Raw genomic sequence first — 72089 nt, 5'->3', positions numbered from 1 at the left:
TTATTATTCAACTAAAGAAGCATGGCAATAAAATAAGTACTTAAGATATATTATATTACAACACCTGCAGCTCAGCCCCTTTCTCAACCCTCATCAGGAAAGCTTCTTCTTCACATAGATGGGAATTAATTCAGAAAGAGAGAGAGAGAGAGAGAGAGAGAGAGAGAGAGAGAGAGAGAGAGAGAGAGAGAGAGAGAGAGAGAGAGAGAGAGAGAGAGAGAGAGACTTTGGAGCACTAGATCCTAGATCAGTTGTCTTTATTGAACCCTTCCCTGATGACTCAGAGATCCATGCAGAACAAGACGTGATTATAAGAAGCTAAGGTGGGAGATAAGGAAACAGTATCTTCCACACATGACAGCTTGCACATATGACCTCATAGAGACTGCAGCAGCATGCATAACACCTGTATAGGTTCAAGCCAGGTGGAATCCCAGAGCCAAGAGGGCTAAGCCTACAGCTGGGTATGGAGTCCTACCCTTAAAAAAGAAGCTATTCCCAGTTTATATCTGCTGGCAAAAGTGAAATCAGTTTCCCCCAATGAAATATTACTAGTTTTATAAACACTTATCTGTAGATTTAGGTATTCATGCATATGATCGTTGGGAATTTTGCTGTTTTTAATGTAGTTGTAGATTTTCATCCGATATTCATGACTCTACTAAAACTGTGCAGTCGGTTAGCTTTCTAGTATCAGGCATGGTTTCCCTCTTGTTGAGTATGTCTTAAGTCTAATTAAAAAGCTGTTGGTCACTTCAAGTTCTATGTGGGAATACATGGCCCATAACCTTAGGGTCATTGTGTCGTACTTACACAGTCATAGGTATCACAGCTGGGCAGGACTGTCGGTTGCCTTCCTCTGTAAGCTTGCTCACTGCCTTCTGATGCCATGGAAACTAGTACTCTGGTTGGAGACATTCAGGCCAGTTCTAACTCAGGGGCCTCTGATGCCTATTCCTGAAGTGTGTGGTATTTTCTGTAATAAAGATTTTACCCATAAAGAGTAATTAATTTTTACCAATAAAGAGTAACTAAGGACAATAAAAATAGGCTATATGCTTATGTTTGTTTATCTTGGATTTTAATATCATCTTTACTCCAACACTCTTTTTTTTTCTTTTTTTATTTTATTGGATACTTTTTTATTTACATTTCAAATGTTATCCCCTTTCCTGGTTTCCTGGACATAAACCTCCTATCCCATCCCTCTCCTCTTCTTCTGTAAGGGTGTTCCTTTCCCCATCCACCCCCATTCCCACTTCTGACATTCCCCTACACTGGGGGATCCACTCTTGGCAGGACCAAGTGCTTCTCTTTCCATTGGTGCCCAACAAGGGCACCATATGCTACCGGACCTTCTACATATGCAACTGGAGGCATGGGTCAGTTCATCTGTAGTCTTTTGGTAGTGGTTTAGTCCCTGGGAGCTCTGGTTGGTTGGTATCCAACACTCATTCAATTTCTAATTCTACATTTATACCTTCAGAAAGCATTATTTATATATTTTTTTGAATTTTCAGTTCTATGGTCATTGGTACTCTATTAGTTAATTTTAACTGATTTTAAAAGCATTTCTATACTATATTCTATTTGGTGGTGGTGGTAAAGTAGTGTCTTGTCCTTTTTTCTGAGTAGTACCATGGACTGAGGCCTCAAGAGTAGACTGATTACAAAGAAGGTCCCAAATAAAACTGGGAAAGGTATCTAAGTCAATGGATTCACAAACTAAAAAATAAATACCCACAAAAATATGAATAAGAAAACCATCATGGTAACTCAATGAGTAACCACAAAGATACTGATACCCTTGAAATACTTGAGAGAATATTCAAAACTGTACTTCTAAAGACAGTAATATTCACAAAGAGTTAATCAAATGCATAAAACAAGTAAATTAAACCAACTCAGGATATAGACATGAAAGTCACTTATGTAAATCAACAACACAATAAGAAGCTCAGCAAAGAAATTGAAATAACAACAAAATCAGGAACCGATTCTCTTAATGAATGCAAAACTCATGAATAAATACTCAAAATCAAAATTCAACATATTAAAAAATCATTCATTATTATTAATTTCTTTCATCCCCAAAATACAAGTATGGTTGAATCTATGACAAAAGAAGTGTAATACATAACAGACCCAGAGACAGAAGCTACCTGGCCACTCAAAGGCTGCAGAAAAGCAGTTGGCAAAGTTCAACAGCCTTTAGTGACAGAAAACAACCCTCCAAAATACAAGAGGAGTAGATCTCAGCATAATAAATACAGTGGGTAGCAGCACACACAAAACCAATTGTCAATAAATTGGAAAAGATGTCTCTAATATGAGTATTGTGGACAGAGCATCCACTCCCTACTTTTCTTCAATATAGTGCTTGAAGTCTTAGCTGGAACAATGAGGCAAGAGAAAATACTGAAAGAGAAACAACTAGAAAGGGAAGATGTCACATTCTCCCTATTTGAAGATGATTTCATCTCAGCCAAAGAGCAGAACACAGAAATCAGCATAGAAAACCCAGCAGGTTTTCTATTTCAGTAATAAATTTGCTTAAAAATAATTCAGGCAAAAAAAAAATCCCACTCCCAAGAGTTTCAAAATAAATATTTTCTGTAGATCTTGGGAGTGCTATTATTTCATTGCATTATTGTACTTATTTGTTACAATGAGGCAGAAAGAATTTTTCATAGCCAGAAACTTTCAACACTACATCCAAATGTGTGAATGGGTTAAGCGGTAATTACATACTTGCAAATAAATATTTAAATGTTATCTTATGAGGGCACCTTTGGTGGAATTCGTCATATGGTGGTTAAACATGATATATGTATTCTAAGCTGTTTATCATAGTGTGCACTTAGATTTAGAATACATTATGAGTTTTTCTTCCTAGAATAATAAATTACAGTATTCCCCTGCTATGGAAGTATTTTATTTCCCATATAGTCCAACAATGAACTTGATTTATATAATGGAGGCTACTTGTCTATGTAGGTTGTCTGAATAATAAGTGAAAAGTTGTGTTTTGATTTAATGTGTGTTTTTCAATCTTACGTAAGATATTAAATCCTTAACAATATGCTAAATGCCATTTGGTTTTTATAGCCTTCATATATATTTCTTACTTATATAATTTAAAATTGCAAAATGAAATGCATATCTTAGAAATCAGCATTTCACAGACAAATAAATTTCGATGTGAAATATTTGAGATCCAACCTTTTCTAATCTTGCTGTCAAGAAAAACGTGACATAGTCCGGGCAGCTGAGTCCTTCCAGCTTTTACTCATTAATGTGTAACACATGCCTCTCCCCTCCACTGTTTCTTTATGCATTTCAATAGACCTTCTTTTCAGATTGATTCAGGGGTCCCTGTTCCTAAAAGGAACCTGAAGCCACAATACATATATATCCTTCTTCTGTCCCTGTCCCTGTCTTCCCCACCCCGTGTGTGTGTGTGTGTGTGTGTGTGTGTGTGTGTGTGTGTGTGTGTGTGTGTGCATGTCTGTGTATGAATGTCAGTGCATGATAAGAATCATTTACTGTAGCATAGAAACCATCTGGAAAGTAAACTTCCCCTATTGTCTTAAATTCTCCATGCCAATCACCTGTGATTACTTTCCCTTTCCCAAAGGTGACGATGCCCCTTTTCATTTTTTCTTCTCCTGTAGAGAATGCCACCATTCCCTTATATTATTACATAATCATTATTTATTCAATCATTATTTTCTTGCTCAAGAATTATTTTTGCGGAGATGTCTTACCAGATCTTCCTTATTGGATCTGTTTTATTTACCTATAATTTATGCATAATTGATTATGGATATCTTTTGTCATACTGTGGGTTTTTGTGTGTGTTGTTCCTCATGTGAGTTTTGAATTTTATAAATATCTGATGAATATTTCTCTGTTCCCTAAGTCTGTAGACCTCCTAGGATAAGAGGTTATGTATGTATTTGTACATCGTATCATCCACAGCACATGCGTGGTTGCTAGCATGATGCTGACCCTTTTGTCTTACATATACCTCGGATTTAATGACAACTAGAGCCTGTTTTCACAGATAATTTCTCTACCTAATGCTAAGTTCATCACTTATCTACTTCTGAAGGGTTTGTTTACTCATTCCTACTGTCTTCGAGATTTGTGGCATTTACTGGGCTTGTGCTACTTCAATTCCAATTTCATTGACTTAAATTCCTATCCATGCCTAATGAGTGGCTTACATTGACTTCTGGTAAATTTTCTTCAGATGCCACTGTGATCAGTGGCCTGACATATTTATGTGCTTTATTGTCGCACTCATCAGGAATATTTTTTCCATGTCTCATGACCTGTGAGGATTTCTTCTCTGTGTATCTTTAGGATCTATCACAAATATCTCTAGATGGAGCTATTTAACCTTTTCTCTTGAAACACTGAAGTCGTAAGAAATAAAGTCAAAGGAACTTGTCAAGGTGTTTGGTTTATAGATTCTAAGTTGAACCTTTTTGAGGATTGCTTAATGCTGGTATTCCTGATCATGTGTTCCGATTTAATCCCACTCTTCATTTGTCTTCTTATCATAAAACCAGTTATGCCAGTAAATGGTAGGTGTAATTAAAACAATTCTTTTGTCTGAGTTAAATGATACAGTTGATAACGTATCATTTGATACAGTTGTTATTTACTATCATCACCCAGGCTAGCCTCTGATGACAGGCATTCCCCTGCCTCTTCTTCTGGGTACTGAGGTTGCTTCTATGTGCCACATAACCAACTTACAACATTGGTGTTTCTAATATGATCTCCTTGAATGAGTAAGTTATATCCTGGTTATAGTATAACTTCAGACCCTGAAACTGGCTGATAGAAGACGCTAATTACTAGCTGACTGATTACATGTGTAAATTAATTAAAATGGAATCAAATTTAAAGTTTATTTTCTCAGCTACACTGAATCAAGATAAAGTAAAATTAAAATTTGGATACTAGGCACAGTTAAAGTATAATGCCGTATGTGGTTAGTTGGCTGTCAGATGACCATTAATACATGACTTTTTTTCTTCCATCGTAGAAGCCTGAGCTGATAGCACTGTCCAGGAATTAATTCATTACTCAAACTGTTCATATTTTAAGTGTGTTAGTTTAAGAAATAGATATTTTCTAGACATAGGAAGGAGAGAATGAAACACAAACAAACCGTTATTTCCTATTGAATTTTAGTACACTGTAGAGATGATAAAGGTTTAACAACTTCACGTTAATGGGCATATGCTGAACAGACCACTTTGCATTCACTGTGTAGAAAGACTCCTTCGGCTAGGGCTTCGTGTTACTCAGAAGTACACGCCAGGGGAGCTATTCGACCTGTTGTTTTGTCCAGCAGTCTCGGGCAGATGTGCTGATAAGTGCAGTTTGCTTCAGAGGCACAGAAAATGTTGCTTTCATTCTAGATCTCTTGAGGTAGTGAATGAGGATAGGGATTTTATAAATTTCAAAATGTACAGATTTCTTGTTCACATGCACAGTGCTCTAAACCTCATTTCTTATGAGAGGCCGTAGGAGAGAAAACACCACAGCCGGGGTACTATTAATGCCTCTACTAAAACCGAACATAAGCAAAAATTTTTGCCAGCTTCCTGTGCCCATGACCTCATTTATTATTTTTTTATGTTCCATTTGCTTGTTATTATTTTTCCTCTTGATTTTTGAGTAAATTAGTTTAATGTTTGTTTCTACATAAAAGTCCAACAGGGAATAATAAGGAAATTTCTCAAGGGCACCCTGACCATTGATTGATAATATGGCAATATTCTAAGAGACAGCCATGGTTCTGATGGTGAATAGAGAAGACTCATTTTTACTATGGGTTGCAGAAGCAGGCAATGCAGGTACAGGCTTTCTGGCAATTCCTGTGCTCTGTAGTTTAAATTATCACATTTGTCTTGACTGTTTTCCTTAGCAAATGCAGAAGGATGTTTATGTGTGATTGCTGTCTCTGGAAAAGCATGTTTTCTCTGTACTCAACTGGAAAACTACTCCCTGTCCCCAAAATGACATTAGAAATTGCTGAAGGGGGAGAACAGAAGACATGATGATCTGTTCATGAATACTGGGAGTATGGGGATCATAGAAGTCAGTGTGTAGCCAGTACAGGGTCAATTATCCTGTGCTGTGGAAAGACTCAGAGTGAGGAGACCCTTTGTCTCCTTCAAAACTCACAGCCCCAAGGCAGGCTGACTTCCTAACCCTGTAAACAGAAAAATGATAAGCACCAATTAGCTACACGTATAAAAGTGCCATATCCTAGAAAATAGAAACTATTTTCAAATAAAGTTGCTAGTATTTATCCCACAGTGTGAACATGTCTGCAGCCGGAAAGAGAAGGTGGATGCTCATTCATGGGGTGAGGATAGAGAGGACCCTCTGCTCAAGACTCTCTCTGTTAGGACCTCTTACTGACAGCTTCAATATGCCCAGTTGGTTGTGATGATTAGATGATTGATTGGATGATATCACATATTTCCTTATCATGTCCTGTACTTTAAAGCCTCACCAGAGGCATGCACATTCTGCCTGGGTATCTCTCAGTTGGGAACCAGTTGGCTGCCTCAACAGGATTTCCCATTCTCTTTCTGTGGGTTGTTCATAAGCCCCTTGGGTTGATAGTATTGCATTTTATAGGCCCTCTCATGAACCGTGTCAATTGTCTCTGCTAGGTGCTACGAGTTCCTGAGTTGGTGATCCTTTGCTCTCTGTCTGCTGTTTCTCTTGGCTGCTCATTATTTGTCCTGAAGTATTTGCTTGTTATGTACATAGCTCACCCATTCAATACCTGAAGCACATTACAGACCTTTCTCTTTGGAGCTGAGTGAAACCGAGAACACCTTTCACTCAAAGGAACTGGTTCATTCTACTTTTGATTACAGCATTTTGGGGGATAAGGGATACGTCTGTAACTGAGCATGAAGTAGCTGGTGGTAAATTCCTGTAGTTCTAAATCTCAGGCAGACCAGGCTTTTACTCTGGGCTTTTTTACTACTGTTGGTAGAATCTGTAGGGGGAAGACCCTCCTCCTCCCTCTGACAGAATTTGAAACAAGATTAGATTTCTTTCTTTGATTTTAGATAACAGATTTCTGAAGTTGAGCAGCTGGAAATAGCATCTGCCTGTAAAAAAGTTATAGTCAAATAACTGATGTAATATAATGCACTCAGTTTTTATACTAAACGAACATGTGCTGGTTTAACCATGCCTTGCTTCGATCTCTTTACTGAACATTTTATTTCTTTTAGGATATTGGTAAAAGGCAAAGCATGGAACACGAAAATCAGAACACATGTTTATAAATAACAGTAATGCACAGTGCTTCTCATAATGACGGATATATCAGACCCACTTAATTTTAATTTTTATGTACCATCTGAAGATATCTTCAGTAAAACAGAAACTGTTGTTGAAGAGAAAAGTATATTTAAGTCATTCTTTCAGTTCTTGGCAAGCAATCCATGTGTTATTTTGTGAGTGGGAATTATAAATATCAGTCTGAAAGTTTAATGCTTTCTTTCAACAATTAAACACAAAATTATCTTGAAAAGTAAATCAGAAAATAAGAGCTCATTAAAAAACAGATTCCTTCTTTTGATCCAAAAAAAAAAAAAGGTCAATTTCAGGTTTATGAAGACATATGTATTCAATGTATAGAAACAACAAGAAAAAATTTCATTTAATATTTGTTTAAATCCTCAACAGCTACATTAATTATATTTTTATTCTCTTTAGAATTAAGTATAAAATCAGTATATGACATGAATATTATTTATTCAAATACACTAAATTGTTAATCGCAATGGTTTATTGATCTAAAACTTTTTAGATGTATATGACATAGGTTAGCAATTTTGTAAAATTCTTATGACTTGGGATTTTTAGATCAAAATTATTGTGAAATGAGTTTTCAAAGAATGAACTTGGAAGACAGCTTAAAAAATGTAGACACTTGACTTACACGCATTTGCCAATGGCTTCACTCTCCCTTCCTTCTCTCCCTGTTTTTTTTTTAAAGTAATGTCATTATTTAATATTAGATAAAAATTATTATTCCTCAAGAAAGCTGTGAGGTTTCCTTTGAGTTCAACTGCATTTTTGAGTATTGGTACTAATGTTCTTTTATAGATTACATGAGCTAGTCAATACCATTGAACAATTACCATATTGCCCCTGTTTGTGATAGGCTGTCACTGCTTGTTACTTAGAGTGGTCAACTCTGCTTGAGGCAATATCATTCTCTCAGGAACTCAAAATGTCATTTTACCTTCTCTTTGTTTTAGAGAAGGAAATATACTATTGACATCTCATGGTGAGAACTAGAAGTTCATTCTGATGAGACACATTTTAAGTAGTCCCTTTCCTTAGTGTCTCTTCAAAGGTACTTATAAGTTCACGAAGAGCCAAGCTGAAGACTACTGTTTCACGCATGACTTCCTATTCACAGTGCTGCCAGTTGTGGACCTGCCATTGGCAGCATTCCATCCTCTCTGAGAACAACAATCCTGAACAGCTCTTCTAGTCACACGTAGCTGCTCAGCCTAGTCATGCATAAACTTTCATGTTTAAAAAAAGAAAATAATTAAGACAAATCATATTTTTGTGAATTAGTACTGTATAGGGACATGGCTGATAGATGACATCAGATTGAATACACAAATGAATTTTTAATTTTCTGTCAGCAGAAACATTTGACACCCACGTTCATGTGGTTTGAGAATGCTATTAATGTTCTGGTTGTTGTCTACATTTTCATTTCTCTGCTCTGCTCCATAATCCATGCCCACTGTTGGCTCAGGGTATGGGCCACCTCAGCAAATATTCTGCCATAGCATATGTATTAGACAATTATCTAGTCTTGAAGACTTTATGTCTAAAAGAAGAAATAAATTTCAGACCAGGTCTATTTTATCTCTCCAAGTGGAACCCAGCATCCTATATGAGTTATAATAAAAGCCATCAATTTAGTTCTGGTTAACAAACAAGGAGTCTATCTTTTATTGAAAGACCTCAACTCCAGCCAGCATATACATATATCAAGGGGAAAAGATTTTAAAGAATATAATATTTTCAATTTAAAGTGTGGCAAACAGAGCTGGGTTTGTTTGAAATGTCCTAAAGAATGACTGAGGACATACCTTAGATGTAGAATGTTTTCCCAGCATGCATAAAGTGCTGAATTTAATCCAAACCACTGCCCTTCCACTCTCCATACAGGAAAAAAAGACTTGCTCTTAAAAGATTTGTCTTTGGAGGCCCACCACTTGAGGTCCTGTCACTGGACCTCCTTTACCATTTTTGTCCCTGCAGTTCTTTCAGAGAGGAATAATTATGGGTCAGAATGTTTGATTTTGGAATGGCAAACCCCCCTCTCACTTGATGCCCTGTATTTCTGCTGGAGGTGGGCTCTACAAGACTCCTCTCTCCACTGTATGGTATTTCATCTCCAGGGTCTCTGGTACATTCTGGAGGGATCCCCCCTCCTCCTACCTCCTGAGGTTGCCAATTTCCATTCTTTCTGCTGGCCCTCAGGACTTCAGTCCATTTTCCCCACCCAATACCTAATCATGTTTCCCTCTTCCCCTCCCTGACCCCTTTCCCACCCAGGTTCTACCCTACTCCCCCCATCCTGTGATTTCTTTCTTCTCCCTCTCATGTGGGATTGAGATGTCTTCATATGAGTCCTTGAGTTCTGTGGACTGTATCTTGGGTATTCTGTACGTGTGTGTGTGTGTGTGTGTGTGTGTGTGTGTGTGTGTGTGTGTGTGTGTGTGTGTGTGTCTAATATCCACTTATTAGTGAGTATATACCATGCATGTCCTTTTGGATCTGAGTTACCTCACTTAGGATATTTTCTAGTTCCATCCATTTGCTTGCAAAACTCTGGATGTCCTCATTCTTAATAGCTGATTAGTATTCCATTGTGTAAATGAGCCACTTTTTCTGTATCCATTCTTCTGTTGTGGGATAGCTTCTGGCTATCACAAATAAGGCCACTGTGGACATAGTGGAACATGTGGCCCTGTGGCCTGGTGAGGCCTCTTTTGGGTATATTCCTAATAGTGGTACAGCTGGGTTTTTATCTTTAGGTAGATTTATTTCCAATTTTCTGAGGAACCTCCGGATTGATTTCCAGAGTGCTTGTACCAGTTTCCAATCTAGCTCAAAGGGAGGCCCCAAGTGTTACACTATTCCTGAGGCTATGGGACCTATCATGACTGCCATCTGAAAGAGCAAGCAGCTGAAAATGTCAGATACAAATATTTACATCCAACCAATGGGCAGAAACTGCTGACCCCTGTATTTGAAGTAGGGAAAAGCTGGAAAAAGCTGAGGAGGGCAACCCTGCAGGAGGACCAGCAATCTCAATTAACTTGGATCCCCAAGATCTCTCCGACACTGGACCACCAACCAGGTAGTACATACCAGCTAAGATAAGACCCCCAACACATATACAGCAGAGGACTAGCTGGTCTAGGTTCAGTCAGAGAAGATGCAACTACCCCTCAAGAGACTGGAGGTCTCAGGGAGTGGAGAGGTTTAGTGTGGTAGGGTGTGGGGAGGTGACAACATACTAGTAGAGACAAGGGAGCGGAGGAGGTATGGGATGTGGAACAGTCAGAGGGTAGACCAGAGGGGGATAGAATCTGGAGCAAAAAAAATTAAAATTAAAAAATAAATAAGTAAATAAAAAATGAGATTACAACTGAGAGCTTCCAGATTTTTGGAAAACTTAATTCTAAGTGAGGTATCTTTATCAAATCTCAGGACTCAAGGAGGAAGCTGAAAGGTTAGAAGAGCCAGAGGGGATGGGTGACTCCATGGAAACAATGTCTTCTAGACATAGCAGGACTGTTGCACACATGAACTCATAGAGACTCTAGCAGTCTTCATAGGTTTAAGCCAGATGGAGTCTCACTACTGAAAGAAGGAAACGGACATAGCCTCACACCCTTAACCCAACAACTATCTTCAGTTGACACCTATGTGCAAATGAAACATTGGTTTTCTCCAATGTAGTCTCACTGTAGCCATGCATCAGGGGAGGGCCTATGCCCAGTCATAGATAGTCAACATGAAATGAATTCGAAGAAGTTCCTGTAGACTTTTTGTCTCATATTGCTTTATTTAAGCATTTTTTTGTCTTTTGTTGTATGATGTACTATCCTACCCCTGTGTATATATAGAAGAGAGAGTTTCTTGTAATTATTTTATTTTGTTTGTGCATTTTATAGACAGAAAGGGCTCTTTGTTCAGTATTTTGTCAAAACAGCAGAAAAGCAAGTGAATACACACATATGCAAACATTAAAAATTAGTATACACTTTCCAGAGAGGACATACAATTGCTGCCTTTCTGAGTCTGAGTTTTCAATGTCCAGGTTTCCATCTCTATTAAAACCATTTGTAAATAAACTTCGTTTCACAACCTTCATCAGCAAGCCTGAGATCCGGCCAACTAAACAACACTTGTTGCTCCTTAGCCTTCTGTTAAAGCACGAAAGAGCCTCACAGATGAAAGGTAGCATATGCACACTTGACGTCAAAAGTACCAGAACCTGTGCACAGATGACAGGAAACACCCCAGGTCTGGCTTGCTGTCTGCCCTTTTGTTCTTGGTTTCTCAAAGTATCATGCCAGATGGGAAATTTTCAAATAACAAGACTGTACGAAGAATGTTGTGAGTTTTTTTTTTCAGGTTACAGTGTAATGCAACTATTGAAATGATACCTTTAAAGAAGTGTTACTTTAATTGTTATTAACCCTCTGTACCTTTTAGAAAAAATGTATATATGTATATATATACATATATATGTATATATATGTATTCACACATATACACATATATACATATATATATACATTACACACACACACATATATATATATATATATATATATATATATATATATATTACTGATAGAGTTGCCAATGGCATGTGATCTTCAGTGGCAGATCTGTAGAGTAGACTGTACTACATTAATCATGTGTCTTACATGACCCCAAATGGCTTTTTCAAGCTTATTCTATTTGACTTTGCCCTATAATTTATTTCAATTTTACGGTAGGGATGCTAAGGAAGGAATGCAAATTGAAGTGATCTGTGTGGGCTTTGAGATGTTATAGAATGGGAGATAACACAAATATTTTCCATTCAGAGATAGCGTGTTTGTCCATTTATATTTGTATCTTGTCTAAATCTTGATATATTCTTTACTTTGGGATATCTGGTGATGGATATCATTAGGCCTTGGTTGTTTCTTTAACAAAATAGCTGCACATGTTTAAACATTCTGTTCTTTCAATTTCCATTCAATTAATGAATTATTTGCACATTCTTTAATTTTTGGTAATGTGATTGCTCATTATCACCCTTATCCACGGAAGGTGGGAAAATATCTCATCATGAGACAAAAATCCCTCTTTCCCCCCTATTTTGTTGGCATTATTGGCAAGGTAAAGTCTCTAATAGCCTCTGACCACGTCTGACTCACAGGAATGGGAAGAAAAGTATAATGGAGCAGAGAACCAGTGCAGAAAAAGTGCTCAGAAAGAAGAGCAGGCGGGAGTGTCAGCAGCTGGTTGCTTCCTCAGCATGAGGTTTGACTGTGCAATTCACCAGTGGAGGAAACCCTCATCATATTTGTACACCCAGAATCCTCTACTTAGATACTGATACTTGAAAAGAACAATTTAAGACTTTTCCTTTTATACGTAGAGTTCAAGCTGAATTGCATGCCTTGTCTGGGAATGAAAGCAAGGGCATGAGCACAGAATTTGCTACAGTTGACATTCTGAGGGCTTTTCCTTAGGAGAGCTATCAAGTGATAGTTGTCTCTAGAATAAAATAAACAAATGAAGTCAAGGACTACAGTTATGTTAAGAAATGAGGAAGTAGTGTAATATGAAATCTAGAAGTTGATGGGGTACAGGAAAAGAGACTGGGCAAAAAGATCTGTTCTCAGAGGCTGTTGGGGGCAGACCTATGCTTCATTTGTCAATCAGGAGCAAAAGAACACACCTGCAGCTCTGACTGTCACGCTATTTGGAATATAAATTTAGTGTATGTAAAATGTCTATTTGATGTATATCTACTTTAAGCCTGTCCAATTTTTTCTGAGTTAGAAAAAGAATGAACTCGCTATAAAATGTCATTTCTTTAAACAGTCTGACTGTCAAGTGGAAGGCCTTGCTTATGACTGTGTCCTCAGAATACCATTAGGTGTATTCTAATTGAAAGTACAGAGGTTGGAGGTAGGATTGCATCATGGGAACAAACACAAGATTTAGAAATAGAGCAGGGAATTCATATGATCAAAATATAATTATTTTATGAGATTATAAGTGAATTGAGAAAATTGTAAATAAATAAAGATTACCCCCCCAAAGAAACAGTTTTAGTACTGGTTTTGCCACCTAAAAGTTATGCATTTTTAGCCATGTTACTTATTTCTCCCCCAATTTTCTTGATTTGAAATTGAGAAATTAATCTGTAGACAGAGACTAAATCTGTAAAATCCAAGACACCAAGTCTGTCATAGCTAGTCTGAAGAGGCTCTACATTGTCTATTTTTTAAATTAAAGTAATATTTTTGTACTTATTTGTGTAAATGCACATGCACACATGCACACACACACACACACACACACACATTTACACTGTGTAAACTTGAAGGTCAGCACACAAAGTGAAGGAGTTAATTCTGTTCTTCCGTTACATGGATCTTGGTTATGTTGTCAGGTTTCAGGCTCAATGGCAAGTATGTTTAACTCTTGAGCCATCTTGCTTTCCCTACAGCCTTTATTTTTTAAATGGTTAGAGTATAGAATGAAAATGTATATAGCATAGAAATTGATATTTAATTGTGTAGTTTAAAACCTTAAATTTTGAATTAACTGTAAATAATCTTTTAAGCCTGCAAAAACGGACAGCCTCAGGAGATTGATAAATATATCTGGAATGGTTTAAAATACACAACAATTTTAATTGCTAATAGAGTATTATCTAATTAGATTATTTTCAATTTCTGATTTACTAGTGAAATAACAGATTGTAGTTGCCATTTTAATTCGCAGCAATTCATAAAGCAGGACTCATGAAGTGTTAGAAATTGTATCATACTTCTTACAAATCAGATTGAAAATGTTATGTACATTTTATGTAAATTTCCTTTTTTTTCTTTTATTTAAAGTAGTTTTATTTTCTCTCACAGGACATAACCAAATTATGATTTTCCCTCCCCTCAGTTTTACCTAGATATCCCTTTAGAATCCATGTCCTTTTTCCTCTCTTTAAAAAACAAACAGACTTCTAAGTGGTCACATAAAATAAAATAAAAATTTAACATACCACAATTGGACAAAACAAACAAACAAACGGAAGGAAATAAAGACAAGAGTCACTTTTCATATGCAAGTTATATGCAAAGGACCTATAGACTAAAAAGAGAGAAGAAACATATATGTAAATAAAATAAAAATAAAATAATTAAAAAAAGAGAGAGTCCTTACATGACTTTATGAGATAAGAAACTTCCAAAGATGCCATTGAGTTAATTTTCTGTTGGTCATTTTATGCTACACAGATCCCAAGAGGCTCAAAGATGTATGCATGGAGCTCTCTGGCAATGGGAAATAGGATAGATTTCATGAGTGGACTCAGGGTAGATAGGGAATGGGAATGGAAGTGATGATGGTTCAGAGGGATGGAGAGAGAGAAAGAGAATACTCGGAGAGATTTCTGGAATTGGGGCATTTTGGAGGGTGATAAAGAAACCTAGTGGAATAGAAACTCCCTGGAATCCACAAGGGTGACCCTAGAGAAGACTCTTAGTAATGGAGGATATGTAACCAGGCACAGTTACCAGTGGGAGATCTGGGACAACAACCCAGCCACAATATTTCCATTTATAATTTGTCCTGTCTGCAAGATGAGCTTGTTCCATGGTTACTCAAGGCTTGTCGGAGTAGACATTGGTTGGCCAATGACTGGTCTAACTTGAGGCCCAAGCTACAAGAGGGAGGCCATGATTAACACTTCCTGGATGGCCAGTATCTGAAACCTGAATGGCAAGGGGACATAGGATAGAAGCAAAGACAACTGACAAAACAAACTAACAAACTGACAACACACACACACACACACACACACACACACACACACACACACACACACACACACACATGCACCAATGAAAAGATTCCTAATGATATAATGCTATACTCATTTACTGGAGCCTAGTCCAATCATCTACAAAAAGGTTTCATCAAGCAAGTGCTGGGAGCATATGCAGAAAGCTGTGAGGCTGAGCTCATGAAACACCTTGGAATAAGGGGAGTGTTGAGATTTTGTCTTTCATTATCTATTGTAATGTTAAGTGCAGCCCCCAAGACCTGAAGTCTGCACACAGCTGCTGTGAATCTGCCCCCAAGTTAATTCTAATTGGTGAATAAAGATATCAATAGCTCGACCAAAGAGATATAGGTGAGGCTGAGGTTGTGCATGTATTGGTCTGGGAGGACTATGAGCAGGAAGGAGCAAGGAATCCAAGCTGCCATGGAACCTGAGGACTCAGCTATACCACTCGTGGGCATATACCCAAAAGATGCTCCAACATATAACAAGGACACATGCGCCACTATGTTCATCGCAGCCTTATTTATAATAGCCAGAAGCTGGAAAGAACCCAGATGCCCTTCAACAGAGGAATGGATACAGAAAATGTATATATCTACACAATGGAGTACTACTCAGCTATTAATAACAATGACTTCATGAAATTCATAAGCAAATGGATGAAACTAGAAAATATCATCCTGAGTGAGGTAATCCAATCACAAAAGAACACATTGTATGCACTCACTGATAAGTGGATATTAGCCCAAACTCTGGGGTTACCCTAGATACAATCCACAGACTCCATGAAGCTCAAGAAGAAGGATGACCAAAGTTCGGGTGCTTCAGTCCTTAAAAGGGCTAACAAAAATATTCATAGGAGGAAGTTCTGAGACAAAGTTTGGAGCAGAGACTAAAGGGAAGATCAACCAGAAACTGATCCACCTGGGGATCCAGCCCACATGTGTACAGTCACCAAACCTAAACAATATTGCTGATGCCAAGAAGTGCATGCTGATAGGAGCCTGATATAGCTGTCTCCTGAGAGGATCTGCTAGAGGATGACAAATACAGAGGCAGATGCTGGTAGCCAACCATTGAACTGAGAATGGGATTCCCATTAGAGGAGTTAGAGAAAGGATTGAAGGAGCTGAAGGGGCTTGTAACACCATAAGAACAACAATACCAACCAACCAGACCTTCTAGGGGCTAAACCACCATCCAAAGTGTACACATGGATAGACCCATGGCTCCTGATGTATATGTAGCAGAAGATGGCTTTGTTGGGCATCAATGGGAGGGGAAGCCCTTGGACCTGCCAAGGTAGGGAAATTTCAGGGCGGGGAGGTGGAAAGGGGTGGGTGGGGGAACACCCTTATAGAAGCAGGGGGGGATGGGATGGGGGTTTATGAATGGGAAACCAGAAAAATGTAAATTAAAAAAATCCAAGAAGAGAGAGAGAGAGAGAGAGAGAGACAGAGACAGAGAGAGACAGAGAGAGACAGAGACAGAGAGCGAGAGAGAGCGAGAGCATGATTGTAAAGGCTGTCCAATTGGAGGTAAGAGCATTCCAGAGGGAACATAGTAAATCGTAAATAATGACTTGGGGTTATCAATAGGAAAATAGATTCTAGCAGCATGAAAAGTAGGTAGCTGCTTAGCTATTGTGCTGCTAATTGCATACTGAAAATAAGAAGGCTGTGCATGTCTTTCACCAGGGAACTCAATGATCAACATGAGGTAGAAGCTCCAGGCCAGGAATTTTAATATTTTCTCCTACAGTGTAGAATAGATTGTAGGAACTAGAGGGGACATCGCAAGAACCTGGCCCACAGAATCAACTAATTAGGGCTCTTAGTGGCTCACAGAGACTGAAGCAACGATCAGGGAGTCTGGGTCTGAGAGAGGTCCTCTGCATACCTGTCCTGGTGTTCTGGTGAGACTCCTGACTGTGGGTGTAGGGGTTGTCTCTTTCTGGTGCTCTTGGGACACTTTTCTTTCTGTTGGGTAGCTTCATCCAGCCTCAATATGAGGGTATGTGTCTAGTTTTATTACAGCTTGTTTTGTTATGTTTGCTTGATACCCTTGAGATGCCTGCTTTTCTTTTTTTAAAGAGGGAAAGAGAGGAGGAGTGAATCGGGGAAATGGGAGGTGGGAAGGGGTGGGAGGAGTGTAGGAAGTCATTATGAATCATTTTATTGCAACCTTATTTTCTTAAGCACAGTAGTAGTTTCTGGTTTTTACACTAGATGCCTTCTTTTACCAAAGATGCTAGCACTGGCACACACACGTGATGGCTCTACATAGACACCAGGTTACTTGTGCGTGTACAATGAGTTGTGTTAGATATTGTCCTCAGCAGTGAAGCCTTGCCATCAGTTTGAATAGAGCAACTTATAGTTTTGTCATCAGTGTTGGTTGTTTGGGGATTCTCATGGGACCCCTTGAGCCAACAATTCAATTAGATGTAATCTATTCCTGATTCTGGGAGCTTCATTTGGTGATGAGAGATATTCAGTTGGGGCTCTGTTTCCCTTATCATTTGGCAATTTCATTTAGCTCATCTTCATATATGTGTATATTTTATACAGTTTCTAGTGAATTAGGTTTACATTCTGCCCCTCGAGTGATCCATAGTTTGACTATCTGTCTCTCATTGTAGTCCCTCCCTTGTCCCCCTCTTTCCTTTCCACTCCACTTTATTGTCCAATCCCAGTCTCCCATTCCTATCCATTCATAGCTGTCTGTTAATTTCCCTATCCTAGGGAGATGAACCTTCACCCTTACCTCTACCTTGAGTCCTTAACTTACTTAACCTCTGTGGTTCTACGTACTTATCATCAACTTAACAACTAATTTCCACATACAAGTGAATACATACCATGTCTGTTTCTCTGGATGTGGGTTACCTCACTAAGGATGATTTATATATTTACCTACCAATGTGATAATGTCATTTTTAAATTCCTGTGTGATACTTCATTGTGGAAATGTATCACACTTCTTTCTTTTCCCCCCATTCTTCTGTTGAGGGTATTTGAGGTTGTTTCCAGTTGCTGGCTATTATGAATATAGCATCAATAAACACATTTGAACAATCGTCTCTGTGGCAGGAATATTGGTATATGCATGAGTGATGTAGATGGATCCTGAGTTAGATCTATTCCCATCTTCCTGAGAAATCACCACACTGATTTCTCAGGGTATTCCCACTAGCAATCAGTGAGTGTTCCCTTACTCCACATCCCTGCCAGAATGAACTGTCACTTGCTTCCTTAGCCATTCTAACAGGTGTCAGATGAATAAATTCTCAATATAGCTTTGATTTGCATTCTTCTATTGACTAAGCATGATGGACATTTCTTTAAGTGTTTTCCAACCGCTTGAGTTTCCTAGATTGAGAATTTTCTATTTAGATATGTGTCCCATTTTTTAATTGGATGGTTAATTCATTCTTTATGCCTAACTTTATGAATTCATTATATATTTTGGATATTGCCCTCTATCAAATATGGAGTTGGTAAGAAATCTTTTCCCACAGCTGCTGCTTTGTCTAAATAACTGTGTCCTTTGCCGTGTGGACTTCTTAGTTTCATGTGGTCCCATTTTTAAATTGATGATCTTAGTTCCAGATGTTCTTCTGTTCAGAAAGTCTTTTTTTTGTGTGTCAATAGACAAAAGAAATTGGGTGATTCCCCATTTCTCTTCTGTCACTTTCAATGTACCTGATATTTTGGTCACTGATCCACTTGGATTTGAGTTTTAGGCATTGCGCATATAGGACTACTGGGAGTCTTCTACATGCAACTGTCAAGCATTCAACTGACCAGCACCATTTATTGAAGACGTTGTCTTTTCCCCAATGTGTATTTCTGTCTTTTTTATAAAGAAATCAGATGTCCATGTGTAGGTGAATTTATGTATGGGTTTTTACTTTAATTCCACTGATCAGTGTATCTATTCTTGTGTCAATACAATGTATTTTATTACTATAGCTCTGTAGAACAAGTTGAAATTCGGGATGGTGGTGGCTGCAGCTTCATCTGGTCTTTTTTATGCATTAATTAGGTTGGTTTAATCATTGAACATTATTTATATGCATAATGTCCATCATACTGCATACCATATTGTTATAAATTTTAATTGTTAGTTACATTCCTTTTATTTATTGGATATTTTTATTTTCATTTCAAATTTATCCCCTTTCCCAGTTTCCTGTTCATAAACCCCCTATCCCATTCCCCCTCCCCTGCTTCTATGAGGGTGTTCCCCCCACCCATCCACCCACCCCTCTCTGCCTCCCCGCCCTACATTCCTTTATACTGGGGTGTCAAGCCTTGGCAGGACCAAGGGCTTCTCCTCCAATTTGGTGCCCAACAAGGCCATTCTCTGCTACATATGCAGCTGGAGCCATGGGTCTGTCCATGTGTTCTCTTTGGATGGTGGTTTAGTCCCTGGGTGCTCTGGTTGGTTGATATTGTTGTTCTTAGGGATTTTATTATTCATGATTGTTTTCTCTATTCTGGTTTTGGTGTGTGTGTGTGTGTGTGTGTGTGTGTGTGTGTGTGTGTGTGTGTGTGTGTTTCTATATGAACCTAAAGATTGTCTATTCAAGATCTGTGAAGAATTTTTTGGAATTTGGATGGGGGTTATGCTGAATCTGTAGGTGGCTTTGGTATGATGGTGTTTATTATGTTAATCATACTGATCCAAAAACATGAGCGCACTTTCAATTTTCTGATATCTTACTCAACTTCTTTCTTCATTATCTTAATTTTTATCATACTAATCTTTCATTTTCTTGATTAAAATACTCCAAGATGTTTTATATAATTTGAGGCTATCGTAAAAAAAAATGTTGTTCCTACTGATCTCTTTCACAGTCCCTTTTCATTTGTATATAGGAAGGGTATTGACTTTGTGTGTTAATCTTGTATACAGCCAGTTTGGTGAAAATGGTTACCATCGATAGCAGTTTTCCAGTGGAATTTTTAGGGTCCCCTATGTATAGTATCATATCTGAAAATAAAGATACGTTGACTTCTTCCCTTCCCATTTGTCTCTCTTTATTTCCTTCTGATGTCTTACTGCTGTAGCTAAGACTTCAGGTACTATATTGAATAGGTGTGGAGAGAGTAGTCAACCTTGTCATATTTGTTTTTTATTAATAATTTTATTAATTTACATTTAAAATTAGATCCAGGTTACCACACCACAATCCCCTCTCCCATTCCCCACACTCCCTCCCCTTTCCTTTCTTTTATGAGTGTGCTCCACACACACTCAGCCACTCCTGCCTCACTGCTCTGGATCCCCCTATGTTGGGGCATCAAGCCTTCACAGGACCATGGCCTTCTCCTCCAATTAATTAGATAAGACTCTCCTCTGCTACATATGTATCTGGAACCATTGATCCCTCCATGTATACTCTTTGGTTGGTGATTTAAAGTCTGGGTGGTCCAGCTAGCTGATATTGTATCTTCTTTTAGCTCCTTCTGTCCTTCCGCTACCTCTTCCATTGGGATCCCCAGGCTCAGTCAAATGTTTGGCTATGAGTACCTGCATCTGTATTGGTCAGGTGCTGGTAGAACTTGTCAGGGAACAGCCATACCAGACTCCTGTCAGCAAGCACTTCTTGGTATAAGAGATAGTGTTGGGATTTGGTGTCTGCAGATGGATAGATCCCGAGGAAGGATGGTCTCTGGATGGCCTTTCCTTCAGTCTATGTTTCTTTTTTGTCCTTGTCTTTTCTTTGGACAGGAACATTTCTGGGTTAAATATTTGAGATGGGTGGGTGGCCCCATCCCTCAACTGGGGTACATGCCTATCTACTGGAGCTGGTCTTTATAGTTTCTATTTCCTGTTTGTTGGGTATTTCGACTAAAGTCAATGGGTCCTAGGGGCTCTCACTTCCCTGGCTTCTGGAACTTTCTAGTGGTTACCCCAGTTCCCCATACTCCACTGCTACATATTTCTCTTCCATTCCCTGACCATTCTCTCCTGTCCCTTCCAATACCTGATCATGCCCTCTCTTTTTTCCCCTCCCCCTTTCTTCTTCCCAGGTCTCTCCCTACCTCTACCTCTTGTGATTATTTTGTTCTTTTTTTAAATGTCAACAATGCTTTTATCTTATATTGCTCAAAGTACATTAATGATCACTGTAATAAAAACTGAATGTCAGTTGGTAAACTTAATTAATTCAATCAGAAAAAGAGTGAACCCAGAATGCCTAAAGTAATAGAAGATTATGGGGAGAAAAATCACAACCATCATCAGATATATAAATAGGCTGTTGGTATATGTGCTTGGGTTATACCTGTTTTGGCTGTGACAGTATATATGGTACATAAAAGAAGAAAATATAAATGACTTATTTCATAGGCTTAGGGTCTATAAAGCTCCTGACTTTTTATTTAAGGAGTCCCCCTGTTGTCTTTTCCTTTGACTATTGGTCTCATGTCCAGAAAGGCTCTTGCTTCTCACTCTAAGCTGGATTCCAGAGAATCTATACTATAAAGTCTTCAGAAAGCATGAGTCCTTTCATTTTTCAATAATTCCAAGTCAACGTTCTGCTTTGAGTTAGCTCCCATACACTTCTGTGAATTAGTATTTATGATCGTGTGAGTGATACAAATCCATCTTTGAATCCCAGGCAGACTCTGGGAGATTGCATCCACCAAGGATATCAGCTCTGACTGTCCTAAAACCTGGTGTGTGTTCTCCATACATTGTTCTTTGAGATAAAGAAATAGAAGAGAGAACTCGGATGCTGTGAAGGATGGGAAACTGTATCCCATATACTGCCACAGAGCAAACTGAAGCCAGGTAAAAAAACAGTAAGGCAGATTTCAGTTCAGCATAATTCACAAAGATCCAGCAAAGCATCCTTCATGGATTGTGGTAGACAAAGGTACATGATGTTTACTATACATTTTTTAACTTGTAGATAGTTCCTTGTTCTTTTCTTTCAAGTTTTAATGAAAGATACATGATACAAATATTTGGGGTTAGGTGGACAAGATTATGGTCCTTGAGGACTTGCTTATGAAAACAGAGATTTGTCCTCAAACACAATGCATTGCTTTGAGATTTCAAATTCATTTATGTTTGATGTTCATTAAATGCCTATAAATATTTAACCAGCAAAATGTTCTTTATTTTAACTTTTGTTTTAAAAAAACCTCACAACTAAAGAATGCAAACATAAACATTGTTGTCACATCACTTTTATATGCAATTGCACATTTATATGACTCACAAAGTCTGTTGTATTTATTTGGGAAAACCTGAACATTTATTTAAAATTTAAGTTTTCCATACAATGGAGGAAACCCATAAGAGTGTTAAGATGCTAGAAATGCAATTCTTTGGGGCGTAAATAGTTTTATGTTCATGACAGTGAAACAGGAATTGAGAGGGAGGAAGCAATTATTGAGCAACAAGTATATCTTACATATTTTACACAACTCATTTCATTTAGTGCTCACAGCAACCATTAAACCCACGCAGAATCAGGTCCATTACCATTTAAACATTTCAAAGTTTGTAACTTTGTGTACCTTGCCTTAATTATTTCCCACAATTTATGGACTTAGACCAAATAGTCAGCTGGCAGAATCCAGACTGGGCTGGATCTAGAATTCTAAAGCTTCTCTAATTTTATCACACTCCATTCCTTAAAAATTTAAGAGAAAAACATGAGTCTGATTTCTATTGATTCCAGAAAATGTTGGAAAGTTCATCCTATCCTGTTTACTCAGTACTGCCGCTGGTAGTCAAATGCTCATGTATTTATGGGAGGGATGTGATGGCAGAGAAGTATAGATTCCTAAAGCAAAAATAGAAGCCAGAATTGAATCCATAATTCAGCAAAAGAGAGCAAATTGGCAACACACTGTATGGTTTGTAGAGACTGTAACAATGGTTCACATGGGAATTCTTAGCCAAAATTATCATCTTATACCTCCTCTAATTTTAATTGAGTTGGCATTATCATATTCTCTTTTTATCTGAACTTTTGAGAGTGAACTCTCTTACAATGGAATATGGATTCAGAACCATTTTCTCCTTCTTTCTCAAAAGGAAGGAAGTAGCTTATTTTGAAAATCAGCCTTACTGTGAGTTTGCTACAGCTATTTATAGTCAAAGATTTTGTAACAGTTCAAAAGGAAAATTCATTGCTGAGAATTACCTAGTGCTGAACATACTGAGGAGTTAATTGTAATACTATTTCTCTAGAAATGTTAATTGGCTACCCTCCATCCCCCTCAACAAACAAGAAAATGTGACTATAAAAAGGTAAAAGACTATTAACACTCAAATATAGGCTGATTGCTGTGAGGACTCCAGTACCAACAATAAGAACTGACATATGTAAAGATATACTTTCATGATAATAAAATTATTTTATATATGAACTTTGATGTGTAGCTGCACTAAAGAAAGCCTTCAAAGAGCTTTGTGGACAGTGGGCAAGTAGAAGAAAACTTGGCCCAAATGGTAGATACAAGTCTGATTACCAAATATATTTTTTAATATGTTGTTCATTGAAATAGAGCCACATCACTTGCCTTTTTTCTTTCTTCTCTACAGCCCATCCTGGCTAAACTCATTAAAATCTCTGCCATGCCTATCCATTGTCAAGTTGGTAGTGTCTTTCTCTTTTATTATATTTGCTACACACACACACACACACACACACACACACACACACACACACACACACACACACGCAAAGACTGTTTTCTTGTTTCTGTGTAGTAGGTTTTCAGGGATGATCGCGGTGTATTAGATAACCAATAAGGGGGCTCGTTTCTGAGAGAAGATAATTTTTTTCTTCTGCCAGTCACCAATAGTTGCTTATAGTTTTTTTTTTTTGTCTAGCGTTAGGAATGATTATGGAAACCAGGAGATTATAAAGTTGTATAGGGTTTTGGGAGAGAAATAGCAGGATACAGTCGATATGATTTGGGATACAGAAAAATGGGGAGGGAGGTCAATACAGAAGGTGAAACAAGGAACAAATACATCAAAATTAGATAATGTCTCAAGGTATCTATTATTTGATGTTTACTGAAAATTATACACAGTATCTTAAAGGACTTAGAATCACTTCGGCTGACAATGGTCCCCACAAAAAATAAAGATTAACAAAATTCCCAGTACCAGGCAAGAGAAGCCTCCCTTTGAATGCTTGGTCAGGGGAATCTAAGTGACTCCCAAAACAGTATAGATCGTAGAGGTTGTCTTGTAGTGGTTGAAGGCATAGTGCCTACTGCTGAAGATGCCACACACTTAGAATGTATAACTCAGATGACATGAGCTGGATTGTAACTGAAAGTCTCTTTTCTGCACTCTAGCTTACTCTGTGGTTCCAGAAATACTATGTGAGCTGCCTAGGGATGGTAGTAATTAAACAATTCTATTCAACTGCAACACCTAGAACCATAATAATTAACAGTATGGCAAAATATATATATATATATATCTCCAAGAAATGGCAGTCACATGTTAGTGGCAACCAACAACTCTCTAATTGGACTTGAGGTCTGTTCAACAGGAGGGGACACGTACCTGGAACTGGAAACCTAGCCAGCCTCCTAGGTCTAGTGAGGTCATGGACCCTGACAAAGAATCTATTACAATCACTTTGCTAACCCAACTTAATTTCTTATGCCTTTCTAACTTATCTTTATCTCCACAATAAGAGTATCAACAACCCCTCCTCAAGGAAGTGTCTCTTTACAGCAAATGGAGACCATCACAGAAAGACACAACTGAATATAATGTAGATATCAATAGATTGTGGAGTGTTCAGCTCCAGCAGGTGTATCAACATTACACTTCTTGCATCTATGGCTCAGGGAACTTCTCAGAAGGAGGAGCAGAAAGACCATAGAAGCCAGAATCTTAAGAAATCTGCTACAAAATAATTTCCTCCAGAAAATGGCTGCATAAACCAGACCAGAACAATAATAACATCAATGAACATGTTAAAGTAAATGGGAGAAATCCAATGTGTAGAGTTTTTGTAGTCCTTTATAAATTTGTTTATTCATAAAATCTGATCATCGACAAATGAATTGTGGTAGGGGAATTGTCCAGAATATTTAATAGAGCTTACATATGTTTGTAGAAAATTAAACATACGTATATAATCTTAACTGGCCCTTTAAGAACACATACACTTTTTAATCTCTTCCTCTGGTCTCACTATAGGTAATACAAAGAACGACATGCTTCTTCTCTATTGGAGAGGCTAACATTTAAAACGGAAGAACATTAAAGCAACCATCAGTTCACGTGAGGAAGCACTGCAGAAGGGTCCAAGTGATGCTTCACCACGCAGCAGCTAGAGCACAGGTCTCACATGCTGTTTGTGATATGGTTGCTCATCCTCAGACAACTTCCTCCTCTGTGCAACGGACATAAAATTAGCTATACCATGAAGCTGATGTAAATATATCAGCATATGCCACATGTAAGTGTGCCTTGGATAGAAGGTGCATGATAAATCTCTTCTCTAACTTCACTCTTAGCTCTAACTGGAAAGAAGTAAATAAGAGATTTCAGTGAACCAAGGGAATCAGGACAGAACACCCTTCGTTTATTTGTTGAGAATGTCATCTATGTGAATGATTTTATATCATTTTTACCCTTTTCTCGTTCACCTTCATTCTTCTTATGAGTCCAAATTCTACTCAAGCTTATGCCATTTTCTTCTTGAATTATTGTTATGTCCACATATTTATGTGTTTATATGTGAGAAAGTGCATTATGATATATAACTATAGTTATATCACATATACAGAACTATATATGTGTATATGATAGAATTATATGGATATATGTATAACTATATATGTAAACATATATATGTATGTATAGAGTTGCTGAGACCATTTACTATTGTTCCAATGAATATGTATTTAGGGTTTATAGCTTAGAATTGGAAAACCTCTCATGGGGCTCATTCTCAAAGAAGACTGCTGATATTCCCTCTCTCAGCATCTATTAATTCTCTTTAGGTCTTCATCTTGCAGTGGGACCTTGCGAACTTCCCACCATCTGTGTTGATATAAAAGCAGGTCTTGTCGTCATGCAGTCCTTGTATAGGGAGTGATATTTTGAGCTTTTATAGGTATAGTTTGCTTCTCATATGTACTTGTCATATATAGACAACAATATCTCACAAAAGGTGTCCTGGTTTTCTTGTTTTTATACTATTCCTGTCAATTCTTCCCCAATGTTCTTTGAGCCTTAGGTATAGGGGTCATATTATAGTTGTATTAATTAGTTCTAAGACTCCACAATTAGTGCTTCTTTTTTTTTTTACATTTCCTTTTTTCTTCTTTTTTTCTTTATTAACTTGAGTATTTCTTATTTACATTTCGATTGTTATTCCCTTTCCGGTTTCTGGGCCAACATCCCCTAACCCCCCCTCCCTTCTATATGGGTGTTCCTCCCCATCCTCCCCCCCATTACTGCCCTCCCCCAACAATCACGTTCACTGGGGGTTCAGTCTTAGCAGGACCAAGGGCTTCCCTTCCACTGGTGCTCTTACTAAGCTATTCATTGCTACCTATGAGGTTGGAGCCCAGGGTCAGTCCATGTATAGTCTTTGGGTAGTGACTTAGTCCCTGGAAGCTCTGGTTGGTAGGCATTGTTGTTCATATAGGGTCTCGAGTCCCTTCAAGTGCTTCTTTTTAATATGGCCAATTGTGGATATCCGTAATGGTCTCTACTGACTGAAAGAAGAAGCTTCTTTGACAAAAGCTACACCTATCTAAGTATAAAGGTAGATAAGAATCTGGAATAGAGTTAGAAATTATACTAGTTTTGAAAAATACAGTAGTAGGTTCTCTTCTAAATTCCATAATCTTTCCAATCATAGATAGTTGTCTAGGTTTCTAAAACTTACTATACTTTGTCTCCTATTGAGTTGTCTTAACTTCAACTAGAGAGCTGTTGTTTACCTCCATGATAAGTAAACTTCCAATATTTATCACTGATTAGAATGTGATGTGGTTACTGTATAGAAAACATTGTAAGCTCAAGACATGGAAATGCTGAATTGTAGTAATAATAAATAGTAACTAGCTATAATTAATAACATAATTAATAGTTACCCATGTGATTAATCACTTATCACCTTTGAGGATTAGGCATGGGATACCTTTTAGATCTTATTTTAACCTTTGAAATGTTTAAATGTATGAACTTTGAAAATATAAATTTATTTTATGTATACATACATACATGCCTATGCATATGTATGTGTGTATGCCTATATATACATATATACATATGTATGTATGTATGTATGTATGTATGTATGTATGTATGTATGTATGTTTCACCTACTTATATCTAGATATAAAGTACATGTCATGTGGAACATGGCAGCAATGTTTCTCAGGAGTCTCACAGGCTGAGTAGTGCCTTAAATTTTCAAGGATCACAAGACTTCGGAAAAGAGTAAGCTCATTCATACAAGAGGAAAATGTGGGTCCTCCTTGTCCCACTTCTCTCTTTTTGTAAAACTGCTTGTCTGATACTGTGCTGAATACAGGGATACTCATGAAGCTTGTAGCACAGCTCTTCAAAGAAATTATATTAGTTGCTGAAGACTGAGAACTGAGCTGAAAGCTTAAGCACTAGGATTGAAATCAGGTATTAAACCCCAGCTTCAAGGTTTGAAGTCCTTGCCATTCAGTCAGCATGGAGGTGGTAAAAAAAAATCAGTTCTGAGTTTTCATAAAGGAAAACTTTTCTGAACTCATGGGGACCAAAAATTTAATGCAAAATCAAAAGTGTAAGCGTCCGAGACATTCCTGGCTTCTCTTGCTGGTATTGCACCATTTAACTTCACTCCAGCCTCAGGTCTGAAATACCTGAGCTTGTTGCTCTGGACTGTGTGTGCTGTCACCTTCTGCAGTGTCAGCACATCCTGCATAAAACTCCTCAATTCAGCATTCAAACCACTGCCTATTGTGCAACACACCTCCTTTGTTCTTAAAAAAAAAATCTAACAATACACACAATGCTGCCTGCTTTTATGGACACATACTGGTTAAGTTATGGAAAGCAAAGACCTTTGATGTTTCTCTATTCTCATTGTTTGGATTTATAACTATCAAGTTAGGTATGGTTGGAATGAACTATGTTAGAATGTTTGATATAGAAACAAATAGAGTTTGAGTTGCTGACAAGTTTTATAGAGATAGTCAAATGAATTTTGGCCTGAGAGTAGGAAACTGTCTCTAACACTTTCTAAAATGGCCAAACACAAGCCTGTCTTTTGTGCTACATATTTATGCAAAGTAGCATTTGTAGCAATTATGAGTATAAAGTCAAAAAACATAGATCAACTCTGCAAAATGTTGAAGACATTCTATGTCCTATGGTATTAAATATTCAACCTAGATTTGATCATTTTACATAAGATATAAGCAAGTATATTTACTTAATTGGTATGGTAACTTATTTTAGCGTGCAATAAGTGCTAAACTTATATGTTTGCCAGAGAATCTTTTCAAAATTTATTTTGTTATAGTAATAACTTATTAGTAAATGTTTGCTTTGTATTTATGTACCCATGTACCAAGGATTGGGTAAAACTTAGTCACAGGTAAAAGGGTTACAAGGTAATGGATGTCTAGGACTCTTGGGAACTTCTCACATTTGTGGGAGTGGACTGAGGAAATGTAGCCCTAAGAACTTCTGAGAAAAATCTGCCAGAAATTCCCCGAAATCTGGGGAATTCGGGAAGATTCAGGAGAGAGTTGGGTCTTAAATACTGTGATAAGAAAGGATGCATGGAAAGGGATAAGAAATGATGCAGGAGAGGGAGTTCATTATGTCATTGTTTTGGGATCCTGGGCAGTGCCATGCCAACACATTGCCTGAGTGAAAACTTGCTAAAGCAGATTGAAGAATGAACAATTCCTGAGGAAGTATTAAATCCATTCAGAATAGATAGATGCTTTATCAAGTCTGGTTCAGAGGCAGTTTGGAATGATTGTTAGGTGTTTGATGGAGTACATTAGGTATCATGAAGACATAGAGCGTACATTCTAGAATTTCAGAGTTTGTTTCTCATTCTGAGATCTTATTCTGTATTCATTATGTAAATACTCAAAATTTTATTTCAATTTGTGGTAAACGGAGCTGCTTCTGCTAATATTACTTACCTGATCAATTGACATTTTAAGTTCTCTGGTGTTCTAAGATGTTTTTACATTTTACAATGAGTTACTGAGACTCGTGGCCAGATGCATGCTGGCACACGTCTTAAGTCAGTGGTGTGTCTTTAAACTCTACTCAAGGCAAACGTTCTTTCATGGGTGTGAAAACATAATGAGGCAGCTTCTTTTAGTGGGAACTGGATGGGGTTTATTGAAATCAATCACAATATATCTCCGAAATTTGGAAAATCCACTACAGAGGAATCTGACCTAATTTACATTTAATTTTAGTATACCTTGGTCCTTTGTTTCTTCTTGAGGATGTGCTGCAGAAATGAGTGAATTCAAACTTAACCTAATGCTGATCTCTCGCTCAGGAGGAGCAAGCTTGTCTGTGTGTTTGTTTGCAACATCGTCCTAATGGTTTTTGAAAATGCTATATACCACTGTAAAGGAAATCTACCCTTCTTTTTTCTCTCTGCGAGTATAATGAGGATATAAACCCTTGGGTCTTAGTATGTGCAGGTTCTGTATCAATGAGTCCAATTAACTGTACATTAAAATATTTGAAAATAGGCTGGCAAGATGTATCAATGGTCAGGAGCACTTGCTGCTCTTGCCTAGGACCCAGGCATGATTTATAACACTCTCCTGAAAGCCCACAACCATATAGAACTCAAGTTGCAGAGGAATTAATACCCTTTCATGGTCTCTGCAGGCACCAGACATGACTCCAGTATACATACATACATACATACATACATACATACAACACATAAAATAAATATAAATATTAAGTAAAATAAAATATTTGAAAACAGGTTTCATCTGTAACAAATATATGCAAACATTTCTTGTTACATTTCCTCCCCAAATATAAGTATGTTGTTTATTTTATGTAGCTATATTATGTTATCTACAGATTTAATATACATAGGAAGATATGTATAGGTTATATAATGACCTAAATATCCTCACAGTTCATGTTCTACAAAGGAGACTGGAGTCATCCCATAGGGTATCGAAGGATCACTGGGCAACTGTTTAAAGTCTCTTGGCTTTGCTAGGAGTTTCCTTTCCTTTCTTACCAAGAATAGCATTCCTTCTATTTCTGTTTTGTGGGACTGCCCTGTTCTTGTCTTGGAATAATCTTTTTGTTTATTTCTTAAGACAAGGTTTCATGTAGCTAAGGCTGCCCTTGATGTAGTCAAGCATGACCTTGAACTCCTGATCCTCCTGCCTCCTTTCTAGTGCTAAGATTTTAGGTATATGTAACTAGACCAGATCCCAGTTCCCCTAACACATTTTCCTCCTTCTTTTAATAATCAAATGTGTTATAACAAAAAAGAAGCACTGCGCATTACTGGTTACAGCTCCTCTCTCCTAATAGGCGAGGACCTAATAGAAACATTTGTATTATATTCACTTTTTGGTCCCAGAATTTCACATCTTGAATTTCTAAGGTAAATCTATTCCACAGTGTCTGCAAATCCTCGTGATAGGAAAGGTTTCTTTGCTTTCCAAGTCTTGAGACATTAGATAAGAAACTCTTGTTAGCAGGTACCTTTTTAAGGGAAGAGCTATTTATTTTGGCATTCCACATCAGTGCTTAAATCTTCTAAGGAAACAACTTAAGTACAACAGGGCTCTATTTTAGATTTGGCTTAGCCCAGTGATGACATTGATGAAGGTGAATCAAAATGCACCAGGTGAGAGGTCTTTGTGAAATCTGATAAAGGACACTATACATCTGGCTCAAAGTTGTATCCTTTAGGAAGTGTGGATGATATTTCAGCAAACACAGCTGCAGAGAGTTACTGTAGACGTTTGTAAGCAAATCCTTAAGGATCAGAAAAAGGAATAGATTTGCATGGCTCTGAAAAACTAAGTTTAACTAAGTGAAACTTTACTTCTTTTTCTTTTTCTTTTTTTATTGGGGGGTGGGAAGATAGGATAACTCAGGATGCCCTTCAACTGGTCATATTCCTGCCTCAGCCTATTGAGTGATTAGATGGCGTATGTGCACGTAGTCAGTGATTTATTTCAATGTGTGATAATTGTTGTTTTTACTCTCTGCTAAACACTACAGAGTATGGCAAAATGAAAATATTAGACACTTTTTTCTTTAATAATTTCTAAAATCCCATTGTTTATTTATTTATTTGCATGCACGTACATACATACCCGTGTATGCATGAGTGTGTGTGTGTGTGTGTGTGTGTGTGTGTGTGCACGCAGCTATCAAATTCAAGTCCATAGATTTTATGACATAAGCCTGTTACCTTTTAAGCCAGTGGTTTTCAACTTTTGTAACGATACATAGTTCCTCACGTTGTGGTGGCCCCAACCATAGAATTATTTTTGTTTCCATTTAATAACTGTAATTTTGCTACTGTTTTGAATTATGATATGAATATCTGTGTTTTCCAATGGCCCCTGCTAAAGGGTGATTCAACCACCAAGGGGGTCACAGCCCATAGATGGAAAATCTAAGCCATCTTTCTAGTCCCTTGGACACTTTTGTTAAGGAAAAATTATCTTTTAAAAGTATACAGACAGCTTTTCTCCAATTCAACCATAGGGATCCTGGGCTTCTGTCCATTGATTAGTGCTAGTAATTGCATCTGACTCTTTCAGCTGCTTCTTGGGCCTTTCAAAAGGCAGCCAGGACTCGAAGGGAGGGACTTTGGATGAAGTGCTCTACATTGGGGGAGGGGGAAGTTGTAGAGTCCATCCCCAGTGGAGGGACAGGACATCAAGTCAAGGGATGGGATTGCCATCCCACAGTCAAAAGCTCTGATCAGAATTGTTCCCGTCTGAATGAACTACAGGGACAAAAATGGAGAAGAGCATAAGAGAAAGAGGGTCCAGTGACAGGATCAAATTGGGATTCAGCTCAAGGGGAGGCTCAGGGCCCTGACCCTGTTACTGATGCTGTGGTATGCTTGCAGACAGGAGCCCAGCATGGAGGGCAGCCCCATGGGAAGACCCACGGCCTCAATTTACCTGGACCCCTGAGATCTCTCAGACACGGAGCCACCAATCAGGCAGCATACACCACACCAGTTGATATGAAGTTCCCAGCACATACACAGCAGAGGACTGCCTGGTCTGGCCTCAGTGAGAGAAGATACACCTAACCTTTGAGAGACCTGAGGTCCCAGGGAGTAAGAAGGCCTGGTGGGATGAGGGAGGGGGTGGGGACATGCTCTTAGAGACAGGGGAGAGGTGGGAGGATATATGGGATGGGGAGCATGGGGGTGCAGCGGCAGACCCAGTACAGGGATAAAGTCTGGGCTGTAAACAAGGATTAAAATATAAAAAAAATAAATTTTGAAAAAGTATGCCGACAAAGAATTGTGAGAAAAGCAAATTGTTATGCTTAAGTGGAAAAATTCATATTCTTAAGATATTGTTGGTGGGGTTTACCCTTGGAAAGGTGAAATGAATTCCCTGTAATTTTATAGAAAGTTTTGGTAATGTGACCTGTCAGAATGTGGCAGAGGTAGAGACAGATCTCTCTCACGTGGGAACTAAGTGGAAATAACAGGTACTTTGAGAAATTATTGTGAGTCATTATACTTTTGGGGGTAGGCTGAAGGTAGCAAGATAGCCTTGAAAATCTGTAATTTCATTTCTTTTTTTTTTTTTTTTTTTTTTTTTTTTTCCGGGGCTGGGGACCGAACCCAGGATCTTGTGCTTCCTAGGTAAGCGCTCTACCACTGAGCCAAATCCCCAACCCCTGTAATTTCATTTCTTATATTGTATATTACTCATTCATTTTTAATTAGGGCTATTATATTTATTTTGGGAGTTCATCCCTGTTTGCCTTGGGAAGTTACTTTGATTTGGAAATTGGGTTTGTAGTGTTGTTGGCCTGCATCCACTCCACCACTGGGAATGGTCACTTGGGGAGATGGAATGCGGGGAATTTGACTGTGCTTATCCCACACTGCTGGGCTGGGGGTGGTGACAGGTGCTGGGCTGGGGAAGGGGTGCTGGTCACTGCTCTGGGAGTGGGAAAGCACAGTCTGAGATATGGGAAAGCCGGAGCTGGTTAGGAGGTCCTCGGGCTGCAATGAATCTGGTGCAGTGGGGTTCTCAGACTCTTAGACATCAAGGCATCCCTGGGAGTCTTGGAAAAGTAGGGAACAGAGTGGGGAGCCCTTGGACTGGGGACAGCTTGAGTCCAGGGAGGGGGGTGGGAAAGAAAGGGAACTATGGCTTGTCCCAGCAGAGATGATTGTCCTTGGCTTGGTGGAGGTAAGACTGGTGGCAGCCGTGTCTGGGAGCATAGAGAGATCTTCTACAGGAGATTAAGCTGAGGCTCTATAAATGAAGGCCTTCATGGCTCCCCATAGTACATCTTGATGAAAAGAGGCAGCTCATGGTTTCAAACAGTTTATTGTCATAATGTAAAATGTATGTCTGAAACCATACCCTGATTCGCAGTGTGGGACTGAGATTAAATACCTGCTTGGAAAGGGAAACTGATTGACTAAGCCCTCCAGGCCTGCAGGCACCCCACTAGCATGGGAGAATTCTGTTTTGTGCCTACGTGACCATTGGGCGTGTTTCTTTTATGTGAAAAACATGGCAGCCTGATCTACCTTACCAAGCTTCCTGTCATGGTTTTATAGCCCACATGGGTTGACATGAAATACGTAAAATTTTAAAATTAAAAATGATGTATTCCAAATTCAAAATTTACTGATGAGGAAACTGAGCTCTTGCTAGTCTGGATGCTTTTTCCTGGGACGACACAAAATCTACTAACAAAGATGGTGGCAAATTAGTTCTATGGCTTTCCATGTGGTATTTTCTCTACTGTTCATATTGGCTTACAAACAAAGTGATTGTGTTTCCACGTGCATCTGTGTTGGGCCACAAAACTGGTAATGTATGTACCACACAGTGCTTGTGTAGGAGGCACTGTCTATGGCTAAGAGTATGGATTTAATGTGCTAACGTTCTGTTATTTTAAACTATAAATGTACATGAAACATCAAATCAGAATAGTTTCTGAAGGTTTTTTATTTCAGTTTTCAATGTATAAATACAGATTCTAAAAAAAAGTGTTTCTTTTTTATCTTTCTAATTTAGAGTTAGTTTATTTATTCCACCCTTCACTCTCCTCTTTCTTCTCCTCTTTTATCTATAATCTTAATGGTGATTTATCAAGAGCATCCAAGCTATTGCATCATAGAAAATACACATTGCATCTATGGCTTAACTGTGGAAGTAGCTTGGTGGTGAAGAACAATTACATGTACCTTTACTTAAAGCATTTAATTGCACATGGCATTTTCTCATGTATCAAAATGCATAATGCTTTAAAGGACTTTATAAGGCAAAATATCTAATATTATTTTATAGAAAGAGACATTGGCTATCAGAGGGTAGAATAATTTGTCCAAGTTTAACATGTCATCTCACATGAACTAGAAGCCCAAGGTGTGCCTATTGTTTTTATCTACACTCATAGAACCTATCAACTCAGTCATTGCAGAATTCACAGTGAGGAGGGCCTCATGCTTAAGAACATCTAACACATTAAGCTGGCTACGCAAGTCTGTCTTCCAAGCTCCCCTCTTCCCTTCCTTGCCCTTGGCTGAGGTGCTAAGGCAGTCTCAACCTCAGCTACCCATCACATCACTACTACTTGTCTTCTTCAAATGGCCTCCCATTGATTCACTCCATTTTCATTCTCCTTATAGTCATCTCAGGTAAAGTCTTTTCTCTTAAAGTAGAAATGAAGACTGCAGGGGGCAGGTAAGAAAATACAGCAGAGGAGGTAAATATGATCAGAGTGGGTCATAGACATGTCTTAGAATGACAGAATCCATTATTTTGTACAGTTAGTACACGCTAATAAAAATGAAAACTTGATTTTGGTAGGACTTTCTTGCATTCAGGAAAGGGAGATAGTCCCTCAAAATGTGACATTAGTTTCTACATCTGTCATTTACATTTTTTCCTCATGCCTTAAGAGGCAAAGAAAGCCATAGTCATTTAGAAAGGATTTCTGTAATCACCTCTTTATTGAATCTGAACAGTCTAGGATTGAGATCATGAAACACAGTGCTGTTCTCATTTTCCTGTAAATCTTGGCTATGAAAGAAAAGAAAAGTGACTTAATTGTCTTTCTGGATGATGTTTGAATGACTGTTCCATTTTTAAAATAAAACATTATGACCAAGGCAACTTATAAAAGGAAGTGTTTAATTTGGGACTCATAGCTTTAGAGGGCCAGAGTCAATGAGCATCATGTCAGGGAGCAGGGCAACAGGAGTTCAGGCATGGTGCTGAAGCAGTAGTTGAGAACTTCTATCTATCTTGAGAAGCAGACATGAGACAGAGAGTACTAAATGGGTCAGTAGTGTGGGCTTTTGAAACCTCAAACCTTGCCCTTAATGAGACATTTTTTCTGAAAAGTCCATACCCCCTAATCCTTCCCAAACAGGTCTATCAACCTGGGACTAAGTATTCAAATATAGGAGTCTAGGGAGACCTTTCTTGTTCAAACCAGTACAGGTAAGAATAGATTGGTAAACAACTTCCTTACTATATGTAACATCGTGGTATTTTGAAATTGCTTTATTGATTGGAAATCAAAGAGAAGTTTGTGGTAGAAGTACTCTACAATGTGTACATGCACACACACACACACACACACATATATATTTATACATATGTATGTACACACACATTGTATGTAGGGAATGGGGAGAAAGGGTAGGCAGAAGACACCTACAACCAAATTTCAAAACCTATGATCATACAATTTTGAGTACAACAAACTGACTTTTCAGATATTATTAAGGTTGTAGTAATCAATAAGTACAGATTCTTAAAGATTATTTTTACATTTGCAAAAGCTTAAAAAGTAGAAGTTCATCCAGACTTCAGAAAAAAGGAGTATAGTAACTGGATTTGAACATAGAAGATGAGGACTTGATCAGAATAAATTATCAACTGCCAGGCCCCTGGAAAAGTGAAAAACAAAAGTAAACAATCAAAAAACCCTCAGAAATGAAATTTTACCACCAATACATGTCCCTAGTGACCTTGTGATATTCATGAAATCTAGTTACTACCTGGATTTAAATACGAGGTTATTTATATTGACCTTCTACTGTCCATACCTATGAGAAACAATTATTGGGGGAAAGGAGATTACTATTTTTGTTCACTACAAATATTGAACAAAGCTAATAGCAACAATTAACTCCTCTACTATGCCTCTTTAGAAATAGACTTTCATGTGTTAACTTTCAAGCAACTAATGTCTTTAGCCTGATGTTTTAGGAGATATAGAGATTGTAACTTCTATGTGGTGAGGCTAGGTTCTGAACCCAGGCCATATGAATACAGTATCTAAGCATTTAACCATTGCAACCTACTTATCATTATTTCTCTTTAAAGTTGGAAAACCAAAGTACTGGATAATTCAGTTTCTTACTTGGATTTACTTAGCCAATGGTAAAGCCCATGATAGCTCCAATTTATCAAAAGAACTTTTGAGGCCCCCGCTCCCTTTTTCTCCTTTTCTCTTCCTTTTTCCTAGGCCCTTTGTTCCTTCTTTCCTTCCTTCCTCTTTCTTTCTTTCTTTCTTTCTTTCTTTCTCTCTCTCTCCCTCCTTTCCTTCCTTCCTTCCTACCTTTCATCTTTCCTTCCCTCCCTTCTTTCCTTCTTCCTTCTATGTATTCTTTCCTCTTTCTTTCATCCCTGCCTTCCTCCATCTATCTCTCCATTGTATCCTTTTTTCCTTCCTTCATTCCTTTCTTCCTTCCTTCTTACCTTCCATCTTTCCTCCTCTTTTCTTCCCTCCTCTTTTCCTCCTTCCTTCCATCTTTTCTTTCCTCTTTGCTCCTCCTCCTCCCCCCTCCCTCCCTCCCTCCCCCCCCCATCCTTCCTTTTTCCTTCTTTGTCCCTTTCATGATGCAAAAACAAACAAATAGAACTTCCCCCAAAATCAGGGAGTGTTTGGTATAGGAATGGTGAATTTTCTGCTTGGTGGATTCTGTTTTTAGTTCATTAGCACACAAATGATATAGTCTATAACCTTGACATGTATTAGATTTTCAAATCATTTTTATAGCACATCTTTTTCCTCAAAACCATAAAACTTGAAGTCATGAACATATGTCATAATTTTGTTAACTATTTCTGAAATGTAAGCTATCGTACGGCAATTGCCAGCTGTGCTCTGTTCTTTTCCCCTTCTCTTTAGTAAACATAATTTAATAGTTTAGATATACTTAAAATTAGTATCCAGTCTTTTCTATTTTGTAGGACAACATGAAGCATATCCCCAGGTCTAACAAAATTTGTTTTTAGGTACAGCTCCTAATCACAGTTAGTATCATGCCTTTTTTATTGTTGTTCATTTTTTCAAGACAGAGTTTGTTTTCAGTGTAATTTGGCTGTATGAGAATCAGGCTGGCCTCCAGCTCACAGAGATCTTCTTGCCTCTGCTTCCCAAGTGCTGGGATTAAAAATGAGCTACCTCTGCCTAGCTGTATTTTTTTTTTTGAAGTTAAAAAATTACCCTTTTTCTACTAATGAAAACTAAGAATGTTGCTGATATTTTTGTGGGAAGAAAAGCCACAGTACAGGGAGAGCATGAGGAGGGAGTACTGAGGAAAACTGACCAGTAGATTCTAATTAGATGGGATTAAGAATTTTTGCTGTGCTGTTGCATGGCAGCGTGACTACATATAACAGCCATATACTATACATTTTAAAGCTAGAAGAAAACATTTTGACTCCTTTGATCCCACAGAAATAATAAATGAGATGCATTAATCTGACTTAAAAACCTTGTAATATATAAGGGTATCAAAATATCAAATGATGTTTTATGAATATGTATAACCTTGTAATTTTTATATACCAGTACATTTAAGGTAAACATTTAATCCCTACACTACCATTGAAGAAATAAAACTATTAGATGAACAGGTGAGATATTTTACTCCATTGCTTTGCCTTTGGATTGTGTCAGTTTTCATTTATAATGCATGAAAGTGTTCATTTTGGTACCATTTCACCAGCACCTTACAACTTGCTATTCTATTGGGCAGAAGTTCCATTAAAATAATTGCTACTTTGGATTTTTTCACACTAACCTTCTCCGTGTGGTACTTAACAAAACAAAGCAATTCTCACCAGCTTATTTTTGTATCGGACAGCAGCCATCACTTAAGATGAAATCATGGAGTAGCTGCAGAAAAATTGGGTTGCTCGTTCACTCTGAACTCAAAGCCAAGATGCTAGATTTCACGTAGAAACTGAAGTGTGTGTGTGTGTGTGTGTGTGTGTGTGTGTGTGAGAGAGAGAGAGACAGAGGCAGAGAGAGCGAGAGAGCGAGAGAGCGAGAGAGCGAGAGAGCGAGAGAGCGAGAGAGCGAGAGAGAGAGAGAGAGAGAGAGAGAGAGAGAGAGAGAGAGAGAGAGAGAGAGAGAATATGTTTGTGTAATACAAAATGGCCATTTACTGAGTTCTTGGAATGTAGCAAACTGATTAGGGGTTAAAAGGCTCAAGCTGGGAGAGTGGGTTCCTTTAGTGCATATTTATTTACCTTTTTGTTTACTTGCATTGCTCTATTAACTCATGTTATTTACATGAAGATTATTTGTCATTAGAGTAAGAATGTCTGTTTGCTAAATCCCAGGAATCTAGTTCTTTTGTGGATCCAGCTTCTCAGTACTTTAGACATCCTTTTTATTGCTGTTTTGTTTTGACAGATGACAGGACAGTGTGGTACTTATCTTAGAGATGTAAAACTCACTTTAAGTAATAAAGATTCTGGGGACACAGACAAATGAAAAATCATGTGGCTTCTTGTGCAAGTAACCTAATTTCCCAAAGCCTCCATTTATCTTTCTTATCTGATGCACTGAGGGAACAATAAGAACGTACCGCTTATGGGTGAAGGATGAAATTGGCATTAGAACCCGTGCTGATGCCTCTTGATATATCTGCAGATTGCATCACCATCCTCCTCCTACTACTTATCACATTCTCCTCCCCTCCTACCTCCTTCTTATCTCTTTAGCTGCCTGACTTTGTGCCATCAATTACTTTTTCCTCAACTATTGGGCCAAGTAACTCCATCACTTTCTTGTTTTTCTCATGATGACCCATTCATCAACAATTATTCATCTACAACACATATGAAGTCTGAATGCACGGATCCCACATGCTTGTGAGATAAAGCAGATGGTCATCAGATGAGTAGAGAGACATTTGAAACATTGCTGTATTGTCATGTAGACAATAGGTTAGGATGCTCAGCCATCTGTAGAATGGCAATAGGGGTTACATAGGTAGAAAGTAGATTGTTTTCTCTTGTGGCTAGTTACTTGACACAAGGTAGAGTCATTTGGGGAAGGAGACTGTCATGTGCAGAAGATGTGCGGGCTTGTCTTCATGATAGTCCTTTAACAACTGGAGTGGGCACTTACCTTGACTCAGTTGCTTGCCTGTAGTTAGGAGAACAGGATTGTTCTCCTAACTGGGCTGCCTTGTCTATCCTCAGAGGGAAGGGATATGCCCAGTTCTGCACTGACTTGAGGTGCCATGATGAGTTGGTACTTGAGTTTGAGGAGGATTCTCTTTCTCTGAGGAGAAGTGGAGAAAGGGATCTGGGGAGGCTCCTTGTAGAGGAGACTAGGAGTAGGGGGACTGCAATCAGGATGTAAGGTGAACAAACAAACAAACAAACAAACAAACAAACAAAACAAAATGTCTGTATAAGATTTGCCTTAGGCAAGTAAATCAGATTGCCTTTTTAAAATTGATGTGGGAGAGCCCAGATTATTCTGGGTGATACCACTCTAAGGCAGGTGGTCCTGCAATATATTAAAATGCAGATTGAGCAAGGCATGGGAAACAAGCTAATAAGTAGCACTCCTTCATGGCCTCTGTGTCAATCACTGACTCAGGGTCCTTCCTCTATTTTCCTAGATGATAGACTTCAGGCTGTAAGATGAAATAAAACCTTTCCTATCAAATTTGCTTTTGCTCATGCTATTTTATTCCACAGGATTAAGAAGTCCCAACTAAAAAAAAAAAAGAAAGAAAGAAAGAAGTCCCAACTATAGCATTATTCATGTAAAATGGTTGTCTTAGTTAAGGTTTTACTGCTGTGAACAGACACCATGACCAAGGCAAGTCTTATAAAGAACAAAACTTAATTGGGGCTGGACTCTTGATTTCCTACCATCACCTACCAATCATTTTATGATTTTTGTACCCATTTAATTCCAGAGTACAGGAAAGAAATGCCATTACGAGTCATTCTGTGAGCCTATAAGATGGCTCAGTGGGTAAAGGTGCCTCCTGCCACACCTAACAGTTGAATTTGATCTCTGAGGACTACGTGGTAGGAGCAGAGAACCAGCTCCTGCATGTTGTCCTCTCGCTCCACATGAGTGCTGTAGCACGTGCGCCTCTACCCCCACAAACACAAGTAAGATGGTGAAATAAGACATCTAAATGACCTTAGGAGGCCAGGGCAACTGATACCACATGTTAATAGTTGATGTGAGAAAGGAAGGTTGTTGACTCATGTTCAAAATAATATTCAGTTCATTTACAACCATATGTCTTAATAGTTTGGTACTATTAATTTACATTTTGGAGCAGAAAAACTATACAAGCAAGCAAAAAGACCAAGAACATAAAACGAATTCTTAAGAACAGTAAGGTGGGAGAGACTGTTTCAGAGTAAAGCAAAGCTCTCATGACAGTTGTCTTAGTTTACTGCTGTGAACAGACGCCATGACCAAGGCAGCTCTTATAAAGGACATTTAATTGGGGCTGGCTTACAGGTTCAGAGGTTCAGCTCATTATCTTCAAGGCTGGAGCATGGCACCATCCAGGCAGGCATGGTGCAGGCAGAGCTGAGAGTTCTACATCTTCATCTGAAGGCTGCTAGCAGAATACTGGCTTCCAGGCCTCTAGGATGAGGCTCCTAAAGCCTCTCCCATATTGACACAACTAATCCAACAAGACCATACCTACTAATGCTACTCCCTGGGCCAAGCATATACAAACCATCACAATGGTAAAAAGCAAAACCTGTGACAAATGCCATGTGAGAAGTAATGAACAGAATAACACAGAAGAAAGTAACATCTCAGTGGAAGAAACAGTTGTCCCTTTTAAAGAAGCAGATGAGTGAATATTAGGCGAAAAGCTTGGAATACCTAAGAAAAATTCAAAGATCATATGAAGCCCAATGAAGAATGGAGATGCTTCATTCCTTCTTAGAAGGGAGAACAAAATACTCACAGAAAGAAATACAGGGACAAAGAGTGGAGCAGGGACTGAAGGAAAGGTTATCCAGAAATTGCCCCACCTGGAGATCCATATTATATGCAGGCACCAAACCCAGTCACCATTGCTAATGCCAAAGAAGCGCTTGCTAACAGGAGCCTGATACGGATGTCTCCTGAGAGGCTCTGCCAGAGCTTTACTGATACAGATGAGGATGCTTGCAGCTAACCACTGGACTGAACAAGGGACCACAATCTAGGAGTTAGAGAAAAGACTGAACGAGCTGAAGGGGTTTGCAGCCCCATAGGAAGAACAACAATATCAACCAACCGAACCCTACCAGAACTCCCTGAGGCTAAACCACCAACCAATGAATACACATGGAGGGACCCATGACTCCAGCCACAAAAGTAGCAGAGGATGGCATTGTCCAGCATCAATAGGAGGGAAAGCTCTTGGTCCTGTGAAGATTCGTTTCCCCAATGTAGGGTAATACCAGGGCATTGAGATTGGGGTGGGTGGGTGGAAATGAGAGCATCCTCATAGAAGCAGGGGGAGGGGAAAAGGGGTCTGGGAAGGGGGAAAAGGGGATAATATTTGAAATGTAAATACATAAAATATCCAAAAAAGATAAAATTTTAAAAAAATCAAATAAAAATAAAGAACCAGCTGGAGAGATGGCATGGTAGGAATAGAACAATTCAACAGAAAGGGAAAAGGTGATATGGTTAGAAAATAATGGGCTGAGATTTATAAGGAAGTCATAGGAGCTCCTGCAGACTATCAAAAAGACTTCTAGTTGTCCATGTGTAAGATGAGAATCTGGCAGAGGAATGCCCAAGCAAAAACAGCAAAGAGAAGCACAATAGTGGAGGATAGTTGACTAGATAGATAGGAGAGAAGGTGGAGCCCTGGACCTGGTTGCCACGTTGGTGGAAGGTTGGTTGGATTCTTAGATTTTATAAATACATGTAAGTGTCATGATTTTTTAATGAAAAATAATTTTTAATGCATTATGTTTTTCCTCCCAGATCGCTCCCCCCCCTTCTCTTTACCTTCCTTCCAACTTCATGCATTTTTCTTCCTCTGTTTAGGAAACAGACAATCAAATAAAACAAACAAACAAAGCAGAATAAAAAAAGAAGCAGAGAAAAGTCACAAGAAACACATACACAAGCCGACACACACACACACACACACACACACACACACACACACACACAGAGAGAGAGAGAGAGAGAGAGAGAGAGAGAGAGAGAGAGTGACAGAGAGACAGAGACAGAGACAGAGAGTGAGAGAGAGACACAGAGAGAGAGACAGAGAGTGAGAGAGAGAGACAGAGAGAGAGAGACAGAGAGTGAGAGACAGAGAGATAGAGATTGAGAGAACCTGTAGAAACACAAATTCAGAGACCATAATACGCAATCAAATGACTAGCATGGTCAAAAGCAAAATGAAGCAAAACAAAACAAAACAAATAAAAATGCTCAAACAAGGCAATACACGGCAAAGCATCTCCAAAACTAGCTTTGAGTTCCTTTCGTTCTGGCCTTCTACTGGTAGGCATAGGGCCTGCCCTTAAGCGTGGTTGCTATACTCAGCCAGACCCTGCTGGAGAATACAACTCTTTTCTTTTGCTAGCTGCTGTCAATTGCAGACAGCTGCTTGGGTAGGGGTACAATTTTTTTTAATGCATCAGCACTGTAAGATGTGGAAGTCAGCAGTTGTCTATTCTTTTACAGTTTCCGTGGTCATGATCACTCTTTCCTTGTTGTCAGTCTTTACTCTGTTGATTTTCCTATCTTGTCTTTTTTCTCCTCTCATTTGCCTCTGACCTTTGCTTTTCCATTCTTTCAGATTTTCCTCCAAGATTGTCCCACTCTGGAGAACGATCCTGTTCAGGACCCTTTAGCTTTTGCTTTCCCTCGAATGCCCTGATCTCCGTGCCCTGCCTCTGCTGTGATTGCATCTTCATCTTCTTTTAGGCTAACAACAGTAGTTGGTGTGGAAACGACGCACTGACTCACCTTAGGCCCTGAAACGCATACATTTAGCTGTACCTAAAGTGCTCAGCTGAATCACAGGCCTTGTGGGGAGCCATTTATAGAGTTATATAACAGGAATGGGAGTAGGTCTGTGGGCAGACTCACCAATTCATGCTGTTTTTCTCTTTTCGGGTCTTTGTATATTCAACCTATCTATATGTCTTCAGAATCTGTATCTTCTTGCCCTGCCTCCATGTTTGTTTTAAATGGGAGGAAACCTGATTATATTTTGAGCCAGCTGCTTGCGGTTTCTCGTGTTAGGAAATCCCTTCTTCTAAACACTTGTACAATTTGTACCTCATTTTGCTTTGTTTTAATTGTCTCTTTACCTGAAATGACTTTTTATTGGCCATCCCCTCTAATATAGATGTCACCATTGTACGACCCTTGACTTTTATTCATGTTTTTGGATTTGTATGCTAACCTATGTTGTTGCCTATTAATAGATTCAGAATCCAGATGTTTTAGATGTTATTTTTATTTCCTTTCATATACATCCAGAGACTAGGAGACTGCCTAATTTAGACCAGTACTTATGAAATGTATTGAATTAATAGGAGAACAATGAACTGGATACACTGCTGCACTTATAATTTCATTATGAACAGTGCCAGAGGTAGCCAGGAACTATTTTAACCATAAGAAAAGGCCCAACTCATGGTTGAGAGGAACCAGAAGAGGCTGAATGAAGCTCAAAGGTTGAGCCAGGATGTTTCACCTGATCAGACAAACTGATACTGTGTTCTGAGCCTCACCAGCTCCAGCCACTGGGATCTGTTTGTGCTGCTCAGTTACCTTCCTTTGACACTGTGCTGTTTAAAAAGAAGAGAGTGTTCTCAGATGATTATAATTTATTCTGTGAGTCTGAGAAGTAGTATTTAAACTCGACTGAAAAACATCAAGCCCGAAAACCGAAGCAGTGAAGACTGTTCTCTTAGAATTATCCTTAAAGCTTTGACAACCAAATGGTCTCCATGGCAGCAAGTGCATGCTTAGGAATTGTATGTACACTCATTGTGGTCAATGCCATCCCTTGAACCTGCAGTGGTATTAGAGAAAACACTACGTTCTCTCCTACCGACCCCTCTCACTGTCTTAGAGGAGGCCGGGCAGCTTGTAAGGAAGTCAGAATCTGTCTTTGAGTGAGGAGGTGTGTAAATATTGCTTTTGGATCTGTTCGTCTGGTCTTTGCTAGCCATTAGGAAGTGCTTGATGAGGAGCATTTGTGTCAGGTATCAGCTCACTCGTCTTGGCTAAAACTTCTGCCACTCAGTAGACAGCATCGGGAAACCAGATTGTACACAGCCAGTGCTGAAAATGAAGTAGAATCCTCTCTTTAACATTTGGTGTCATGCATGAGTTTTGCTCCCTTTCAATAACTGCTTAAGTAAAATGGCTTCAAGATTATTGTTTCAATATTCAGTGGAACACATTATTGGACAATAAAGACCCAGAGAACACTTGTTCTCCAGGATCAGCTAAGTTTTGTTTCTATCTATAAAAGATTCTGTTGAAGTTTCCAGTCCTTCACATCAGCCCAACAAACCGAAGGCTTCAGACTATAAAGAATTTTACTCATTGGTGAAACGAACCAGATAAATAGAACATTGTGCAACTGTCACTTGAAAACTTGTGACTTGCAATAGTAGAACATGAAAAAGAACCATGAAATTTGATATTGATAGCTTTTAAAATGGATAAAAGTTTGGTCTGCAATGTTGCATTTTTAACTCCTGGGGACCTTAGTTTGCACATTAATAAAATGTTAGACAAAGTTAGACACTTTGTCTAACTCAGAACCATCCAGTTGGTGGAAATGATTGGTTCTGTACTGTTCAATGGTGACCGTGACAGTCATACGTACATGAGAGATTTAATTATCACAAATCAGGAGCCAAGTTTTCAAATTATACAGTAGATTTAGGAACTATACACATTATTTTAAACCTTCTTTGCTTTTCTATATTCTTATGGAGAGGCAAAAATCATTATTCACCATTAATAGTAAAACTCCCAAGATATATGCATCCTTTTGTAGCTTCCCTATTGTTAATGGGTAGGGATGTAGCCCAGATTTACCCGTTAGTATACAAACACTTCAGAATTTAAATAGAAAATAATTACACAAAAAATAGAACCAGAAGAAAATATCCACTCCAGCAATAACTTCAGATTTGTGTGACAATGATAGCAGTACTTGTGGGAAAGCAAATGGTCAGAGTTATGGGTGATAGAAGTAAACTCCATTTCCTTTTTTTGATAGGAATAGAGTCCTTTCTGAATCACTCTATTACATGAATTTGTCTGTGATCATTAGTGCTATGGAAACCTTCTTCCTCAAGGCTGTTTTTAAGCCTACTTCTTTAACTTCCCAGGAATTGTAAAATTTATCCTAGTATATTATTCTTTTTTGAAAAAAATATCTACTTTAGCAATTTGAGACCCATACCTATTAATGGTTTAAGGAGACATATAATTTGCTACCGATTACAATGCGATATGTATATTTAGTCAAGTGTAGCAGTGTTCTATAAACAAAGGGAGGAAAGGTCAGAGTTTTACAATTGACGGTAGTTCATCTGGATCTTAAAACAAGGACAATTGTCCAAGTGCAAAGGGGGAAAACACAATAGAAGCAACACATGTTCCAAGCTTTGGAGATATGATAGAGTATGACACATTTGCCTCAAAAAATGAAGAAGAAAGGGAAAAGACCAGAATGCTGCTCAGGAGGCAGACAGAAATGTCAAATAAAAGATACACTGGAGTTATACTGAGGAAACTGGCTTTATTTTATAGGGTAAGCACATTCAGCAGGTGATTGGTATCATTGAGGCTGACTTCATGTGGCACATTAGAGTGCCCAGAATTTCATGATGGCGACTTGATTAAAAGATTCTTGTAATTTCCAAGGCACGAGGATAAGAATACAGGAGTATTGCAAAAGAAAAGTTTTAGAGAAACTTAACCCATGTATTCCAGGGTTTGTTATTTATTGTTTTAAGCACCTTCTGTTGTCTTCCTTTAAAAACAATTCTGATTGTCTTTGTTTTTCTTTAAGAAACAAGAAAGCCCATTGGCACCACAGATAATGCATCTAACTGAACGCAAATAATGCCCTTTCATTTCTGGTTAGAACTAACATTTACATCAGGTTTCAGTCTTTTAAAGAACATACATGGCACAAAGTGAACTCCCAGTAAATGAAGGAACTGGCCTTCCCATATATATGTTGCTCTCCTTTTAGGGTCTCCACTTATGTTGGTTTAAAGATGCTTGGCACATGAGAAGTGACATTATTAGGAGGTTTGGCCTTGTTGGAAGAAGTTTGTCACTGTGTAGGTGGGCTCTCAAACTCTCCAGCACCATGTCTGCCTGCAGGCTACCATGCTTCCTGTCATGATTATAATGGACTGAACCTCAGAAACTGTAAGCTAGTCTCAAATACATAGTTTTCTTTATAAAGGTTGCCTTGATCGTGGTGTTTCTTCACAGACATAAAACTCTAAGGTACCATAGTTTTTTGAACTTCATCCTCTGTCTTGTAGGTTCATGTGCATTTCAACTTCCTTTACTTCACTCATCTTTCTCATAGACAACAGTTGACATCCATACTTCTTTCCTTTTTCTTAATTCTTTAATCTTTTTTAAAAGTCCAGTCTTTATCCTTCTCCCAATTCATCCCCCAACCCCTTTCCATCCCATACCTCTTCCCCCTGTCTCCAGGATGATGCCTCACTCCACCCTCTACCCTAGCAGACCTCCCCACCCTTGGGGCCTCAAGTCTCCTGAGAGTTAGATGAATCAATGTAAACCAATAGAGAATATGAATTAACAGAATTAGGGATTGCTGGAATTGGTCACCTATTTAATCATCACTCAGTGAATGGAAGAAAACTTACTGTCAGTTAAATTGAGATAATAACATACTAATGTCCATTTCAATGTCACAAACTCTTCCTAAGGACAAGACATCTTTGTCGATTGATCTATTTCTTAAATATATCACTTGTTTCAGTAGAGCTGATCCAAATTTCACTGGCGTGAATATTTTTGAAATGATCTATACCTTTTTAAAGGGGGGTTTTTATATTATCATTCGGTTCTACATACCTATGTTCAGAAAAATTAGTGAACAATACTTTAACTTATAATCTTAAATACCTATAACAAACATATCCTATATTAGGCCTGTGTAATATTATTTGAAACTCTGTCTCTTATAATCTTTCTGTCCCCTCTTAGGTATTCCCTAAATACCAGGTGCTGGTGTTATGTTATAGTAATACGAAATTATCCAAAATTTATGTGGAATCACAAAAGACTCAAGATAGCCAAGGCAAACCTGAGCAAAAAGAACAATGAAGGAGTGATCATCATTTCATATTTCAAGATATACTATAGAGTCATAATAAGTAAACAGTATGCTAGTGGCACAAAACAGACATGTAGATCAATGGAACAAAATAGAAGACTCAAATATACAACTGTGTGTGTAATTGTAACAGCTTAATATTTAATAATGAGGCCAAAACATATACTGGAAATAGGATCCTCAATGATGATGATGGGAAAAGAGATGTTCATACACAGAAGTATGAAATTAGACCCATAGCTATTACCTTACATAGAAATCAGTTCCAAATGGCTCAGATACCTTAATATGAACCCCCAAACACAAACACTGAAAAAACCATAGGCAGTACATTATATTATATAGTGGTCAAAAAGAACTCAGAAATTAATGCCAATGATTGGCAAATGAGACACCATAAAATTAGAATTTCATACATTATAAGCAACAATTGAGTAAAGTAAAAGCTCACAGAGTGGGAGAGAATCCTAGTCTATTATACCTCTGATGATGTATTAATATCCAGAATATATTAAAAATTCAAAGAACAAAGAATCTAAATCAAATGATATGATCAGAATGAGCTATGGATAAGAATATGTTCTTTGTCAAAGTCTTTGAGAACAAATGTTGAAGAACCACAGATTTTTTTCTTAGTAAAAATATCTAAAACCTTAATTCTTAAATTTGTTTGCAAAAGCCTATTAGATGATAGAAGTTTAGAATCAAATAAGCTTAATTACTGTAGAGTCAAGGTAGACTATCTTGACTTTGATAGTCAATCTTGGACTTTGATTATGTCATTTATTATCAATTAGGCATATTGGTGGAAACATGGGATTTTTCCTTTTATAAAGGCAAAATTGGCCTCTTCTTTATTTCCTTTTCAAAGGAGGGTCTGATGTTTATATTTTTTCTAATGGTTCACAGCTGACTTTATCTTCAATTATTAGAAACCTCATCAAAATTTTTGCTTTCATTTATTCACTTTTTAGTTTACTACTTCATTCATCAATCCATTGATTCCTGATTTTTAAATTACCAGCTAATCATTTAAAGATTTATAGATTCTCAGACATATTATAAAAGTATAAATGTAATAGTGAAAACATTAATACATTCATTCATTCTACTTGATATGCCAATAACACTTTTAAAAATGTGAGTAAAATCCACACCATGTACTAAAAAGCATTTCAGCACCTTAAAAATAGGAGAGAAATCAGAGCATAAAGACTGTTGTAAAACAATTAAGTATACTTTTCTTCCAAGACTACTACAGAAAATCAAAACGAACTAAAAATTCAGAATTCATCCCAATAAATACTCCTACAAAACTCTCCTACATCTAAGACCCAGGGAACATTATAGAAGAGAAAATAAAAGAGTATAAGAATTAGAAGATAGGTCCTCACCCTTGGCAGGGAAGAGAGAGGCAAAGATTAAAACAGAGACTGAAGGGACACCCATTCAGAGCCTGCCCCACATGTGGCCCATATATATACAGCCACCCAATTAGACAAGATGGATGAAGCAAAGAAGTGCAGAAGTGTAGATCGCTCCTGAGAGACACAGCCAGAATACAGCAAATACAGAGGCGAATGCCAGCAGCAAACCACGGAACTGAGAATAGGACCCCGTTGAAGGAATCAGAGAAAGAACTGGAAGAGCTTGAAGGGCTCGAGACCCCATATGTACAACAATGCCAAGCAACCAGAGCTTCCAGGGACTAAGCCACTACCTAAAGACTATACATGGACTGACCCTGGACTCTGACCTCATAGGTAGCAATGAATATCCTAGTAAGAGCACCAGTGGAAGGGGAAGCCCTGGGTTCTGCTAAGACTGAACCCCCAGTGAACTAGACTGTCTCGGGAGGCGGCAATGGGGGGTGTGGGGAGGGGAACACCCATAAGGAAGGGGGAGGGAAGGGATGTTTGCCCGAAACCGAAAGGAAATAACACTAAATGTATATAAGAAATATTCAAGTTAATAAAAAAAAAGAAGAAAAAAAAAAAAGAAGATAGGTCCTCTGACAATGGGCAAAGAGACACCTTGAAGTACTTTCTTCATACTAGTTTGATGCCTGGCTTGGTGGTTAAAGTTGTTTTATGCCTAGGAAGCATAAAATAAAATCAAATAAAGTCTATCTAATCAAGTAATATCCAGGCAGCACAGGGTAAAGGAGGAATACAGAAAGAGATCTGCCGATCACCATGTCACCTACCAATTTGCTCACCAGGGCTTAGCACAGATAGTCCACAGACACCTGCTTGCCAATATGCCACATATCTTGACTAGAGAATGTCACCCAGGGGCCTTCCAGCAATGTGACCAGCCTGCAGATAGAGCCACTGCAATGTGTGATTAAGTGGTGGTCAGATAGGAGAGAAAAAAAAATATGGAGCATCTTGAGCATTAAGAAGAACGATGGAGTGTTCCTCTTTCTCTACATCCTTGCCAGCATCTGCTGTCCCCTGAGCTTTTTATCTTAGCCATTGTGACTTGTGTGTGTGTAATCTCAGGGTTGTTTTGATGTATATTTCCTGATGAATAAGGATGTTGAACATTTCTTTAGGTGCTTCTTGGCCATTCTATATTACTCAGTTGAGAATTATTTGTTTAGCCCTGTACCCCATTTTTAATATGGTTATTTGGTTCTCTGGAGTCTAAATTTTGAGTTCTTTGTATATATTGGATATTAGCCCTCTATCGGGTGTAGGCTTAGTAAAGATCTTTTCCCAATCTGTTGGTTTCTGTTTTGTTCAGTGTTCTTTGCCTTACAAAAGCTTTGCAATTTTTTGAGGTCCCATTTGTAGATTCTTGGTCTTAGAGAATAAGCCATTGGTGTTATGTTCAGCAAATTTTCTCCTGTGCCCATATGTTCAAGGTTCTTCCCCACTTTCTCTTCTATTAGTTTCAGTATATCTGGTTTTATGTGGATGTCCTTGATCCACTTGGAATTGAGCTTTGTACAAGGAGATAAGAATTGGGCAATTTGCATACTTCTACTTGCTGGTCACCAGTTGAACCAGGACTATTTGTTGAAAACGCTATCTTTTTTCCCACTGGATGGTTTTAGCTCCTTTGTCAAAGATCAAGTGACCATAGGTGTATAATTTCATTTCTGGGTTTTCAATTCTATTCCATTGATCTACCTGCCTGTAGACATACCATGCAGTTTTTATCACTATTGCTCTGCAATACACCTGGAGGTTAGGGATGGTGATTTCCCCAGATGGTTTTCTTAATTCTATGAACAAGTGCATGGGAATTTTGATAGGGATTGTATTGAATATATATAGATTATTTTCAGCAAGATGGCCATTTTTATTATATTAATCATGCCAATCCATGAGCAGGGGAGATTTTTTCCATCTTCTGAGATCATCTTCAACTTCTTTTTTCAGGGACTTGAAGTTCTTTTCATACAAATCATTCACTTGCTTGGTTAAAGTCACACAAAGGTATTTTATATTATTTGTGACTATTGTGAAGGGTGTCATTTCACTTACTTCTTTTTCAGCCCTTTTATCCTTAGTAGAGGAAGGCTGCTGATTTGTGTGAGTTAATTTTATAGCCAGTCATTTTGATGAACTTATTTATCAGGTTTAGGAGTGCTGTTTCCTTAATTTCTTCCACTATTGTTGGTGGGATTACAAGCTGGTACAACTACTCTGGAAATCAGTCTGGCAGTTCCTTAGAAAGTTGGACATAGTACTATCTGAGGACCCAGCCATAACACTCCTGGGTACATACCTAAAAGATGCTCGAACATATAACAAGGACACATGCTCCACCATGTTCATAGCAGCTTTATTTATAATAGCCAGAAGCTGGAAAGAACCCAGATGTCTTCAACAGAGGAATGGATACAGAAACCTGGTATATTTACACAATGTAATATTAATCAACTATTAAAAACAATGATTTCATGAAATTCAAATGGATGGAACTAGAAAATATCATTCTGAGGGAGGGAACCCAATCACAAAAGAACACACATGGTATGCATTCACTGATAAGTGGATATTAGCCCAAGAGCTAGGAATATCCACGATACAATTTACAGACCACATGAAGCTCAAGAAGGAAGACCAAAGTGTGAATGTTTCAGTTCTTCTCAGAAGGGGGAACAAAAATACTCACAGCAGAAAATATGGAGAGAAAGTGTGGAACAAAGATTGAAGGAAAGGGCATCCAGAGACTGCCCCAACTGGGGATCCAGCCCATATACAACCATCAAATCTAGACAATATTGTAGATGCCAAGAAGTGCATGCTCACTGGGTCCTGATATAGCTGTCTCCTGAAAGGCTTTGTCAATGTCTGACAAATACAGAGGTGGATGCTTTCAGCCAACCATTGAACTGAGAACAGGGACCCAAATGGAGGAGTTAGAGAAAGGACTGAAGGAGCTGAAGGGGTTTGCAACTCCATAAGAGCAAAAATATCAGCTAACCAGACTCCCCAGAGCTCTCAAGGACTAAATCACCATCCCAAGAGTATGCAGGGATGGACCTATGGCTCTAACAATATATGTAGTAGAGGATGGCCTTGTTTCCCATCAATGGGAAGAGAAGCCCTATTCCTGTCAAGGCTCAATGCCCCAGTGTAAGGGAATGTCAGGGTGTGGAGGTGGGAGGGAGTGTGTGTGTGTGTGTGTGTGTGTGTGTGTGTGTGTGTGTGTGTGCACCCTTATAGAAGCAGGGAGAGGGGAGATGGGATAATGGGTTTCTGGAGGGGAAACCGGGAAAGCTAATTACATTAAAATGTAAATTAAAATCCAATAAAACTACGAAGTATGATAAAAACTGAGGATGATGGAACTGGAGACTCAAGGGTAGAGAGAAGTAGCCTGTTGTGGGTGGTCAGCCAAGCCACCTGGGGCCATGGTGTCGTCACAGCTCAAGCTACTGTTGAGTGTCATGTCTGAGTCCAAGGTTATGCAGTGGCAGGAGTTGCTGTTAATGTCCCTGGCTCAAATTACCACCAGAGAATATGGGGGTGGCCCTGGTGGGGCAGAAGAAAGGCACCACCTGAATGTGTGGGGCTGTACTGAACTGGATCTGCCCCTCACTGAATGTAGCTCTCTGAAGAACTGGCCTCGTCTCTTACCTCTGGCAGCACTCAGGAGAGCAGGTTCTGCATCTCACCCAGGCAGCAGAGTGGAGCTAGTCCTGTTGCCAGGAGTGTGGGTGAGCCAGCCCCAAAAGCATGAGTGTGGGAGAGCTGACCTTGCTACTCATCTACCATGGGGTGGCATGGTGCAGTAGTGATCACTCCAGGCATCCACTGGCAGTCAGGAGAGCAGCCTACAGGGTTATAAGCTCAGCACGGCTATCCCTGCACTCTGGAGAGCAGGCCCTGCCCTTTGCCTGGGAAATACAATGGAGCTGGCTCTGATGGCAAAGGCACAGGTGAGCCATCCTGGACAGTGTGAGAGTAGGAGAGCTGGCCCAGCCCCTCACTGGCTGTAGCACTTGGGAGAGTGGGTCCTGAACCTTGCAAGTGGGTCCAGGAAGGTGGAGCTGTCTCTGAAGGCACGAAAGCTCAACTGAGCCTGCTTCATGCTGATGGCTACACTCGGTGGCCTAGCCAGAGCAGCCAGTGTTGGACAAGTTACCGTGGGGCTGGAGATAGGAAAAGGGAGAGCTGGTGGGCATAATACAGATTCCATGATGAGATACTTTCTATGCTTTTGTTGTTTGTGTGTTTTTATTTTGGGAGAAGATTGCAAGAGCAAAGGGCAGATATGAGGGGACAGGGAAATAGACAGGACTGAGGTCAAGGATGTGAAACTCACAAAGAATCAATAATACTTTAAGCAAAAATGAGTCAGAAGATCAGTGAATTTGCTGTGATATTGTCTTCTAGGAATGTCAGAAGTTATGCCGATAACATGTCACCGGCATGGCTCTCCAATTGTTAGCTAAGACAGAATGACACCAATGGCTTTGTCAAAGTGGGTGGAGGAAATGACAGCAAGGCCTCAACTCTGCACAAAGAACTACGGGCACTGGAGGATTTCTCTTGTTCCATTTCCTGTCTTGGGATATTATTTCTGAAGAAGTTTTGAGGAGAAATAATATAATTATAACCTTTAGTACTGATACTTTTTGACAGTTGTATTATGACTTCTGTCTGACCAATGGCTGTTTGTCAAGAACAACTGGACATTATTACATCATGAAACTAACAGTGAGCATAAAGTATAATGCAGGACTAGTTATTCTATTCTCCAGTCTTTTTTTCTCCCCAGTCTCAGGTGCTTTATTATTTATTTACAGTGGTTCAGGACACATGGCCCGTGTAGGCATCTGTTAAAATGGGTTAAACATTACCAAGAAGTTGGCAGCAAGGTAAAGAGCTCACATTTAATCTCACTGATCACCGTGTGATTTACCTCAAGCAAGCTATAGTTGGAACTCTTCAAAGCTGAGTTTTTAAGCCAGCCTCAATTGGATATCACTGGATATGATTTCTCTAAGCAATTCCTCTCTGCATTAGTAAAATTGAGATTACGGCTGATTACATCATTGTAAGTCAAATTTCATTCACATAGAAACTGGCTTCAGAAGGTCAAGCTTGGGAATCCAGTAAAATATCAAGCTTTTGCACAGCCTGCCATCAGTGTTTCTTTGACTGCAACTAGACATTCATATTTTGATGCTCAAATGTCAATAAACATAATGAAAGAAATAACATTTTTCTTAATTTCAGTAGTCCAGCATGGCATTTTAAAGGACAGTGGGCAATGTTTCTATCATTCAATAGACATGGTTGATCAGATGGAACACAAAAAAGACAAGCTGTGTTCTGGTTAACTTTCAATGCAGCACTGTTGTCTTGAGAACCTGTCATCCTATTGAACTTCTAAAAACACCAGCAAATCCAAAATGCAGAGGAGAGTGTCTGTATTAAGGCTTATTGTGGAACATTGCTGAAACCCATGACATTTCTTATGGAAATACGAATTTAATTAATCAAGGGGATAATGGATTTGGAAGGTAAATTATGCTCAGATGAGGTTCTTACATCATTCTAATACCACGAATCGCTCCAAAGCATAACTATACTGATGATACAATTACAATGGCAATGGCTTGTATTTTGCATGAAGTAAGGATGTGATATCAGAAAAGGAAAAACAACTTATATAGTGTGATAAAGGATAGGACCCCAAATCATCTCTTCTGTTCAGTTCTTAAATCTGATATCAAGCACATGAGTTCCCTTTGCCACTAACTGACAGGGAAGTAAGGAATCACACTCACATAGGAGTCAAGCTCTCCTATGTGTCCTTTGAGTTTGGTATTTAAAGTCTGTATTTAGGATTTTGGAAGTGAGGAGGATGTAAGGAGAGGTGAAACTATACAACTGAGTACTAATGATATGGGGTGCAGCGGGACTATAGAAAACAGATCACCAAATTAGGAGGTCTTCACGGTTCCCGCCACATCTTTCACCATGCCTTAAAAAGGGTTCCAAGCGGATCCCGGCCTGCAGCAACTCTCTGCTCCCAAAACCCGTGGGAGAGAGACCTTACCGCCTGGTCAGGTGGGCACTCCTGAGGCTGCAGAGCAGAAGAGACCACCAACACTGCCCACCCCTGCCCACATCCCTGGCCCAAGAGGAAACTGTACAAGGCCTCTGGGTACCTGTGGGGAGGCCACCTTAATCTCTCTCAACATCAATGGCCTCAACTCCCCAATAAAAAGACATAGATTAACAAACTGGATACGCAACGAGGACCCTGCATTCTGCTGCCTACAGGAAACACACCTCAGAGACAAAGACAGACACTACCTCAGAGTAAAAGGCTGGAAAACAACTTTCCAAGCAAATGGTCGGAAGAAGCAAGCTGGAGTAGCCATTCTAATATCAAATAAAATCAATTTTCAACTAAAAGTCATCAAAAAAGATAAGGAAGGACACTTTATATTCATCAAAGGAAAAAATCCACCAAGATGAACTCTCAATCCTAAATATCTATACCCCCAAATACAAAGGCACCTACATACATAAAAAAAACCTTACTAAAGCTCAAAACACATTGCACCTCACACAATAATGGTAGGGAACTTCAACACCCCTCTCATCAATGGACAGATCATGGAAACAGAAATTAAACAGGGCGTGAACAGACTAAGAGAAGTCATGAGCCAAATGGAATTACTTGATATCTATGAGCGTTCTAACCTAATGCAAAAGGATATACCTTCTTCTCAGCTCCTCAAGGTACTTTCTCCAAAATTGACCAAATAATTGGTCAAAAAACGGGCCTCAACAGGTACAGAAAGATAGAAATAATCCCATGTGTGCTATCGGACCACCACGGCCTAAAACTGGTCTTCAATAACAATAAAGGAAGAATGCCCACATATACTTGGAAATTGAACAATGCTCTACTAAATGATAACCTGGTCAAGGAAGAAATAAAGAAAGAAATTAAAAACTTTTTAGAATTTAATGAAAATGAAGGTACAACATACCCAAACTTATGGGACACAATGAAACCTGTGCTAAGAGGAAAACTCATAGCGTTCGCTGAGTGCCTGCAGAAAGAAACAGGAAAGAGCATGTCAGCAGCTTGACTGCACACCTAAAAGCTCTAGAACAAAAAGAAGAAAATACACCCAGGAGGAGTAGAAGGCAGGAAATAATCAAACTCAGAGCTGAAATCAACCAAGTAGAAACAAAAAAGACCATAGAAAGAATCAACAGAACCAAAAAGTTGGTTCTTTAGGAAAATCAACAATAGATAAACCCTTAGCCAGACTAACGAGAGGACACAGAGAGTGTGTCCAAATTAACAAAATCAGAAATGAAAAGGGGAGACATAACTACAGATTCAGAGGAATTCAAAAATCATCTAGATCTTACCTAAAAGCCTATATTCAACAAAACTTGCCCGAAAATCTGCAGGAAATGGACAATTTCCTAGACAGATACAATGCGAAGTTAAATCAGGAACAGATAAACCAGTTAAACAACCCCCATAACTCCCTAAGGAAGAAAGAAGAAGTCATTAAAGGTCCTCAACAGCAAAGGCCCAGGTCAGGCGGGTTTTAGTGCAAATTCTATCAGACCTTCATAGGAGACCTCATACCAATATTAATCAAACTATTCCACAAAATTGAAACAGATGGAGCACTACCGAACTCATTCTGTGAGCCACAATTACTCTTTATACTAAACCACACAGACCCAACAAAAAAGAGAACTTCAGATAATTTCCTTATGAACATCGGCCGTAAAATACTCAACAAAATTCTGGCACGAATCCAAGAGCACATCAAAACAATCATCCACCATGATCAAATGAAGCCTTCATCCCAGGCATGGGGATGGTTTAATATCTGAGGAAAACCATCAACGTGATCCATTATATAAACAAACTGAAAGAACAAAACCACATGATTATTTCATTAGATGCTGAGAAAGCATTTGACAAAATTCAACACCCCTTCGTGATAAAAGTCCTGGAAAAAATAGGAATTCAAGGCCCATACCTAAACATAGTAAAAGCCATATACAGCAAACCAGTGGCTAACATTAAACTAAATGGAAAAACTTGGAAAACAATCCCACTAAAAATCAGGGACTAGACAAAGGCTGCCCACTCTCCCTACTTGGCCAATATAGTTCTTGAAGTTCTAGCCAAACAATCGACAACAAAAAAGGAGGTCAAGGGGATACAGATCGGAAAAGAAAAAGTCAAAATATCACTATTTGCAGATGATGTGATAGTATATTTAAGTGATCCCAAAAGTCCCACAGAGAACTACTAAAGCTGATAAACAACTTCAACCAAAAGTGGCTGGTATAAAATTAACTCAAATAAATCAGTAGCCTTCCTCTGCAAAAAGAGAAACAAGCCGAGAAAAGAAATTGAGCTTGACACCCTTCATAATAGACCAAATAATATAAAAAATTACCTAGGTGTGAGAGCTTTAACCAAACAAGTAAAAGAGTTGTACAACAAGAACTTCAAGACTCTGAAGAAAGAAATTGAAGAAGACCTCAGAAGATGAAAAGATCTCCCATGCTCATGGATTGGCAGGATTAATATAGTAAAAATGGCCATTTTACCAAAAGCGAACTACAGATTCAATGCAATCCCCATCAAAATACCAATCCAATTCTTCAAAGAGTTAGACAGAACAATTTCCAAATTCATCTGGAATAACAAAAAAACCCAGGTCTTCAAAACCTCCTCAACAATAAAGGACTTCAGGGGAATCACTATCCTAGACTCAAGCAGTAATACAAGAGCAATAGTGATAAAAACTGCATGGTATTGGTACAGAGACAGACAGATAGACCAATGGAACAGAATTGAAGACCCAGAAATGAACCCACACACCTATGGTCACTTGATTTTTTGACAAAGGCCAAAACCATCCAATGGAAAAAAAGATAGCATTTTCAGCAAATGGTGCTGGTTCAACTGGAGGTCAACATGTAGAAGAATGCAGATCGATCCATGCTTATCACCCTGTACAAAGCTTAAGTCCAAGTGGATCAAGGACCTCCACATCAAACCAGACACACTCAAACTAATAGAAGAAAAACTAGGGAAGCATCTGGAACACATGGGCACTGGAAAAAATTTCCTGAACAAAACACCAATGGCTTATGCTCTAAGATCAGAATCGACAAATGGGATCTCATAAAACTGCAAAGCTTCTGTAAGGCAAAGGACACTGTGGTTAGGACAAAAGCGGCAACCAACAGATTGGGAAAAGATCTTTACCAATCCTACAACAGATAGAGGCCTTATATCCAAAATATACAAAGAACTCAAAAGTTAGACCGCAGGGGAGACAAATAACCCTATTAAAAATGGGGTTCAGAGCTAAACAAAATTCACAGCTGAGGAATGCCGAATGGCTGAAAACACCTAAAGAAATGTTCAACATCTTTAGTCATCAGGAAATGCAAATCAAAACAACCCTGAGATTTCACCTCACACCAGTGAGAATGGCTAAGATCAAAAACTCAGGTGACAGCAAATGCTGGCGAGGATGTGGAGAAAGAGAACACTCCTCCATTGTTGGTGGGATTGCAGACTGGTACAACCATTCTGGAAATCAGTCTGGAGGTTCCTCAGAAAATTGGACATTGAACTGCCTGAGGATCAGCTATACCTCTCTTGGGCATATACCCAAAAGATGCCCCAACATATAAAAAAAGACACGTGCTCCACTATGTTCATCAGCAGCCTTATTTATAATAGCCAGAAGCTGGAAAGAACCCAGATGCCCTTCAACAGAGGAATGGATACAGAAAATGTGGTACATCTACACAATGGAATATTACTCAGCTATCAAAAACAATGACTTTATGAAATTTGTAGGCAAATGGTTGGAACTGGAAAATATCATCCTGAGTGAGCTAACCCAATCACAGAAAAACATACATGGTATGCACTCATTGATAAGTGGCTATTAGCCCAAATGCTTGAATTACCCTAGATGCCTAGAACAAATGAAACTCAAGACGGATGATCAAAATGTGAATACTTCACTCCTTCTTTAAAAGGGGAAAAAGAATACCCTTGGCAGGGGAAGAGAGGCAAAAGATTAAAACAGAGACTGAAGGAACACCCATTCAGAGCCTGCCCCATGTGGCCCATATATATACAGCCACCCAATTAGACAAGATGGATGAAGCAAAAAGAAGTGCAGACCGACAGGGCCGGATGTAGATCGCTCCTGAGAGACACAGCCAGAATACAGCAAATACAGAGGCGAATGCCAGCAGCAAACCACTGAACTGAGAATAGGACCCCCGTTGAAGAATCAGAGAAAAACTGGAAGAGCTTTTAGAAAAACAAAATTTAATGTAGTCCAGTTATTTTCTAATGAGCCAGAAAATTCAAAAATAAGTTGATTAATAAACAGAGTCTTCAGATTCACCTTATGTTCCGCTCGAAACTTGAACTAATACAGTTTTCAGGTACCAGAGATCTTACCAATAAGTTATTAATTATTCTTAAAAAGTACAATGAGCCTGCCTTCTATAGGTCCCTTTAATGGATGACTGCTCTAAACCAGGTTAATAATAACTACCCTGGCTGCAGTGGTAGCTACCGAACATAGTCAATAAACACATAGTGAATTTTCTGCGCTTACATTTTAAGGAAGAGAGAACCTGAGATGAATCCTATCATTGTATCTAAATGTGAATACCACATATATTTATCCATAAGATTAAAGAAGTAATATGCTACAGGTGAAGACCTAAAAGAACCTATATACAGATAAATCACCAAAACAAATAAAAGCAACAAAAAAAAAGTCTAGAAGAATTTAAATTAGTCTCTATAAACCAAAGAACTCCAGATTTCAGTTCTCACCAAACCAACCTTTAAGATGAATTGTTTGCCATCTCTTAATATTGGTGATATCACAGTGTATCGTAACCCATTTTGTTTCAACATAACATGAAAAGAACATTTATTTGCATTTTATAATGAAAACTCATCCATGACTTTTACATATTCTAAAACTTTTGGAATCATTGAATTTTCATAATTTTTGCCACAATTCCTCGATCTATATGATAACATCAATATTAGTATCCATTCACAAATATTATATTGATACACCTGAATCTAAGAACATAAAATTGCCATTGAACAGTATTTTAAATTTTATATTTATAGATAAAACTGTATATTATAAATCAAGCTAAATCTAACTATCACAGCTATTTTAACGAATTTTAAGCATAAATCTCTCTTGCAAATTTGAAAGGTAAAATGTCATACAAATTTTAACCTAGAATATAAACAGATCCATGAGATAAACAAGCACACAATAAACAATTAAATCATAACATAAAATGGTGATTCAAGATGAAACAGAAAGTACTGTAAGAAGGTTAGCTATTAAAAATGAATAGCAGAGTTCAAAATGACTATTCTAAAGTAAATGCATGAGAGATTTCCAAAAGCCTAAAAATCCCACAACATTTGACGAACAACACACTAGGAAATCCCAGAGTAACCACGACCTCTGGCAACAGATGCCTCTCACAAAAGAATGTACATCATATGCCTTAATCCAGGCATCTCTAAAAAGTCAGATGAAAAAAACGAGTAAATGATTTGCTTTGTTACACCATTTTCCTTTGATAAAACTGGCTGACCATTTAGCCCAAGAACATAATGTAAAATTATCTTCCCAGGAGGATGCTGTTTTTAAAAAAGAAAACAACATTCTTAATAACAATCTAGAAGCATTTTGTAGGTCACTGAACCATTAAATACTAATTTGTGCAGTTAAAATTTATGTCATCAATCTATAGTACTAAAGTAAAATAGAGAGAAAATCCTATATAAACAAACTAAATACAATAAAACCATATTTTCATTTCAAGATGTTGAGAAAAAAGTTTTAACCCCTTCATTGGAAGTCTTGGAAAGAATCAGGACATCCCAATATTCTAGATACCTAAACCCATAGGTAAGAAAACTTGCAATTCAGGCTGTATCTTCAATTCTGCTTCTGGAGTAAAACTTGAAGCAATCCCACTAAAATAGGACTAGACAAATGCTGCCTCTCTCCTACTTATTCAATATAGGATTAAGAAAATCTAGATAAAATATTTTTCAGACAAAAAGGAGTTTAATGTCTATGCAGAAATCATTCAGTGAATAAAAATATCATTATTGGTATGATTGGAGAACTCCTCCAGAATTACAGTCTAAATATTGTAGTTTCATATATTAATTGGTTCTATAGCATGTGCTCAGTGAGATTGCGAGTTATCTTGTGAAATATTCTCATGACGGCTTTATAATATTCAACTCCAGCTTCTCCAACAATCCAGAGCCTACTAGAATCTCAAAAGCAAAAAGCACACTAATGATCATTAAAAAAGATAATTATAGGCAAAGAATCCCACTGTAAATTCACACCTGCCACATGTACAGATGTATACCACATGCCCAAGGAAAATCTAATCTTTAAACCCTTTGATCTTTGCTACTGGTCATTCCAAACCGCAGGCCCATGTACAATTCCTCATACCAAGAACTATAACTAGTCCTTTCTCAAAACAAACTAAATTTAATCCATGTAAAAAACTGAGGGACTCCTGGATGACTAACCTTCCCACTGTCTGCTCTAATTCAACCCCAGATACAGGAAAACAGAGGTTCTTGTTCCATCATATTCAATGTGCACAACACAAAGTGTGAGCACACAGAGTTAATAATGACAAAAATAAAAACGGGGGGCACTCTGTTTATAACAATGAAACCCTGATTTTCCTGAGCCTTTAGAACAATGACCCTCTTGCTGGCAACTAGAAGACTGTTTGACTGATACTACTTATTTTTATTATATTGGTCTCCCTCATTCTTTTCTGTTTTTTCTTTACACATCTAACTCAAGATTGAATGGTTTGGGTATGAAATCTGGCACAATATGGTCACAAATCCAAAGAAATAAAATATTAATATTCTCATATTTACAACAGTACTGAATTAAACCCAACCTATCCCACCAGTTTAAAACTTAACTTACGAATAACATGCTCAAGTTTTTATCGATTCCTAAATGTCAATCCCATCTCTTTCTTATTTAACAACCAAAAGAAATTTACAAGAGTGCTAAATTCCTTTTCTTCTTTATTTTTTCTTTTTTGCAGTAAGATATTAATTCTTCTAAAATGAGCAATGTTTTGAGAGACCTTAGTGTAGAAGATCAAGAACAATTATTTCACCCAAACACAATCCTCTTTATCTTTATACTAGTTTTATAACTATGACCTAGTCAAGAAATTGTTTGGAGTTAGGCTATGAACTCAACCTCCCTAAAATTAAAATCAATACCCTTACTAATTCTCATTAAGATATTACTTATTATAAGACTGGTGAGAAGATACTTAAAATACTAGCATCCCAAAAGAACACAAAATAATTGATAATTACAGATTTCTTATAGTAAATACCATATTAAAAGATAGTTCAGGGTTTCCAAAAAAGAGGTCTGCCCAACGTCACAAATCCAAGGGAGAACAGGCCTCAGTCAGAGACATCCAGGAAAATGTTCAATGATCCCACGACCAAACACCTTTAATGAAATTGATACAAACTCTCACCTTGCAAGAGTCAGAAAAATACAAAAGTGCATGGGCAGCTCACCAGCAGTGGGCTCATCAGATCACTTTCTTCCGACTACACTCAATGTACTTAGTCCATATTCAATTTAAAGGTAATATCTTCTCAGCCCTAACGATTTAGCCCTTTCCCAGCGATGTAGTACATTAGCTTCTGATAGTGATCTTTCTCAACTTCCAACACACAATAGAAAATATCAAAATAGATAAACATCAGACATCAGCCAACTCCAAAGCAGAAAGAGAGGAGGATGGGAGCAACAAAAGCAAGGATAATTAAGAAAAAGTAGGTATAACCATCATCCTAACCTCATCAATAGGCTATCACCAAGTGGCACACACATAGGTGATGTTGAAGATCATTTATATTTCAGAATAACAAGTATTTTATTTTCAGGAACAGAAACCGATGTAGGTACATTTGTACAGAAAAGAGTATTTAGAAATACTTTGTAAACTATCTTTGAGAAAATCTATCTTTAAATGGTTACGTAATTAAAGAAAAAATTATCCTGGGAAATGAAACCGCCGAGCTGGTGGGCGACTACAAGTACTCCTCAAGATTCTCACCAATACTGCATGCACAAAACTACCAACCAGAGACATGAAAGGATGCAAGATGAGGTTGTTTGCTATTCTGTCATATCCTGGAAAAAGGACTTACTGCTTGCTGATTTGTGTGGCTAGCTATCAAATAAAAATCTGGAATGGCTGTGTCGCATCCAGCACAGGAGCATCAGTTTTCAAGCGTTACTTCTGCGAAGGAAGTAGAGGAAAGCGTCTGCTTCCGTGTCTATTAGTTCTACATCCATGGATTCAATCTACTTGGCAGGATCGGATGACTTGACTTGATTACATTGCATGTGAAAATGTATATGAATTGAGTTTTTCTTATCAGTACTTAATAAACAATGCATATGAATACATGCATGTATGGGTATCACTTTTGTATTCAATAACCTACGCTGACATAATCATGACGTCACATGTAAGGTGTGTGTGTGCAATGATGCCAGAATAGAGGAAGCTAGAGCATCTTCCTCGAAAGTGCACGTCTACCAGATGTTCTGCCACCCTGCACCAATTCTTACGTTTCTAGATCTCTCAAATTATACTCTTTCATGGAGATTTTAAAATTTCAGATGATGAATTCACTATCAAGTAAAAGAAGATGTGATGTACATGTCAGTAGCGATACTGGGACTGAGAGAGGAGGAGTAATGAGTTTAAAGAAATTCAAGAGGTAGCTTGTAAGAACTAATTTCTTCGTTTTAAAATGCATTGCTTATTTGATGAATGTTGAGTTCATTAATTTGTAACTAACACATCGAGGGTGAGCCAAGAGAAGGTGCACTCACACAAAATAAACTCAGCAGTATTTTATTTTGGACATTTGATCATGCTTTGGGCTTTGAAGAAAATGAGTCTCATTGGTCTTTGCTTGTGCTATTTTGTTTCTGAGAGGCTTTGTGAGAGGTTCTTCTGAGTTTTAGTTTTGTTTGCTGCTGTTTGTAAAGAGAAAGCGAAAAGCTAGAAGTTATGGTAAGGTAGTAAGGCAGTGCAGGAGGAGTATCTCAGGAAGAGAAATTAAGGTGATGAAAATGTGCATAAGAAAATGTCCTTTCCAAATGGAGCTCGAAAGATTTACAGTCTAGACCCCAATGTTCTTTTTAAGTTTTATCAATTTCAAACATGAGTGCAAATTTGAAAAGTGTCACTTTTTATTCATGTTGTAAGCATTAGTATCTTCAAATTTTACTGATTTATTTCAGTAAAATCATGCAGAAATTACGCTATGGTGAAAAGAATATATCTGACATCCCTCAAATTATAGTTGCTAACATTCAACTGTCTCCTTATAAAACTGTTAAATTTTGGAAAACAAACCACAGTCAGAAAAATTGAATAATGCTGTTTTTAAATAATAAAATACTAATAAGCTAGATAAAATTTTACATCTTTGACTTTCGATCTCTATTTCATGTAAGCCAGACAAATGCTGGAGAAGTGAATATGCAAATAGGAGAGTTTGATGAGGCGCTAGCGAGTGAGTGACCACCCTAATTTTGACAGCTCATTAAACTAAACAAGATGCTCCTGTTGAAGAAACCAACTACTAAAAGTCATTGGCATGACTTTTACATTGTGAATTTTTACGCTATGTGATGAGTTTAACTTCTGAGAGTATGGTTTCTTCTCAGTCAGGCAATATTATCACTATTTTATAGATGCAGCTATATATAAAGTCCTCAGGATCTGCTTTCTTTCCCTCTGTGAGTCCATCTCTTTTCACAATCTTAGTAATTCCAGATTCTCGTGCCAGCAGGCCCAGAGTCAATGCAATTCTCTAAGTAGTTAACAAAGCATACGCAAATCTGTGACATTGACACTACAGTTTCTTTCCTAGCATACATGTCAGACACTGACAAACACCAGATGAAGAAGAAATTTAATTAGGGCTTCTTGCCTGCAGAGGCCAAACATCAAGACCATTTTAAACCAACTGGATGATACAAAGTGTATATCTTCTAAAATATAAAACGGAGTTTATAATGATGTGTGTGTGTAATGTGCATTACGCAGAATATAGACAAAGGCAAATATATCCAGTAGCATGATCTGACAAGCATAGTATTATGGATGACAGCACGAAAAAGACCTCCAAACTAAGACCTAATACGTATTACGTCAGCCAGCGCTGTGTACTATGTAAAAGCAACGCATTATCTAGTAAGCAAAATTTTAGTACTGTACAAATTACAAATTTAACCTTGCATCCTTTGCGTCAACTAATATAATAATTTGTACTCAACATCAAATGAAGACCTCTCTTTTCAAGGATCAGAACTGCAAGGACACAGAGGAGTAAACAAGGGAAATAACCAGCAGTCAGAAAGTAATCCTGCCTTGTTCTCTCAAGATTGTTTTTCCTCATTTTATTTTTAATGACTCTACTTAATCGAGATCTAGTAATTTCTCCTGAGATGGCAGCCACAAAAGTCAAGATTGAAATTAAAGCAATTTTACTGACCGGAGAATATTTTAAAGGTAGGAATCTCAATAAATGTGAATTGATGGAATGAGCAGGACACTTTCGATGATATGCTGGGAGCCATAGTGTGAGAACGACGGTTAATAAGTATGCACTTAGGGCTTTCAAAGAACAAGCCATCCACATGCTAAAGAACTGTACGATAAGCCACTACTGTCAATGCTTTACAAGTCTGCTCGCTCATGACTACAGGAGCACTCAGTTTTCCCAAGGACTCAGATGAGCCCCAAAGAGCATTCCTTAAGCATAAAAGCTAATGTTAATGCATACATATATGTTTGAATAATTTGAAACTGTAAAGCAAAGAAACCATTGGTGGCGGAGAATCACATTTTATTACTATGGCACAGAGTTGAATATGTCACAAAAGGCAGTCAACCTATAAATAATTTATTGAGTGAAAGAGAAGAGATGATATTCAGAAATGTAAAAACCTCTCTGGGTACATCGATCTTCAAATCAGAAATGATATGTTCCATCTCATTTTAATATTTATAGAAAAAGCACTGTGTGTGTATTTTAAAATACTTTTACTATGTGATGCAGTTTAAAGTGTAAACTGATCTTTGCGTTAAAGTTCAGGAAAACCACACTTTCTGGGAGAATACTAGTACTGAGACAACATTTTATTAGAAACTACTGACAGTGGAGAGGGACCCACTGCTAGCAGACCTGGGCATTGACACTAGGCAGTGGAGACTGAGGCAATAACCATGTGCATACAGGTAGTGAATTATCAAAAGTGCATACATAGTACCAAAATGTTTTATGTATGTGTGTATATGTGTTTCTCAGCATATTTGGTGACAAAACCCTAATTCTAAATAATGTGATTTTAAATTGTTAATGTTATCTCTGTACTCAGCACGTAGAATACTTTACTAGTAGCATTTTAAATGCAGTAAGTACCAAGACATGTTGGAGGAATACCTGGCATGGGGCGTAAAACCTCTGCCTGTTTTGCCTCTAAAACTTAGATATTCTCATCTGCTGCACTCTTTTGATAGCAGGGTCTCAGGTGAAATCCTCTTTGAGGTTAACTCATTGTGATCACAGTATGCAGCCTATGTTCTAGTGTCTCATTATGGTATAATGATGAAAAGCACTAGGAGGGCAGAGAGTGCTATACAAGTTTACAGTAGACAGTAGCATAAGGACCATACTGTGGCTCACTGTCAAAGTGAAAACTACTCCTTCCGCGATGCTAGGAACAATGCCAAGACCAGGAATATCACTTTTCATCCACATATGGACTTTTTCCTTTATCCTGCAAAAGTGAATTTCTTTGAACTGTCGAGTAGTTTCTGGTGAAACTGGCCATGCACCTGTGCTGACAGAAAACTAAGATTACCTCCTATGCTGAGAGCATTTGGAAAGGTCATGTGTTTCAACTGATATGCGGAAGCCAGAAAGCAAGTTCCTAGAGTCTTTTAGTAGGCCTGGAGTTCTGTTGAAGAAAGTTCTTGGGAAGGACAGGCAAGGGCTGCGGAAAAGGAAGTGACCAGATCCTCCAGTCTTACGAGAATGAAGGAGAGACGGCCTGAGCTAGCACAGTACTTCTAGAGATGACCCTAGAAACCCCCTCATTCGAGACAAATAAAGGGCTCTGTTTGCTTACATGGGCAAGCCCAGGCAGGATGAGAGACAAATGTAACAATGATGAGGCAGGCAACAGCCAGATAAATATTTATACTTTTATTTCCAGCGATGAAGTATGAGAGCAGTGTCAATATCTGCCCGAAGCATCACAGGTACGGAATACAGCGAAAGAGAGCTGTATACACAAAGAGGGCCAGAAATTTATAATAGGAATGCACACAACTGGCTATAGACTCAACAGCAAAATGAGAGAAATGTATATTACGTGAAGCAAGTAAGAAAATACATTGAATGTAAGTAAAGGAATGCATTATTGAAGCAGAGTTCAACCACTGTCTCTGTACTCCTTTGTCTATGCTAAAAGGTCTCAAGATGACAAGAAATTTTCACGTTCAATAGCTGCGTGTATTGAATGAAAACGCTTGGCAGAGTCTCAGCTATGACTGAAAATTAGATTTCCTGACACAATGAGGAAATCAGAACAGTATAGCAGCAAGAAGCGTTAGAGCTCAGAAATAAATCAAAGCATTCCATGAGAACCCAAGAACTGGCGTGCAGTACGTAGAATGTGACAAATTCTGTGGAGGAAAGAAATTCCATAATTCAATGGCATAGCCACTGATGACCATTTACAGGTGTTTAGAAGTGCATGTATCAAATATCATTTCTTTTGTTTTTGGTTTTATCTCTGTCATCACATTTAACTGGTGTGTCGCTAGGTAAAATGCATAATAGAAAAGGCTTGTAGGTGTATGCTACATCTCCAACCTGGAACAGGGCTTAGAGTAGATAAAATGAAGGTCTCTGGAATGTGACACAAAGAAAAGCTAACTCGCTTTTCTCTCTTTGGGGAGTTTGCTTATCTATATAAGATCCAGTATCCCAGGCATGATTGCTTTCAATTACGCTCAGAATGATTCTCTGGGAAGTGCCAGTGCCAACCCTATTCATACCATAAAACTATAGAAAAACACAAACAAACGCAAAGTCAAAGTTGAAGGTCAGAAGGAGGTCCATAGTGTGCAGACTGAGGTGACATGCAGTTGCTGAAAAGCACAGCTAATAGAGAAACTACGCCCAGAGTTACTTGAGACATTTTAGCAAGCTAGGCATATGGATTTCTCCTCTGCCGTAGAAATCAGCTTAAGGATTTAAAGTAAAGCACAGGCCATAGCGTCATCTGAGTTCAGGGCGGTAGTAGGGAGCAAATCTAAAAGGAAATGATTAATTTGGTGCTCGATTAGAACAGTCAAACGCGTAATCAGAGCAGAAGGTTGGTCTGCATATTACTATAAAGGCATAGAGAATTTTATGGGTAAGAATAGAAAAGGGAGAGCTCACTTTTGTATAATATATGTATCTCATTATGATTCACTTTTCTCAGTGGGTCTTCTGAAATGGCTGGCAGCCACGCACAACTTCATTTTTGAACACATATGTATGACACCACGAGGACAATAATTTTTCAAAGGATTGATTGAAGAATCAGCAAATGTCAGGAAATGTTGGGAAAATCCAAGTTCCTATGTCCCTTTATCAGAGAGTATACACTCTTAAATAGATTGTGCAGCTATCAAAATTTCCAAAATAAAACAGAGACAAAATACCAAAATCTCCTAACAATTCTGATATTTAGCCATTGAAATGCAAAACACCTAAATGGCATGCCTCTGCATTTGGCTACATACCTCAATATTTCTAGGAGGAATTCTTAATGCATAAAGCCTGCGGAATGAGTGATACACCACAAGAGCTGAGTATAAGTAAACTGTCAAGATAAGAACATGTGAGCAGAAAATAAATAGTGCCTTAACACGAAAGTTCTAAATTTAATTTTTATCTAAATTGCTTTTTAAATTTTGGTAATTTGAGAAAATCTATTAGTCCTCCATTCCTGTTGTAGTTTCAAATACTTGCTCTTGTAAGTGAAAACTCAGATATCCTATTCAAGATTTTGCAAAGAATTGCTGTAACATGTCATCATTTTATGTATATTTTTCCTGTACTGCTGCTCTAAGTAAAGCTTGCTGGTGTTTATTAAGCTGTCACTGCACCAATGTTATGTGCCATTAACCGGCATTTATTGGGCATAAACAACGAATAGATCGGAGATGTTGACAAACTATATTAATTTCTTTCTACAGGCCATCTTTGTCACCTTCCTGTATGTGCTCTAATTTTTCAGGCCCTCATCCCTACATAGTGGCAATCACTAATAGTTTGTTCTTCTTTTATTCGCGATTTTAAAGCTTTATACTCTATTTGTCACAAAGAGAAGTTTTCAAATTAATATCTATGGACATAGAGATAAAACAACTGCTACACATTTCTGGGGTCCATGAGAGAGAGCAGAATAATTAGGAAAGGTTGGAAGACTGAGCTGGCCTCATTTCATGCGCTTTTGGTGTTTATCCAGATGCGCAATTTTCTTCTAGAATAAAACAATAGCATGTATATCCAAGGATGAAGAGGAGCAGATAGGATTTCAAGAAGAGTTTCTTCTAGAACACTGCGAAGCATGCGCCAGATGGAGAATTCGCTTGTATGGGTCCGTGGTGTGTCCACTAAGATGTCCACTCTCACGCAAGATCATGTGTTTCTAGGAGGAGACCAGAGAATGCTTCCAGAAGCTCGCCATCAGTCAGCAAGATAACACTAGGAGTCTACTGGAGGGAGAACCCGATGCTAGAGTTCAGCATGAAAAGACTTTCTGTGACAGTATTACAGCATGACACGCTAAGTACATGAGAGATGGAAGAAATAGACCATGCCCACACCTCAGAACTACTTTCCAAGCTCTCCATGCTGCCAGCCAAACTACATCTAGTTGGATCCAGCTCCAGTTAGAAGAAAGCCTGGTTTTTGAGAACTCTTTAAAGTGTCAGTAACTACAGGTCAACTATCATTTCCATTCTGAATATAATTTTCTAAAGCTGGACCAAGAGGTCGTTCCCTTTGGATACATACGGACAGGCAGATAAGCTCACCACTGTATTACATGTAAGCTGCCACTGACTGTGATGCAGCTAGGATGACCATTGGCTGCTCCATTCTGGAAAGGCATAGGTCTGCCATCAGGTCTACATTCTATCATCTCCCTATGACTCTTCCTATCAACCTTGGGTCTGTAAGCTGTAACGCACACTGTGAAAATGCTCCAGCCTGGAGTGGACTAGTAAAGACAATGCTCATTTCGAGATGTATGAAGGCCAGTGCTACCATGGTAGAAGGTCAAAGTATCCAGACTGAAATAGGAAGACAGTAGCATATGGTCACTTGTTAGACTGAGAGGCAAGGTTTCACATCTGACAGAGAGAGAAAGTGCAGAAGTTCAGAGTTGATGAGAGGTAATTTGTGAATGGTGCCAAGGACAGCAACATGAGATGAAGGAAGGAGTGCAGAGCAAGATGAGAAAGGAAAGAAGGGTCCAGTTAATGAGTTTTTCACTTCAGTGCTGGGCCTATCTGTGTGCTATCAAGCAGGCACCAGCGCAAAGTGAGCACTGAAGGGTCAACCTTTGTCCATTTCTGTGTCAGTATAATAACAACAAAATGATTTTACTGCTCTGTAACCTTCCTCAAACAGAACTGTTCTAGGAGCAGTGAGAATTCCTGTACACCTTGAACCTAATGTGCAGTTTGGAATGGAAACATTCTGCTGTATGCATGTTATATTTTCAAAATTAAGACAATAATAATGACACAGTAATATCAAAGGGAACTCCCAGACTCAATCTTTTAATGACACCATATACTGCTAAACATTTTATGAGATTACGAGGCCATTTTATTAATTAAACAGATCATGTTCTCTACATCAAAAGAATGAGCAAGAACATGCTCTCTGTAACATTGAAAAACATTGATTACAAGAGACAAGAGAAGCAGTAGAGGTGGAGGGATCGCTTTTGACTGTTAGAGAGAATGCTTACTGCTCTCGTGTAGAGGAAAGCTGAGTCTGGATTTCCAGAACCCACCAAGGCTGCTACAGTAATTAGGCACCTTGCAGGTCTGGCTCCAAGACTTTGCATGCTCACATGTATGTACTCGGACACACACACACAACTAAACATAGCGTAAACTCGTTTAAAAATCTAAATAAAGCCAGATAAACACTGCCACTGTAGTTCGCTACAAGCTTCAGTCACCAGCATTCTCTTATCCAATTCCTCATGGTCATTAGTGTGATACAGCAAAATCCTCAGGGCTTTTATCTTAACATGGTATAACATGTATTCTCAAAGATGTCAATTTCTCTCCCAGCTTTAAAGAAGGATTGTGGACTCTT

This window comes from Rattus rattus, chromosome 3 (assembly GCF_011064425.1).
Source record: "Rattus rattus isolate New Zealand chromosome 3, Rrattus_CSIRO_v1, whole genome shotgun sequence".
Lineage (NCBI taxonomy): Eukaryota > Metazoa > Chordata > Mammalia > Rodentia > Muridae > Rattus > Rattus rattus.
The sequence above is the reverse complement of the archived record's forward strand: the minus strand, read 5'-3'. Positions refer to the sequence as shown.